The following is a 72,089-nucleotide window of genomic DNA, read 5'->3' as shown; positions in this document are numbered from 1 at the left end:
CACGCAGACCTGTGCGTGTATGTGTGTGCGTGTGCGTGTCCGATCGCCGTTCCGCGCAGCGGTCAAAGTAGCAGTTCAGCTGCATGTTTAGCAAGTACTATCGCTACTGCCGCGGCTTGCTGTTTTCTACAATGTGTTATATCATAGCATGCTGCTGCTTTTAGCGAGAGGTTCTTTCGGTGCTCTTCTCCCAAACAGTGAACATATTCTCTGCTCTGACGAGATCAGTTGGTTATGTGTGTGTTGGGTTAGGACTGGGTGAAGTTGCGTTATGCCAGCCGTGACTATACTTGTCACAAAACGTTCCGAGGGTTAGAGACGACACAGCCATGGGCGAGACTAACCGGAACGCTGTCCGAGCTAGTTATCACAACCCTAAGCCTGGTTTCCGCAGATTCTGGGCCATATTACATCCATTTACCATTGCAGCTCTACCTTGAGCTAACAGCAGCTCTACTTTGAGCTAACAGCAGCTCTACTTTGAGCTAACAGCAGCTCTACTTTGAGCTACCAGCAGCTCTACTTTGAGCTAACCGCAGCTCTACTTTGAGCTAACCGCAGCTCTACTTTGAGCTAACCGCAGCTCTACTTTGAGCTAACAGCAGCTCTACCCTGAGCTAATAGCAGCTCTACTTTGAGCTAACAGCAGCTCTACTTTGACCTAACAGCAGTTCTACTTTGAGCTTCTAACCAGTTTTTTCGAAACCAGCACCCCTCAATCCAAAGATGCCGCTTTGTTGACTTGTTTGTGTGAGGGACGGGGCTAATAACGGGTTAGTCCCCTTTGTCGGTTTATGGATCAATCGGTACCAACACATTCGTAACTCCGATTAGTAACTTCGGCTCTGTTTTTATTTGGGTTTTTTTCAAGTTTTGAACTGTATGTTTAACTCATTGGATTTCTTTGTCTTTGGATGAGCTTTCTTTTTTATGGCATCTTAAGCGAAGGCAATATACCTGCTTTATGCAGGTTGATGCAAACGCGAACAAGCGAAATAATAATTTTAATTAAACAAGTCATATGTTTTCTTAGACTAGTATTTATAAAGGAGTCTGAGGCAAAGTCCATTGCGGACACTCTGAACAAACAGTTTGTATCTCCCGGCCTTCCCGAAGATCCGAACTGGGTTATCCCGCCCCTGCACCCAGCTCCAAAGCTGCGCGCTCCACTTCTGGAGGTCTTTACAACAACTGGTGTGGTCCGCAAACAACTGAAACGTCTTAAGAGCTGCAAGTCTCCTGGAAAAGACGGTATTCCTAATGAAGTCCTTAAACTGCTGGTGCCTTCCTTGTCGTATCCCCTGTGCTTGCTCTTCAACTTGTCATATCGTGCAGGAGTCGTCCCATCTGCGTGAAAATCTACTATTGTTGTCCCGATATTTAAGAAAGGACAACGCTCACGAGCTGTAAATTACAGGCCCATCTCCCTCCTACCAACTTTATCCAAGGTCTGTGAACGCATCTTCTATGAATATCTCTACCACCATGTCACCCCTGCCCTTCTCTTTGCACAATCCGGCTTCTGTCGTGGCGACTCAACTACTTTGCAATTTACACGAGAGAAAAAAGAAAAAAAACACGCTTAATCCAGGATATTTACGGACATCGTAACCTGAAGAAGCATGTAGGTCTTGTCTTTTTTGATCTATCAAAAGCGTTCGACACAGTCTGGCATCGAGGCCTACTTGCTAAGCTCGAGTCTATTTTTCTAGTACGTGGTACAGCTCTGCAGTTGCTGTCGTCATATTTGTCGTCCCGTCATCAAACTGTCCGTGTCTCTGCTTACTTGTCAGATCCTTTACCTGTAGTGTCTGGTGTTCCACAGGGGTCCATACTGGGTCCACTCCTTTCCCTAACTTATGTGAACGGTCTGCCCCCTCTAGTTCCAGACTTCAGCCTTTTTGCTGATGACACTGCACTGTTGTGCTCTGACAGCTCGCCGTCCAACCTCGTGACCTCCATGCAGACCGCCATTAACTCCACCATAGCATGAATGGAAGCTTGGAAGCTGAGGCCCAATATCGCGAAGACCGAAGCAATGTTCATCAGCCCATCGCCGCCCACTCAGCCGCTGCACTTTCCAGGAGCCAATGCTAACGTTAAAATTGTTCATGAACACAAACACCTTGGTGTTATATTCGATAGCCATATGTCCTGCTCCCCACAGGTCCAGTCAGTATGCAAGCGAGCTAGCTCCTCCCTTGGCATGTTGCAACCTCACTGCCACCATTTAAATTAAATGACCATTCCCGAAAATTGTTTTTTACGTCGTATTATCTACCTATATTTGATTACTGTGACACAGCGTGGTGCGGTCTGTGTCAGGCACTTGTTCAAACTCTGGAAATACACCAGCGTCTGCTTCTAAAAATCCTATTTCGCAAAGATCAAACATTCTCCTCCCAACGTAACTACAGTTTAGCTTCAGTATCTCCCCTCTTAGAGCAAAACCAGCAACAACTTTGCATCCTTGTACACATGATCTTATCAAACCTGGCTCCCAAACACTTTGCTAAGTATAACTGGTTTGTGTCCACCAGATCAACACGTCATTCCTTCTCATTACCCCGTGACAATACCTCCCTGTTTCTGAAATCTCCTTACTTCTCTGCGTACACTCTCTGGTCTTCTCTGCCAACTAGCTTTAAAGCATGCACAGATATTAAGGAGTTCAAGCTTCAGCTTCTTCGTCCTAAATAATCTCACCATTTTAGTCATGCCTCCCCTTGCAGTACTCTCTTTGTTTCTCTCCTTATTATTCAGTTCGCCGTGGTTGGCTACCACCCGAGTTCTCATTTATATTGGCAGTCTTCTGACGAGCCAGGAAATGTTGAATTAATAATAATAATAATCTACTACTACACCATAGCTCAGTGGTTAGAGCATCGCTGGCTACAACCGAGGTTCCCTGGTTCGAGTCCTGGTGGTGACAGTCAATTTTTTCTTCAGACTTTTCTCGTTTGTCTCTTTCCCTCCAACTAGTGAAGATTTTATGACTTGGGGCTCCCCGCGTGCTAGAGTGTACGTGAAGTGTGTGGGTACAGTGAGGGCTGCGTCCCACCCGCCTGTGTGGATTCACAGGAAGTGTGAGTTACGAAGTCTGAAGAAAATGTTGAACAGTCTCTGCTGGAAAATATCAATTGTGCACTCATAACCATGTATAAACAATTAAAATGAAACAATTCCAGAACGTTTTCGTGTGACCATCATCAGTGGAACATCGTCACATAGTAAGAATCACTAAAACAACCAGTTATATAGCCAGAGTAATATGAAAAGAAGCGTGAGAATGCAGCACAGCTAGCGGTTATGCATAACGCGTGTAGTGTGAACCTTTGCAGTGTATCTGAGAATGGTAGCAGTAGATGAATGTGGCAGCTGTGAGTGCGTGTGAACAAAAACTGGTGAGTGCGTATTATTTAAAAAGTGTGACTCACCACTCACCAGTTTTTGTTCACACGCACTCACAGCTGCCACATTCATCTACTGCTATCATTCTCAGATACACTGCAAAGGTTCACACTACACGCGTTATGCATAACCGCTAGCTGTGCTGCATTCTCACGCTTCTTTTCATATTACTCTAGCTATATAACTGGTTGTTTTAGTGATTCTTACTATGTGACGATGTTCCACTGATGATGGTCACATGAAAACGTTCTGGAATTGTTTCATTTTAATTGTTTATACATGGTTATGAGTGCACAATTGATATTTTTCATTGCTATTTTACAACTGTTGTCTCCTCGTCGGTTATTTAAAGTCTCTGCTGGGATGACGATTACACCATAGCTCAGTGGTTATAGCATCGCTAGCTACAAGCGAGGGTCCCTGGTTCGAGCCCTGGTGGTGACAGTCAATTTTTCTTCAGACTTTTCTCGTTTGTCTCTTTCCCTCAAACTAGTGAAGATTTTATGTCTTGGGGCTCCCCGCGTGCTAGAGTGTACGGGAAGTGTGTGGGTACAGTGAGGGCTGCGTCCCACCCGCCTGTGTGGATTCACAGGAAGTGTGAGTTACGAAGTCTGAAGAAAATGTTGAACAGTCTCTGCTGGGATGCCGAATACACCATAGCTACGTGGTTAGAGCATCGCTAGCTACAAGCGAGGGTCCCTGGTTCGAGTCCTGGTGGTGACAGTCAATTTTTCTTCAGACTTTTCCCGTTTGTCTCTATCCCTCAAACTAGTGAAAAAAAAACAAACATAATAATAATGTAGAAAGGAAAAGTACATAAGGATACGAGTTAAGAGTAACTCTCCATCACTGTAACCGGATACTATTATACAGTCAGAAAGTGCAATAACTAGGCACACAACTGACAAGAATATATATATAGTATCATTTTACAGTGATGGAGAGTTACTCTTAACTCGTATCTTTATGTCCTTTTCCTTTCTACATTTATTTATGGCTCAACATCCGAGTTTCAAATAATAATAATAACAATAATTCCACCTTCTCACTAAGTTTAATACCTTTCACAACTTGGATCTCCAACAGGATAAATGCTGCCATTAGCCAGCAAGCTGTACAGTGAATAAACCGAAAATAAGCACGTTCAACAGTCACTATGAGCATTGAGTATTTCATACTATCTGCGTTGTCTTCACGTGAAAGCGAACTGTGACTGCTGGTACATATTTTTATAGAGTATGAACAGGTGAGAAAAACACACAGCGTCTAGGAAGAACTACATCTAGGTCGGGATTATCAAAATGAAAAAGTGTCTTCGGCGCATGGTTCAGGATACCTACCCGTCTCTGTGTATAGGTAATCAGTACTAATCAAATATCTAAACATCTTGGTCTTCTGAAACGCAGAACTCACGGGTTTGTCAGTTTGAGACCTCCAGCAAGTTAGATTCTGACCAAGTTTACATCTAGCTTTAGAAACACTTTGCAAATGTCATTGTAAATCAGGTTCGGCCTTATTGTCTAGGTGATGCTCTGATGAGTCGACAAAGGACGGCATGTTGAGTTCCTCCGACAACGATATGTTCGTGTATCATTTTTTTACAATGATGTGCGAGTAAATATTGTTATCATCATTTTTCCATTTCTACAAAACAATTCTGTCTGTATACCTAATGAAAATGCAGGTATGCATGCTCATAATGGTGTCGCATCTCCTGCGGAATAATAATATCATCTCATGAATATGTCCTATAATAGCTTATGGTAAGACCAGGACAGGTAGGTTATCTAAATGCGTTGTCCACCTCCCCACTCCATGCCAATCATTTGTGCAACGCACCCAACAAAACATCCAATCGCACCCACAGGAATAAGCGACTCACCTCTAAAACTCTTATTCACGCCAATGGCATTGCGTCTCCACTCCATTCTATACGCTATATAAATGAATACAACGAAGTTAATACTGGATACAAGCAGCTGTAAGCCAATACAGAAACCGGGTTCTTCCTAAATTTCATTCTATGGCAGGGCATTTCTTTCTTAGGTCTCCAGAAACAGTCGGGCGATTTGCCAAACACATCGAACGCCAGTCAAAGTCTACCTGAGTACAGTGTATGCTCATGTCAGCTGGTTGGCAACTGGATTCCATCTGTCACCGACACCGCCAGGGTCTACTAAGCTTCTGCCTGGCAGTTTTGTGCGAGGCACTGGTAGCCGCACGTGTGCATTTTCACACAAATCTCCTGTATAGATACTATTACTACAGAAGGAGTTTGAACGCTATCCAGCACCACTGGTGCACTTGAGTATATGTATATTCGATAAGAAAAGGAATAGTATACATCACTTGACTAATTTGGGTACGTCAACCTCGCTCTCGTACTGAAAAGCCATGCATGGCAACAGTCACATCAGCGATAAAGTCTGCTCTGGCGAACAGTAGTGCCCCTAATGTAAGAAAACTCTGAATGGTAGATCACTAGCCACAGGGACTATACACTCGTAATATGTTCATGATCCTTAGTTCACTCCACTGAGTTCACTCCACTCAGATCACCTGATGAGGCTGTACATTAACGAACGAGTTGGCTGTCCTCACATTGGACATAAACAGTTACATTTTTGTGTAGTTTTGCAGCGATGTAATGTGGTTAGAATGTACGCACACCTGGATCGTGTCTAATGGCAGATATACTCAACGTTGACAGTAGGTCTGGAACTCAACTTTTTCAAGTCTAGAAATAGATTCGAGCAGCCAGCTGATGCTGCCTGGTGCAACCACATGACAGATAGTTCCCACCCCTGTTGTCAGTTGTTCACACACAAGTCATGGATAACTACTGCTTTATATGCGCTTCGCCAAACACGAAAATCAGCACCATCAGAGAACAATAAAGAATGAATCATAAAATATGGATCTCCGTGCCACTGGTCTGCATGTGCATGTACTTACAGGTGGGAAAGTTTTTGAAAAAGGCATGTCCCCTGGTACAAATACATAAATGCAGCTCCAGATATAGAGCGCTTGACGTGAACAAAGTAAGCAATCCAAGGGTGCCAGAGTGCATGCTTGAATCAGAGCGAGAATTCCACCCGGTTTTGCGTATGCAGGTTGGTCAAAAACCATGATTGAGATACGAGAGGTACCTGCTTCAATTCCTGCCTGGGAGCGGTTTTTCCAGCCGTGCTGCTACCCACAGTCAACTAGGAACTTGTGGCCAGGCCCAAGGGGTACATGGATGCATCTAATGGGGTCATTCTCGACACTTGTACCAGTGGTGGCGAAAATTATCCACTCACCCCCACCGTTAGGCGCTGCATCTGCCGCTAGGGTTTACTGGGTGTTACTAACTGTTAGCGGCCGTCGTGTCCGTTCACTTCGGGAACGAACACGATAATTTTCTTTTTTTAAATTTACTTTGAGTTATGCCCAGAAAACGCTCAACAAACTCTTCCACCAAAATGTTGAATAGTATCTCCTGCTCTTTCTCTTCTCGCAGACTTATTCCTTAATTTTTAGCTGTTAACCCTAGAATAGCCTATGGTGTCATTTGCCACAGCGCGAGTCAAACTTTTGGAATAACGAAATTTGGTTATTCAGAATGAGCTCAAATATTGCGACTATTCCTAGTTTTGCTTCTTCTTTTGTCTGTCATAAACCTTTGATTTCTAATTGAAAAGGTATCATAATGGCGAGAATGTATGCCTAGAACGGCCAACCAGTGTCATTTGAAACCTGCACTAAAAAAAGCGATTATTGCAGCTAGATGGAAACAATGTGAACACATATCGAAGGTTTCGGCCATATTTAGTTGCCCGTATGCCAACCAGACAAAAGAAAGGTGCCTGGGCAGGAAAATTACTGAATACAGGACGGATTATATGATCAACATCAACCGTCGGGCTAGAATCGCGAATTTGGGGCTGTTAAACATTGGTGCACAGATTACAAAAAAGAACACTCTTCAGCTAATGTCCTTGATACAGCTCATTCCCTTTCCTTTTTCTAGAAATAGCCCCAGAGGAGCCATCACGGTCTGTCGGCCAAGGAAATACTAGAATGGATGTAGGCTATTACCGTGCATGAATCTGGTGACCTAGAAAGCGAAATTGCCCACCTCATTAATTTGGTAGATTTTCAAGTGTAGTGATCACGGGCAGTCGTGGATCCGTACTGTGATATGAGGGCGACTCGTACGAGCACAACACCGGAGTACCTGTTGATTCAGAATGTATTGAGGTTTTTTTCCTCTACAAAATCCACATATCTCCAGACACTAGGGTGAATGATGGAGTGAGGTGGTGGGGCCCATTAAGCTCCGCCGACCAGAGGTCTCGGCTTCATAGCTCCATGGATGCAGCCTCCAGAGAGCGGACAAGGATTGCGGGATAGTCCAGACAAGGAATTGTCAGAAACAGTTGCGGGAGTGGTAGAAACCCCGAAATGGATAGTGTTGAGGAAGAGGAATCGCAACTCTGCAACGGTACACCGCATTATTGCAAGGATGGTGCTGTGCAGATAACCTTTTCTAACTACTTGTCGAGCTAGTAAGGCTCTTGAACCAAACCTTTCCCCCCCCCCCACTTCATACTAAACAGTTAGGCAGCCGCTGGGATGGCGTGTCTCTCTTCATTGGCTCCTGATGCGGCAGAAGGTTATCGCTAACTTTTTTAACTGATAACTTCATCATCAGTGCATTACTGGTCAAGAGACTGTGGGAGAAGAAAGAGTTGCGGTAGGAGCCACTCTGGTAAATCGAAGTAAACTACCATCTAACTTCATTGCCAATGATCGCGGTTTCTGTTTTGTTTTCAAGATTACGTTGTAGGATGCAAATATGGTAGACGTAGAAGGCAGAAGTAGCAAGAACTAATAATGGTGTGAACTTCCTAGTGTAGACTTCCTAGAGCCATATGTTTTACATGGTGAGAGTAGGAAGCCCCACATCGTCCAATTCTGTCAAAAGACGGGATAATTATGTCCTTGACCGCGTCAATCCAATGTGGTGGATTTACTCAACAAAGACTATTCCAGAAGAGGTACCCCTGCAAGGCTGTAACATAAACGAATAGATGTTATAGGCATCAATGCCTTCACAATATACCAGAAATTTGCTAGTTCATGCAGATCCAGAAAACGCCCATTCCTGCACTGGTCAATAGGCTTGTAGACAGTCATGGCATCTGGTTGCTATGTGGCATCTAACGAGAAGAGAAGGGTACACCTCTTTGAAAGAGTCTACAATGTAGTCGTTACTAGCCTAATCTTGCAACCATGTCTAGCAGCATCTATATCAGCTTGGTGAAAAAATGAAGCTCATAGTCAGTCCACTTGCTACTTGTTACTGTGTGTCATTCATTGTGACGGTCGGGTAATCCGATTATGCTAAAGCACATATTCCCAAAAGCAGTTCGTCGTGTGCCAAGTGACGTTGACACATTGCTTGTTATTGTAATTCTGTGATTATACGAAATTCCTTTGCAAGTAATTGAAGTTTTGCCAGAATCGAGTTCATCCTTCGCAATTGCCGTTACTCTTACATTGTACTTTAGTTGCCAACAATAGTGTCTGGGTGAATCCTATTGTGTTGTGTACATCATAAATGCCGCTAGTGATAGCCTGCACTGAAAACAAAAAAAACTGTAATAATCTGTATCATAGGTCTTAAACATGGAAATGTATGCAGTGTCAAATGACACTGTTTGGCCGTTCTAGGAGTGCTGAAAGTGGTGGCCGTCGTAGGGTTAAATGCGCAAGATAAAGGGAAAGCTACAAATCTCAAGCTACTCCTCACCACCATCATTCATAAGTATTATCATTTATGATATTCATGAACCAGTTCGCAGGCATTCTCGTCAAATGAATTACAAGCAGCCAGAACTAATTAAACATAGAGATAAGTAGCATCACAGGGGGTGGTAATCATTTCAACCAGGTGATAAACTTAGCGAGGACTGTATGCACAAGGGCAGATAAGAAAAAAGTGAAAGAGAGAAACAGAAGGCAAGAAGTGAGACAAGAAGACCACACACGTTGCAAAAAAACAAACACCAAATGGACTCTACCGGAAGTGAGGTCAGGGGTGTTAGCAAACAACTTTTTTTCTTTAGTTTAAGCAAAGGTAGCGAGCGGGATAGAGTATATATAAATGGCTTCTAACATGTTCAGATGGGCGAGACCCCGAACACGGTCTCATCCATAGCTTCACATTTGTAATTTTTATTTCCTTCGTAAGTTTCCTGCCCCCAAGAAAGTTGTACCTTATATTGGATATATACCCTACTCGCCTGAATACTACCCATTGGGCACAATGTGTTCAATTTCCATCACAGATTGGGCTCTATGAGAGGGCACTATTCAATAGAGGGCACTGTTCAAGAGAGGGCACTATTCAAGAGAGGGTACTATTCAGGAGAGGGCATTTTTTTCAATGCTGGTAAATGTGGAACATCCAGCATCAAAACAAAGACAGAAAAGGAAAAACGAGCTCAAAGTTTACTATGCACTATTCGACTCACCAGAAACGTCAACAAGAACTGCGACCTTGATCCTCAAACGACCAGTGCAACGGCAAGGACAATAACAATAGCGAACGAAAATGAAACGTGCACTTGCGCTTGATTACAAGCTCGTGGGGCACTATTCAAGAGAGGGCTCTAATCGCGCGAGTACGGTAACATATTTCTCATCGTTCCTTTTATTAATACAGTGGTCCCTCTATAATCCGGCACCATTTGTGCCACGGAAATCTGCTGGATTAGGGAGGGTGCTGGATGAACAAATCTGATTCTCTGCTAGAACATGCATGAAGAGGACATTTTGGCTACTGAAAATTGTGCTGGTTTATCGAGGGTGCTGGATTATAAAATGCTGGATTAGAGAGGGACGACTGTATAGCTATGAATAGGATGAAGGCCGAAGACATCAAACAACTACGTTACTTGTTCGACATGTGTGTGTATTTTGAAGTATAGCAATAATATTGAAACCCAGAATCGATTTTCTCGTTCCTATCATCAGTGGGGAAAACACGGAACTAAAGGATACAAACCAAATGCCAAATTAATAACATCGTAATACAAGTGCAATAAAACCACCTTTCCACTACTTAGCTTCAGTTTCATTGTTTTGTATCCTTTATTTACGTATTTTCCCCACTGATAATAGGAACGAGAAAATCGATTCTGGATTTCATTATTATTGTTACAAAAATACACATACACGTCGAACAAGTAACGTAGTTGTGTGATGTCTGCGGCTGTCATCCTATTCATAGCTATATTAAAAATATTATCTCCTCGTAAGATTATTTGTATGTTCCTATTATTGTTCTTCACATTATATTCCCATCACATTCGTTTTATTCATCCTGGATTTGGAATGCCGACTGGTTGCATTTTTTGAAGCTCCGGAATTTTTGGCGAACCAGGCGTGATTTTGACTCCACGTCTGTTCTGTCATGTCCCAAACCTATAGAAGTGCTGCCGCAAAGGCTGCCGCAAAGGTTCCAGCGAGGCGCAGTCCCAGCCTTGAGTCCACGCCATCCAAGCTGTCAGCAACAAGCCGAAAAACGCAAGCCAGCACACCACCTGACGTGATTCGCGCGCAAGTGTCCCTGGAGACCGATAGCAATGCCAAGGGAGAGGACAGTGTTCAGAGTCTCCTCTCTGACATCCTGCGGGAGCAACGTGCTCTTACGGAGCGCTTCGATGTCATGTCATTGGAATTTTCGGCCAAGATCGATGCTGTAATGGCCGAAAATCGGGCATTGAAGGAGAAGCTGGACATCTTCGAGGCTCGCCTTACTCGTCTTGAGAGTACAGGTACGGCAGCGTACCGTAGATCTACGAACGGTGAAAAGGACATGCCGCCCCCGGAAGGGGTTGTTGGCACGTGCAACGTCGTCAACTTTGCTGCTTTGGTGCAGGAAGAAGTTGACCGTCAACAGCGCTGCAACAACGCCATTGTTCGCGGCATCCCGGAAGCGGACGACAGCCTATTTGACGACTGCATCCGGATCCTGAAGATAGACTCCTATGAAGTCGCGCACGCAGAACGGATTGGAACTGAGCGGTCTCGAGGTCCCCGTCCTGTACGGATCAAATTCAAAAGCCAAGCCAGCAAGTCTGCCGTATACCGTACACGATTCAACCTCAAACTACAAGATGGAACTCCCATATATATGGCCAATGACCTGACACGACAGCAACAGACAGCCAGGAAGAACAACGTGACGAGCTACAAGGAGCTTCGACGTAGAGGCGTGAAGTGCTCAATGCCGTACGACGAGATTCTCGACGAAACGTACCAACCGTACACCCCCCAGCAGATCACACACCTCCTGCAGGAACGAGGCTCTGCTGACAGGGGTGCACTGGAACATCCGGGCACGCAATAGGATCGTCCTGGGAGTCCCTCAAATCCTACCACCTCGTCGGTAAGCCACCGGATCATTGCTCACACTAATACTTGTCGTAATGTCACTTTAGCTCTTATAAATATTTGTAGTCTCAGAAATAAGGTTCAGGATATTCACAAACTCTTGCACGATCATAAAATTCACATTCTATCCATTAACGAGACACACCTGGACAGCAGCATTCCCGATTCTCTTTTACACGTTCCTGGCTACACATTGTATCGACAAGACAGAGATCTACATGGCGGAGGAGTATGCATGTATGTGCACGCGTCTCTTGTTTCCTCTCCTGCCCCAACGCAATGTATACCGGGAGTGGAGTGCATATTTGTACGTGTTCGCATACCGTCTTCCAAACCCAAATCCAACGAGCTGGTTGTGTGCAGCGTGTACCGTCCACCCAACGCAAAGGTCGAGTTCTGGGAACTCTTCAGCCTTCAACTCGACAACATTCTACGTCAGTTTTCGAACATTATTGTCCTCGGTGACCTGAACACGGATGTTCTGCAGCCTCGCAGTGGACACTACAAACATCTCCGGAATATGTGCTGCGAGTTTGATCTCAGGAATGTTGTCACTGCTCCCACTCGTCATGGGCAGACCTGCATCGATTTGGTACTTGTTTCCACTGGAGTCCAGCTTACACAGACAGCAGTGCACCCTGTGGACGGTATCAGCGACCACGACCTAGTTATAACCCACCTAACATATCCAACCATGTCTACCTGTCCACTCTACACCAATATCAGGAAGCCGAGCGCCACAGAAATAGACCGGGACGCTCTATGCCGAACCGTGGACGAACAACTGACGTCATTCCCCCTTGCAACAGATGTAAATATCTTGGCGAACAGCCTAACAGCCGTCCTCACGTCAACTTACGACAAACTTTGCCCCGTCCGTCGCATCTGCGTACCATCCTTCAGCAAACCCAAACCTCAACCCTGGCTGACTCCTCACCTGCGATATCTTTTACAGCAGCGTAAGCATTTGCACAGAAAGGTTCGGTCACGTCCCTCTGATCAACAACTAATGCAACGGTACCGGGCAGTGAGAAGGGAAGGGACACTTCTGAACAGGCGCCTGAAGTCGGAGTTCCTAATGCAACAGTTCAGAAACATGAAGCGTGACCCCAGAGGCCAGTGGTGTCTCTTAAATAAGCTCTCTGGTCGAGCCACCACGAAATCCACCCCTGCAGCGCCACTTCCAGCACTCACTGCAACATTTGCGGCAGTTGTCCACGACCCAGCCAGGCCAGGAGTGTTGCAGATACCAGCCGACAGGGATCCGACAGCACCTAGCACCCTGACTGACTTCACCTTGGTCAACACTGAAACAGTTGAGGCTCTACTGACTACTCTAAACTCCCACAAGGCCGCGGGTTCGGATGGCATTCCTCCCTGCATCTTAAAGTCATGCAAAGCAAATATCACGGCCTCACTAACATCCATAATCAATCAGTCCCTACTTTCTGGCGTTTTTCCAGCCTCTTACAAGCATGCACACGTGTGCCCACTCTTCAAGTCCGGGGACAAACTTGCAGCCACCAACTACCGGCCAATATCTCTGCTGCCCGTTGCCTCCAAGATATTGGAGAAGGTTGTCCACCGGCAGATTACTGAATTCTTCCGTGACCACCCAGAGCTGTCCGCCTTGCCGCTGGAGCAGTTTGCGTACCGTCCAAAGCACAGTTGCGAAGATGCCCTCGCTGTTTCCATAGACAGGTGGACAAGAGCACTGGACAATGGCCAGCGATGCGCGATACTGTTCGCAGATATGAGCAAGGCTTTCGACCGTGTACAGCATCAACAACTGGTCAACGAGCTGGCTGACGTAGGGCTAGGCGGCTCGGTGCTGAAGTGGTTCGCGGACTATCTGTCCTCCAGAAGTCAACAAGTCGTGGTCAATGGGGAGCGTGGTGGGACTGTGCCCTGCACCAGGGGAGTTCCGCAAGGGCCCGTCCTTGGCCCCCTCCTCTTTTGCGTCTACATCCGCAAGGTTCCACAGATTGTTCGGAACAGTATTTCTCAGCTCTATGCCGATGACATCGCCTTTTTCGTCATTGGAACGGACCTCTCTGTCATGCTGCGAAAGCTTCAGGATGACCTTAGCGCTCTGGAGCTCTACCTTGATGACAAAGGACTTCTCATGAACCCTGACAAGACGCAGTTCCTGGTCCTTCGGCGCCCACGCCAACCTGTGCCGCATCTACCAATCCCCCTAGTTTGTAAAGGCAAGCCCCTCACCCCTGCAGCCACCGTGAAGTATCTCGGACTACTCATCGACGAGCATCTCACCTTCCAGCCGCAAGTCGAGAAGGTCTGCGGTGCGGTGTTCGGCAAGATTGCCGCCTTCAGACATGGCCGAAAAAACCTAACACCTGAAGCGAAGAGGACGTTCTATTTATCCATTGTGCAATCGACTCTCGACTATGCCAGTAACGCTTATCTGCACTGTCTCAGCGCCACCCTGTTCAATAAAATCGTGACGGTCAGTCACATAGCAATGAAGAAAGTTTTTGGGTTTGACCGTATGATGTCTACTGAAATTGTTCTCCGCAAATATCATCTCTATTCTTTTGAACAGCGCACAAATCTTAAACTCTATGTTTTCGTGTACCGCTGCTTGACCCCACATCTTGCTAGTCCCCTTCTCCAATCCTTGTTCCAGCTTAGGGCTGCTGTGCCTGGACACCAGGCTCGCACGCGCGGCCAGGCACAGCGCGCATTAGTTCTTCCGCCTGTTTCTACGCAATATGGCATGCGTTCTATTTCTTTCCTGGCGGCAGACAGATGGAATGCTCTTCCCACTGACTGCCGTCAGGCCCCGTCTCTTACTCTGTATGTAAACATGGTAAAAATTCACCTAGGGTTCCCAGTAAAAAGGCAACGCCTGTTGGGACTCCCCTAGTAAAATAATAAAATCTACTACTACTACTACTACTACTACTATTTCTTTGTCCGTCACCAGTTTCTCAAGAGTATGTGCATGACATCTCAATAAACCCTTCATGAGATGACGCTTCGACTGGTTCTGTTTATTTAAATCCCAAAAGCCCTATTCATCAATCATATTCTTTTTTACGTGTACTTGGAAAAACACACCTGGAAAAAGGATAGAACTACTTGTATAAACCAGCTTCATACGAGAAAAGTGAGAAAAAAATCGCGGGATAAACAATGAGAGGAAAGGACGAGGTGACGTGTGCGTATGCATCATGAAGTAGATCAGAGAAAATTGGAAAAGGAGAAACAACGTTACACTTTACTTGATGGAAAACAATCTACATTTTAAGTACCGATAATAACCGTGGAAAAGGCGATTAATGGATAATTTTGTTTGGGGGTAGTTGTGGGAGTGTGATGAGCCTAGCTATGCATGAGTTGTGTGCTCCGCTGAGGACAACGTGAGTTGAAGGCATAGATTTAAAATGAACGCTTTTGAGCAGCAAGGGAAAAAGCTACGGTTGAAAGTCAATCCCTGAATTCGTTGGGAGCACGCTCCCAGAATAACATAATCCAAAGATAGAATGAGAATAAAGGAGGCGGTGGAGAGTACGTTGTGGTTATAAAAACACTGCAATCGCCAAAGCAAAGTGGTTATTGGCTATATCGTTTGGAATAATACTATTAAAACCTAATATTAAAACCTAAACACCAAACTGAGGAATTGCAAAACAAACTTATTAAGAAAATCGTTGCGATGGGGTAGAAATGCAAGAATGTATACTGAGATGAATTGTGCTGAGGCAAAACAATAGGCAAGGAACACAAAGAAGCACACCAAACTACAGAAAATGTTGAATTGCGCAAAATCAGTGAGTTACTCTGGGCAGACAAATTCATACTGTGGTTGCGGGGCTGATTCTACAACGCCGTAAGCATCACTTTTGGTGAAGGAACTCTCTGCAATATCAGCGTCTTCATAGGCTGCATTTTGTGTCTGACCTAGAACTTCGGTATTCACTGGTTTGCTTTGTATCTTACGATGGACTATTGTGGCAACCACCGTTGCTGCCATTAACCCGAAAAACATTCCGCCGACAACACCGCCGATCACAGTCCCAAGTGTGTATGACGTCTGGGTTTGATTTTCCGCTGTACGAGAGAGAACACAGCACATTGTACGTTCCAGCATATACATATACTGTACGTGCATTCTACCCTCAATTTTTGGATGCCTGGACCCAGTTCTAGAATCCATGGTTTTCCATTACAAAGTAGAGCTTTTGAAGTGAAAAAACATGTCATGGGTACTGCGTGGAAAATCTAAACATGCTGTGTCCATATTTTGCGCTCGAATTGTAGAGAACACACCTAGCAAAATGGTGATGCACACACGCCTTCCACCAACTTATTAACATAGTACTTTATATTTCCACGATGGCCCAAGGCCAATAAGGAAGATAATTATGATCGGCGGTTTCCCCAGGATGTAGACCGATTTTTGAGAACCACACAAAAATAGCAGTGGATGCGCTTTGCCGGATGTTGAATGTTCCCGGCTGCCTCTTTGTGTTGACTTACCGCATAGTGAAGGCCCTGCTAAAGGGTCGGATAATGCACCTGTCTCAATGCCCTCAAAGGAAGGTACACCCTCCAGACGTGGGCTGTAAGTGTGTTAGTATAGTACTTATTCCGTCATTTTTAGAAACCATACTTCAAATGTCATTTCGTTTACTGTCATCCTCTGCCTATGACCAAGTTATTCGGTGGCAACAAAATCTTCTTAATCCGCTCAATGGGGCTTCCAAGGAAGATTTTTGTCCAGGTGCTCTCCACGGAACTACAGAAATTCAATTGATGGTGATTTATTGTATGGGCTCTTCATACTATTCTCTTCTTTACTAAAACACGTAGGGCTGCAGCAAAGGATTGCGGCAAAAACTTGGAGGGCTGTCTCGGGGTATGGCAAGATGGACATCTTACCGATCCAGGGCAGCTGAAAGGGTAGAACTTGTCATAGGGGTCGCTTTGGTAGCTTTGGTATGATGGACCACGCCAGTTTTGCAAACGTTTGGCTCAGGTCAGAGTTACAGGAGATGTTCATATGCTCAACTTGTAACCGTTCAGCCCGCAAAGAAGGACAATGCTGTTAGATTCGACATTGTTCTTAGAACAAAAAAAGTTATTTTGTAGATGTATTGCGCACAGGCCGTACCCTAATAACAGTAAGCTGGTGCGTAACAGCTGTGATGCATCACTCGCACGCACACTGTTACACCTTACCCATCTCCCATAGCATGGTTACTTACACGTACTTCAAGTACATGTATCTGAGAATATATAAGAAAACTCTAACTGCAGCAAAATGTGTAAACCTGCCAAATTATGCTCAAATTTTTCAACTACCAAATTACGTCATTAAATATGCCCTCATACTCCGCCTCAGCCTAGGTGTCACATCCAGTATCCTCTGAGCTCTCGTCCTGTAGGCTGTCTGAGCGTAAAACGTCATTAGTACTTTCTTCACATTTCATTCGATGTACGTTGCATCGTTCCGTTGCTCTACTCCTACCAGTCACCTCCTTAGCTGTTCCTTGTTACCCAGCATGAGGAACTTCACTTCTGGTGATTCGTGACGCGTCAGGTGGTTGGAGCTTTGGAGGTCGAGCCATCCTCTGCTACCAGTGTAACCGCTCAGCATGCACAAGAATGGTATTGTTGCATTTGACATTGTTCTTGGAACAAAAAATGTTATTTCATAGATGTATTGCGCGTGCGTATTGCGCTAAGAGTCAGCGGGCGCGTAACAACTGTGATGCAGCACTCGCACTTCACACTGTTGCATAGCTATTGTGGGAAGGAGCAGTCTGATTCGCCAGTTCTAGCCATGGATGACGTGGTACCACACTTATTGAGTGGTTGGTGATATTCTGCGGCAGACACACGCTGCGCCTGTTGTGCCAAGTCCGGATGTGTTGCTTGCAGAACTTGATAAAGTAAACAGCCCTGGCGGGCCGCTGACCGGTTGGCCGCCTAGTTTGGACTCTGGCGCATGGCGCAGAATGTGTACTTGCTATAAAGGTGCTTCTGTAGCGTTGGCACGCTGGTGACTTCAAAAAAGTATTTTGTTGTAGTCTAGAGTGAAAAGTTAGCCTTGTTGTTTTTGCAATTTCCTACATATCCATTGTCTAGCTCTGAATAAGTTATATCGTTTAGTGTTTAGATTATAGCATATCCCCGTACTGTATCCCCATACGTTAGCGTATCCCAGTACATTAGCGTACGGAGTCTGCCTTTGTATAAAAGCTGCTGCTCACGATTCTTTTATAGCCAGTTAGTTAATTTCATTGTCAGTTAATTTCGTTGCCAGTAGATTTCAATTGCCAGTTACAGTGTGTTCACTGAGACCCTTGTATTTTTGCCTCCTAGAGACTGCGGCCCCCTACAAATTGGTGGCAGCGGTAAATTCATTTTGTTTCATTCTATGCCTAACTGTGTTACTTTACACGTTTCTCGGACCCCCATGGCTCAACCCGCTACAGCTCCGTGCGACGAATCAAGATGAGAATCATGTTTCTTGCCTTCCTGGGCTTGGCCCTACTTATTAGCCTGCAGCACAGTCAGGGTGCTAGCGTGGATCACCCTTCTCTCCGCACGGCATCCATTGGAGACTCCGATGGCGATTCCAAGCGACCCGCTACCTACATGTATACTACCGGTGGTGATGGCGAAGCTGATGAGAACGACGACATGCAGGCTGCTGACCTAGACAAGGAGGGTATTCCCCAAGACCAGCAGCGTTTGATTTTCGCCGGCACGCATTTGGCAGACGGCCGAACCCTGAGTGACTACAACGTTCAGCAGGGGTCCACTATTCACTTGGTACTTCGTCTCCGTGGTTGGATGCAGATTTTCGTCAACACTCTTCCTGGCTAGACCATCACTCTTTACGTCGCGCAAAGCGATGCTATCGACAATGTGAAGACCATGATTCAAGACGAGGAGGGAGGTTATTTTGTCTGACGCCGAGCTAGCCGCTCTGAGTGACCGGCTCAACGAAGATGAAGATAAAACCTGGCTCGCCCTCCGCCATAGCTCCAGCCGTCGCCGTGGGTACTAACGCTGATTCCAGGTATGGCATTTTCTTTCCTGTCTTCCTTCAGTCTCCCTGTTCTCTTCAGTCTTCCTTTATGCGAGTGTGTGAATCCAGTTTAGTTTGGTAGGCGTCTGATCATGGTGAGCCACGGCTTACCCAGCTAACGTGGGACAATGTGTGTGACAACGCTCCTTATAGTTATAGTGTATTCAGTTCGGTTTTTGAACTGCGATGTTCCTTGCGGGTTGTGCCAGCGTTGTGCAGCAAGAGTGCTGTAGTTTTTCAGGTCCTATTTGGAGGACAGTTCTTTACCCTTTTGACCCCGTGAGATTGTGTGAACCTGGTGTGCTTCTACTTTATGATTTGTTTATCAGTTCATTCTTCTGTCTATTCCAAACGTTATCATTTCCGATATTATTTGCCATACTCCGGTTGACGCTCTTCCAGTAAATCGCGATCTACTATAATGTTCACGACTCTATACCTGTATTATATTATGCAAGTCATCCATTCTGCTTATCTCTTATCGTCGAATTTATTCCGACGCGACCATGCATGCCGCCAGTTTTTTTCCTAAATAGCAACCAGTTGTTGATGTCCAGCTATCACCTACATGTAGTATTCGAATCACGAGGACGTGATTGTATTTGAGAGGGGAGGTGTAGCGTTGGCACGCTGGTGACTTCATCGAAAGTGAAACGTTTTAGAGTAGGATGCATGTTTTTCAGCTCCCGTTTTTGTATCGTTTTTAGGTTACTTTTGAGGTCTCTTACCCGGATTTTTTGTTGCAAGCATGTCTACAAACAGGGATTCCACGACCATGGCCGCAGTAGAGAGCGATGAGCACGAACAGCCGTGCGATGTCCCAGATAATCGTTTCCCCACGTCGAACTGCTGCCGCGATTTCCACAACGCTCTGGCGGTGATAATGGATATGCTTGATGTCGAAAGAAGTGCTGCTGCAGACCGTGAGAAAAGGCTGATAAGCCATATCGACCAGCTATCTAGGACCGTTCAGGAGCTATCCAGATCAAGCGCACTGAACATTCCAAGTTCAGGAAGTTCCGCCATTACGGTTGGAGATTCTCAGGCTCAGAGCAAGTCGCAAAGAAAGAGGCGCCATGCTACTAACTGCCCAACCGTTGAGTCCGAAACCAACCCGAATACCGTAGTAGATCTACAACTGACTTCATCTGGTCCGGCCCAGCAGGATGCTGCGGCCACGTGTCACATTCCAGTCGAGAGCGGACCTACCGTACCAGGACATGACCTCATGCTCAGTGACCTGGATCATCACCAACGCGTGGGTGTCACGTCGAACGTTCAAACTGCTAGTAATTCGAACTCCAAGACTAAGACCAACATTCAAACTTCAGCTAATGCAGCCAGTGCAGTCAGTGAGGCCAATTTGCCAGACGTCGATGACGACAGTGAAGATGCTGCCTGGCGTTTGGTGACAGCCAGGAAACCTGTCAAGAAAAGTGTTGTGTTTGTTGGCAATCTGCTGCGCGATGCCTCACCGGAGCAGCTAGCACGCTTCGTGGAGTGTCGCTCGTCGGAGTTGAAGACTCCCCCTATTAAAATTCTCGACTGTAAAGTTTTTCAGAAGCAAAAGTCGTCGTCTGCGAGACTGGTAGTCCACGCATCGTGCAGCAAGACGCTGTTGGATCGTCGCTTCTGGCCCAGACCACTCTATTCCAGACAGTGGAATTTCGACAAGTACTCTGCCTCTGATGTCAGTGATGATACCACAGAAACCACAGCATGTGACGACACGCAAGCAAACTCGGCATCCCTTTCGGAAGTGGAAACAAATGCGCACGCGCCCTCAGTCAGCGATGGCTTTGAAATCAACCATGCCTGCTGATGACCATGCTGCACACTGCCTTCTTGAATGTATGTAGTATCAGGCGCAAGACAGCCGAAGTGCAAAAGTTCTTGTCAAACAGAGGCATTCATGTCTTTGGTATGGCTGAGACTTGGCTCACTCCAGATATCTTGGACAGTGAACTTACTATCCCACATTTCAAGCTACATCGGAAGGATAGATTGCAGCAACGTGGTGGTGGTGTTGGGATATACTGCCATGAATCTGTTCTTGCGCGAAGACGCACTGACTTGGAGACTGACTTAGAGCTGCTGTGGATAGAAGTTAGCGTTTCCGGTGGCATAGTACTGGTTGGATGCTGTTATCGTCCACCAGACAAACCTGTAGCATTCTGGACCTCCCTGGAGTCCAGCCTAGACGCATCAGTTCATGCACCAGGAAAGAAGGTTCTGGCAACTGTCATGCTGGGTGATTTCAACGTTGATATGAAAATGAACCAGTCACCCATGGCCATACGAGTAACTGACTTGTTTAACAAATTTGGTATGACAAATTATGTGTCTTCACCAACACGTGCCACCACCCTTACTGAGTCAATCGTTGATCTCTTCCTATCAACTTCCCCGCTGACGGGACCTTGTGAGATAGCCTACCTAGACATTAGTGACCACTTTTGCAGTACTTGGGAATCTCTCTGTGGCAGGGTTTGCACCAGGCCGTACTTCCAGCTACAGACCTACACGCCGCATCCATAAGATAAACTGGGACACCTTCAACAGCGATCTCAGTGCAGAGCAGGCCTCTCTGCTCGCCATAGATGATGTCAACACCCTTGCATCATCTTTCATCGCCTCCATAGTGTCAACATTGGATAAGCATGCACCCGTGCGGATGAGGCGAAATCGGGATAGACGTCCCTGCCCGTGGGTAACAGATGAACTTGTGGCCTGCGTACGGGAGCGAGACAGACTCCATCGACTGCTCATGAAGAACCGCTGCAATGATGATCTCCGCAGTCAACACCGCACTGCTCGTGCCAAGGCCAGGAAGCTGGACAGGAGCCTGAAGAACACGTATTTCATCCAGCAGTGCCAGACTTCTGACCAACGTAAACTTTGGTCAGTCATCAATACTGTGGTTGGCCGGAAGAAACAATCGCACACTGCTCAAGTACCCATATCGGATCTTAGCAAGCTGTTTGGTGACGTTGTCCATGATCCCCAGCGTCCTCCTCAGCTCTGTTCTCCCTCTGGTCCAATGGCGGAAGGGGCATTTACCGACTTCAGTGTAGTGATAGTCGAGGATGTGGCAAGCAGTTTGAAATCTGTCAACCCTTTCAAGGCAACAGGCAGTGACCAAGTTCCAAGCATCATCCTGCAAAAGTGTTATCTAACCATTGCCCCCACACTTACACGCATCATTAATATATCCCTGTCCTCCGGTGAGTTCCCCCTGTCCTTCAAGTTCTCCCACGTCAGTCCGCTCTTCAAGAGTGGAGACCCAACTTTGCCAAAGAACTACCGCCCTGTGTCACTGCTCCCAGTTATCTCCCGCATCACAGAAGCATTTGTAAAAAATCAGATCACGCAGTACTTGGACTCCAAGCAACTTCTTCCGCCTACTCAGTTCGCCTACCGAAAGCTTCACTCCACAGAAGATGCCTTAACGTATGCTGTTGATCGATGGCAAATGGCACGGGCAGAGCGCAAGTATACCGGCATCGTGTTTGTCGACATGTCAAAGGCCTTTGACCGTGTCAGGCATGAGCGACTCGTTACCGAACTGTTTAAGCTAGGCATCTCGGGAACTGCACTCAACTGGTTCTGCAGTTACCTGTCTGGCCGGACACAGCAGATCAAGTTGCAGGATCAGTTGTCAGGGACTGTTCCTTGATCTCGCGGTGTTCCGCAGGGCAGTGTCTTAGGCCCACTCCTGTTTGTAATTTACACTGCTGACGTCAAGTCAACGATGCCTCCGGGTGTGGCAGATCAGGAATTCGCTGATGACATCGCTCTCGATTGCTCCAACGCGTGTCCCAAGCAAGTCTGCGAGTCTCTGTCGTCTGCAATGACCAACCTCGCCAAGTGGCTAGATGACATCGGCCTACTTCTGAATGCCCAGAAAACCCAAGTTCTGTTTGTAAAGCCAAGAGGCGGTGCTGATGTTCAAGAACACGTACGTTGTCGAGGACAATCCCTGGAATAAACAACATCTGCGAAATACCTGGGTGTTGTAATCGACAATGACCTCTCCTGGCAGCCACATATCAGCCATGTAACACGCAAGATCGGGCCAGTAATTGGACAGCTATGGCGACACGGCAGGTCCCTGAGCCTAAGAGCACGCCAAGTCTGGTATGTCAGCATGATACAGGCTCATCTGTCCTATGGATCCAACTGTTTCTTCTCCAGTCTTTCCAAGCAGCTCCTGGATAAACTCCACCGCCTGTCAAAATCCGGTGTCAGAGCGACCCTGCAGCAAAGGACTCTGGCCCCGACTGCCCCCCTTCTCGAGCTACTGGGTGTGCCAAGCTTGCCACAGCTTCTCTTCCAGAAGCTTGCCATCTTCGTTTTCAAATGTTTAAATGACAAGACAAGTCCCCTGTTAAAGAATCTGTTCGTGCCGATCAACGACCCTGCCACACCTCAGCTGAGGACGACACGGGGTCAAGTGTCAAGCCTGCTGAGAGTTCCGTTCCTCCCTGGTCCTGCTGGACGTCGTTCAATTCAGTTTGTTAGCAGCATTCTGTGGAATGCTCTCCCAGTTGCAGTCCGTACGGAAGGTGATTGGCAGACATTTAAAGCTCTTGCCACGGCTCTCGACTTGCTCAGCCTTTACCCATATTAACATTCTCTGTATCTAACTTCATGTCGAAATCCATTTTAACAATCCGCATATCTCTCCTCCTCCCCCCCCCCTCTTTCTGTCTCTGACACACACACACTCTCTCTCTCTCTCTCTCTCTCCCTCTATCTATCTATCTCTCTCTGTTCAAGTGCTGTTATTGTTGTTGTTGTTGTTGTTGTTGTTGTTGTTGTTGTTGTTGTTGTTGTTGTTGGTCATTTTGTGACAGCTTGTACAATTTCCTGTCCAGGTACTAAAGCGTCTCTCTCCTCTCCTCTCTCTCTCTCTCTCTCTCTCTCTCTCTCTCTCTCTCTCTCTCTCTCTCTCTCTCTCTCTCTTCTCTCTCTCTCTCTCTCTCTCTCTCTCTCTCTCTCTCTCCCTCTCTCTCTTTCTCTCTCTCTCTCTCTCTCTCTCTCTCTCTCTCTCTCTCTCTTGTTGTTGTTGCTGCTGCTGTGGTGTTGCCGTCGCTGTTGGTCTGCTGTTGTTGTCGCTGTTGCTGTTTTTTTTATTTTTTTTATACGAAAGTCCACTATATTCCCGAATATGTGCGAGAAGTGGTGGCGGGGCCAGGCTGCTCTGCCGACCTCAAAGGTCTCGTTGTTGTTGCCGTTGCTGTTGTTGTTGTTGTTGGTCATTTTGTAAGAGCTTGGACAGTTCACTTGTCCAGGCAATAAAGCAGTCTCCCTCTCTCTCTCTCTCTTTCTCTCTCTATCTATATCTATCTCTCCTCTCTCATCATGCATGCGTCACACTCTCATGGAAATTTTTATTTTATTTTTTATCTTATAAGATTGCATGCTTCACACTCTCATGTAATAGTTCTTTCCTTTCTTCGTCTTTTTGTGAGAGCTTGGACAATCCACTTGTCCAGGCAAGAAGGCAGCAATGCCTGTTCATTCTGGCGAAGTAAAATAAAATATACCAACCAACCAACCAACCAACTTCAAAGCGTATAGCGTTTTGTGTTTAGAGTATAGCATATCCCCGTACTGTATCCCCATACGTTAGCGTATCACCGTACATTAGCATACGGAGTCTGCCTTTGTATAAAAGCTGCTGCTCACGATTCTTTTATAGCCAGTTAGTTAATTCCATTGTCAGTTAATTTCGTTGACAGTAGATTTCAATTGCCAGTTACAGTGTGTTCACTGAGACCCTTGTATTTTTGACTCCGAGAGACTGCGGCCCGCTACACTTCTACCCAAGTACATGTTTGTGCCGCTACCTCCAGCGAGATCCAGTTGCGGTGGTCGTTGTGGAGACACGTCCACACACTTCACGGACAAACTTAGACGGGGGAACCCCAAGTTAAAGTGAGGGCTACATCCCTCGGTATGTATGGATAAACAGGAATGTCAGCTACGAAGTCAGAAGAAAGTGTTTAAGAGAGCATGTCTGAAAATACCAAAGTATGTGTGCAAGTGGATCTCTCCGATTTCGCTCAAAATTTGCAGGTAGGTTCCCTTTGGGGTGTGGATCGATTGTGCAAAGCCCTTGAAAAAGTTTCTGAAGGGAACCTTGAAATTTGCATACCCCTCAAAAATGGCCGAAATATCACATTATTTTATGGGTCTAGAAACGAGTCACGCCACAGCGTATACGAACAAGCTATGAACAAAACTCCATCAAGCCAACATTGCCTCACCTTAGAAGAGTTCCTGGAGCAGTACCGCTTAGCCACGCCAGCATCCCAGAAGACGAGGTCCATCACCCCCTGACGTCACAAATGATCGTCTTGAAAATAGCCAATTTACAAGCGCTGGCAAAACAGCCAGCTACGTCCTCAATTGGCCAGAACTATACACCGGCAGATAGTAGAACACCTCTTCTAGCGCTGAGGACATGTCCCCCATCTTCCTTTTGGGGTTTTCTTGAAATTAACTTTTTTGAATTTTTCCACTCGACCATGCTGAAATACGGCCAAAGTCATACTTGCGCAGGAAAGCTCGCCACTCCGCGACGTCTCCTCAGCAATTTCTACTCCAACACTACTCCCAAGGCCGCAGAACAAAGTGAAGTGTTGACTCTGACAAGGAAAAGCAGCGGTGATCACTTGTCACTCCAAACGACCAGCTTCTCCTTGCGCCACCAATAATTTATTGTGCGACTGTTGATGCAAAAGTGACTGAAGCCAGTGAAGGCCTGAGCGCAGTTTTTGAATTTTATTGCAAGATGCACGGTGAGATCGCGTGCTCTATGACGTAGGATGACGCTTCCTGCATCACGATACGCGGCCATCGATCGCGAATGGGCCTGGAACGCTACTCGGAACAGACCATGATGGCAGAGGTAAGATGAGCTTCATTTCCTGCTTGAACTGCTGAGAACCCCCACAAACTGTCCTAGGAGTGTTGCAATGGCAGCAAGCCGTTGAAATATGCCCCGTACAGCATGGAGAGTTATTCGTCTTTCACACTTACCTCCTGCAATCCCGAACATAGTACAACAGTAAAAGTCCCTTGTTTTCATGTCGATGCTCGCCAAAAGCGGCTAGCTCGGTCCCTTTGTCACAGTTTGTGTTGACTGGCACGCGAGCAGCACTGGCTGCACGCACTTGTCGCGTGAACTGCATGAGAGATTTCTTACGTCATAAAGAATGTGATTTCATCATCATTTCACTGGTCTTCGACCTACATGGTCAGGGAAAGTCCCGGTTCGTAGGCCTACAACACGGTCAGCGTGCTCTTGGGCGCAGTAACAACACAAGTGTGATCACTTCAAGACCAACGGGCGTTCAAGGCGAGTAACAAGGGCACTTGACAAAGGTGATTCTGAAATCTTGTGAGCCGTGGGCCACCCGATTTGGCATTCTTGCGTCACAAGGCACGTGATTTCACCGTGCATCTTGCAATAAAATTCAAAAACTGCGCTCAGGCCTTCAGTCACTTTTGCATCATCAGTCGCACAAAAAATTATTGGTGGCGCAAGGAGAAGCTTGTCGTTTGGAGTGACAAGTGATCACCGCTGCTTTTCCTTGTCAGGGTCAACACTACACTTTGTTCTGCGGCCTTGAGAGTAGTGTTGGAGTAGAAATTGCTGAGGAGACGTCGCAGAGGGGCGAGCTTTCCTGCGCAGGTATAACTTTGGCCGTATTTCAGCATGGTCGATTGGAAAAATTCAAAAAAAGTTAATTTCAAGAAAACCCCAAAAGGAAGATGGGGGACATGTCCTCACCGCTAGAAGAGGTGTTCTACTATCTGCCGGTGTATAGTTCTGGCCAATTGAGGACGTAGCTGGCTGTTTTTGCCAGCGCTTGTAAATTGGCTATTTTCAAGACGATCATTTGTGGCGTCACGGGATGGACCTCGTCTTCTGGGATGCTGGCGTGGCTAAGCGGTACTGCTCCAGGAACTCTTCTAAGGTGAGGCAATGTTGGCTTGATGGAGTTTTGTTCATAGCTTGTTCGTATACGCTGTGGCGTGACTCGTTTCTAGACCCATAAAATAATGTGATATTTCGGCCATTTTTGAGGGGTATGCAAATTTCAAGGTTCCCTTCAGAAACTTTTTCAAGGGCTTTGCACAATCGATCCACACCCCAAAGGGAACCTACCTGCAAATTTCGAGCGAAATCGGAGAGATCCACTTGCACACATACTTTGGTATTCTCAGACATGCTCTCTTAACAGTCTCTCCTGGGATGACTGCTAAACCTTAGGTCAGTGGTTAGAGCATGGCTGGCCTCAAGCGAAGATCCTTGGCTCGAGTCCTGGTAGCGAGTCTGGTTACAGTCAATGTTTTCTTCAGACTTTTCCCATTGGTGTCTTTCCCACAAAGCATTGAATACTAGTACTTGAGTAGTTGATTTCAATACTTGTTTTCAGTTGAATACTACGGTTTTTTGTCTCCTCCACGATATTTTAAAATAATTGAGTACTGCTTTTACAACTTGCTATTCTCAACTCATTTGAGATTGTACATACCGCTAGTTGTCGTGCAGGATTCACGTGTTGATCCAGGTGTTGATCCAAGTGTTGAGCGGACTGAAAAATCAAAAACGACCATGTACAGTAGTAACACACGACAATGGCATAAACATTAGATCGTCAGAGAAATAATCACCGTCCACAACAGAGCCAGAGAGACTAACAGGTCCACCATTGGTTTTAAAGCTGTTCCTAAGTCCTTCAGGACGCATGTTCATGAATTTGCCCTCCGAACACTAGACAAAGTTACTGGCCACTCAAAGAACCTACCTATCTCTCTACCTGTTACAGTTGTATCAAGAACCTCAGGCATCGCTTCGACACATCAGGAACACGTCGGGCGAAGCCGTGACTGACGTTCAGCGTCCACACGTCCTCTCATCTCACCACGGGAGCCACGCTGAGTCCATTCTTTTCCGCTTGAAACCATTGACCCCAACCCGAGTAACGAAGCTGCTCGCCCAGTTTGACGCGAACAAAGCTACGAGGGAGTGATGGGTGTACCGGGATTGGTCCTGAAAATGACCTGCTCCACGCTTGCCATTTCCTTGAGTGACTTATTTAAGGAGTCCTTGCAATCTGGGAAAATGCCAGCTGCATTCAAGCACTCTTATGTTTCTCCCCTTTTCAAAGTGGGGACACCAACCGGCGCCAGTACCTTTAGTCCGATGCCTCTCCTTCCGATCGTGTCCCGCCTACAGTCCATTCAGAAAAAGATGTGCTTCTAGCTTTTGGCCATAAATGGGTCAAACTTTGAGTTTTTTAGGATTTTTTTCTGCAATCCCCTATGTAATCCTCTTCAAATTATGTTTCTGAAGTTGTTTTGTCCAAAAAGCAAGCCATAACAAGAATAGGAGTTCGGCCAGGTTTGGTCCCAAAAGCACTGAATTGGGGAAAGGCATAACAAAATCCAGGCCGTTTGACCCCGCCTGCAACAGTGCATCGTGCGGTTCGAACCCCAGTTCAGGTACCCTTTTAGGACCTTTTTCAAATTTCAAATTTCGCAGCTTTGCGCTGTGTACGATGAAATCACGAAATATCCTCAAATATGGGAGCTCACCAGAGCCAGGGCCCATTGTTTTATGAATGGGCTGTAGTTCACGTTCGACGGGGGGGGGGGGGGGGGGTGGAACGGGACGCAACACAAGGATCGCCGGGAAGCAACAGGACTATCATTCTGATGGCGTCCAATGTGAACACCATGAACGGGAACGAAATCTTACTACTTTGTGAATCGGAAGCGACGGGAAAAGTTCGATAATTTCAACTCTTCTTACTGTAGACGGGCGTACACGGGGACGCAAGCGTACAAAACCCCTGCTTTCTGAGTGTGAACACGAGACGGCGTCGCGCGCCAACTCCTCCCGATTCGTACTTGGGCGTGTTTAGCATATTGAACACGGCGCTGCTCATGATATCTCGCAGAATTGCTAATACAACTTAATTTGAATTTCAGCAAGATAAGATCTAATGTAACTTATTTATTATTTGAAACTCGGATGTTGAGCCATAAATAAATGTGGAAGAGAAAAGGACATATGGATACGAGTTAAGTAAGAGTTAAGCTAGGTGTCAGGACGTCGAATGTTTCAGTACTCTGTCAGTTTTGTGCCTAGTTATTGCACTTTCTGACTGTATATAGTATCATGTTACAGTGATGGAGAGTTACTCTTAACTCGTATCCGTATGTCCTTTTCTCTTCCACATTTATTTGTTATTTATTTGTTTATTTATTTCTGCTCCTCGTAGCATGTCAAGACAGCCAATTGAATTGAGGAGAGGGTGAGACCAACCACGGAAGAAGAAAAAAAAGAAAACAAAGAGCACGTACACAAAGTGGGAAGGGATTAGCAACTTACAAAGTTATGGGATGCTCAGCGAGCTATGCAGCGGAAGTGGGGACTCTGACTTTGTTTACTGGGAGATACTGAAGTGCTGTCTGACAAGGGTACGGAATTTGGGCATATCTGGAGCTTTTCTAACACTGGGAGGTAGTTATGGGGGTATAACTATTTAGGGATAGTTCAAGAGTATGACAGACAGAACTGTTTATCATTTCCTGGGGTTATTATTAGAATGGCACGACTTTCAGGGCTCCTTTTTTGGTCTTCATGTAAAATTGGTATTATGACCTCGATTCCGCTTCATTCAAGGAGTAAAAATTGAAAACAAATTCTGAAAAATTAGAAATTTGGTCCGAAATTCTCCCCTTCACGGACCATGCCTTATGACTCGTACAGTTCGCATTTAAACAGACTGCAGCACGTGCCGTACGAATCGTACAAGATTTTGCCGCTCACCCCAGCCGTCCCGACAGCCCCTTACGTCCTGTAACGTCAGCGTTGCGTCGAATGAGCACTAGGTTTAAAAGAAATTTGTCAAAGACCAACTGGACAAATACCTCAACGACTAAAACTCCCTACCACGCAATTTGCATACAGCTCCGGTCACTGGACGGAGGATGCCCTTGTGCGAGCACTGGAACGATGGAAGGACTCAACGTTCCAGAGGAGAACTACTGGCATTGTCATGATTGATATTTTGACCGAGTCCAACATCAATGCCTCGTCACAGAACTGCATTCACTGGGTTTTTATGATAATATTATGATCTTAGAATGTTTCATCAGATACTTGTCGGTTGTCGCCAACGGATAAAAGTGGGCAGAAGACTGTCTCCTGAAGTGTCCGGCAGCAAAGCTGTGCCACAAGCAAGTACCATCGGTCCGCTTCTTTGTGTTTTGTATACACACGCTATGAATGAAGTTCTTACCGCCATTAGCCATCAGGAGTTTGCCGACGACATCGTCATTGACTTTCCACACTCAGATCCATTGTTCCTTGTTCAGACGCTCTTGAAAAGCATCACCAAGCTCGCTAAATGGCTGGAGGAACTCGGGCTCCTCCTTGACAAGAGAAGAACCCGAATCATGTTCGTAAAGCCACGAGGGCAGCCTAACCCACTTTGTCTCGTCTACTGTTATAGGGATGAATTTGCCACGGGGTCCTCAGCAAGTTACCTTGGTGTTACCATGTTCGACGACCTGAACTGGCGTTCCCATATCCCGTAGATACGCGGCATGTGGATACGCTGAATCTTCAAGCTCCGCGGACGTGGTACGGTACGTTGCCATGATCCGGGGGAAACTGTGCTACGCCGCATACTCCCTCTACCCCTCTCTCACTGCTCCGCACAGCCTTCTAATTGCATAATCCCGTTGCCACCCAGCCCCTGCCCAAGACACTTCGGGTGTCCACCCTTGAACAGCTCTGCCGTCAGAAAGTCATTGTCTTCGTCTTCCGTTGTCCTCACTATACTGGCAAGATACTGGCGCAAGGTGTGAACACTCAACTAACTCACATAGGTGATAAATCAAAACAATGGGCAAAGCGCAGAAGGGAGGTGCAGAACGAACCCTACACGACACAACTATCACACTTTGCAAAGTCAATCACAATGAGAACAAGTGTATAGAGTTAGACGCTAACCCATCAGTGCAGATCTGGATGGATACGTCGATTAAGAATACCGCACTTCTCGACTATGCCACACCCCAGCAGCCTTCCTTTCACCTACCACTGGTCGAATATTCAATGTTCGAGGTTCCTGAAGTATTTGCCTTCTGTATTTAGCAATTTTCAGATATGACGTTGGACGTCCATGATGATTTTTTGGCTTTCCCATGGCGTATACTTTTCACCTATCTTTTTCCCCACCCAGTACTCTATGTAACGTGTAATCTAGCGCAACCTACTCCTGTATACCTCTCCTTTTCATTGTGATAGTTGTGTCTTGTAGGCTTTATAACATCTCTATTATGCATTATAATTTGTGTTGATTTGTCACATATGTGAGTTAGTTGAGCGTTGACAATCAACGTGGCAAGTAGCAGTGGGTTCAAATTCTGTGATTGGCGGTACTGTCGAACACATGGTGCAGAGGAAGAGGGGTGGAACACTATGCCAATCGAAAGTGCCTTCCCCATCATAGTCCTTGCCGCCACTGGAACCACCACCAGTGCTATTGGTGGCTGGAATTGGGGTGGAGTCGTCAAAAGCCACAGTACCACCAATCACAAAACTGAACCCATTTCTTGGACACAATATCCCGTTGTCCGCACACCGCAGCTCACTGCAGCGCTTGAGCCGTTCGAACAGAGACCGTGGAAGTCTCCTGCGAATTACTCAACGGGGATTTATTCAGAGATTGGTCAAATCCCACGCAGAGCAGCGAAGGAAAACATAAACCAGTAGCAAAGCGAAACACAATTTGGAGGCGCTGATAAGCTACAAAGAGAGACGCGTGGAAGACGTAGCAGGGAGACTGACTGGCAGTGAAGATGCTTTGCATGACGATGCGGCGGATGACGGCGAAGCCGATGACGATGAGGCGGCTGGTGATGGCGATGGAACGGACGTTGAGGAACCAGGCGGAAGGGAAGGTGATGGAGCTGATAAGGGTGAAGTTTGTAAGAAGTCAGCTGTGTACTTGCATTTGCTATCACGTCCCGATTGTGTGAGCGTGTATGGTGATTCCTATTTCTCCGTAAAGTGTCATGCCCGTTATTTACAGCAGCTGGAGGTCCTGGAAGCTATTCGAATTCGGACGCAAAAGCCTGATGTTTGTAAGCAAAAAGAACATGTTGTAGCATTTAGGTTATTTGCGTGAGTCTACACCCCTTGTTCATGATTTGTTTCTGCACTTTCGAGACCCATTTTTCATGCTCACTTGTCACACTGACATTTTTTTCTTTTTTGTAGGTCTCACTTTTGTAATACTTACGTGTCACTTGGATTTTTAATCTTTGCTTTTTGGCTTGATCACTTTAGTTGCTACCAGGTTAGGCCTTTATTTTTCTGTGCCGCGCTGATGAGTTCTCAAGGACGAAGCAGTTCTGTTCGCATATTGAGTATTTGAATATTTATTATTTAAAGGGTTTCCCAAAGGCATATCCCGTAATCAATAATCTCTTAGCCTCTATCAGGTTGGACACATATTTCTCTGAGTTTTGCTGACGAGTTCAGAAAGGATGCGACAGTGCTGTTCGCAGATTGATTCATTTTAACATCTAGAAAGCTAGGGCCATCGTCCTTGTCTAATTATTTCTGTTATTTTGCACGACACTGACCAACGGTACTGACGTTCTATACCTAACTGGCAATCAGCTCTAGCCCATTTTGGAAAGTTCTAAGTTATAGAAATAATATAAGGAGGGGAAGGTGAGCGCAACCACGATAAGCACGGGCTGAAAATGTCAGCTGTGAAGGACGTTGGCGGATGTACACGTACGTCGATGACGTTACTTGCAAGACCTTTGGACAACACGGTCAAACCACGATTCAAGGACGGAAAGCAACTTTATACGGAACTGGTGTAGGGAAAAGATGCTAAGATCAATTAAAGGGAAAGGTATGCGAGCAGGAATCATGCAAAACTGAACGCCTGAATAATATCTTGGTCCTTGGTTGCTTGGTCATTTTTCTTTTCTAGAAATTTATCTTTGGCTCTCCGTCCGAGTCAATTCTTGCACACCTGATGAGCCATCCTTATCTGTACGGCGAAACAATCATCGTGTGCTGCATGTTGCTCCTGCTTATTGTCCTTCTAAATTTTCATAGTCAACGTACAGTGCTGTTTTATTGGGGCATTCGGTTTTCCTTGGTCCTTTTTCTTCCTATAAATTCATCCTTGGCTCTCCATCCGAGTCCATAGTGTGTTTTCAAAATGATTCCGTGCATTCAGTGCAAGTGCAGGATAAGACAACAAAAAGAATAGAACGTACCCATGGTAGTGGCTGGATCCGTAGGAATAACTGCAAAATATAACGGAGAAAAATGCACACACGCACAGATATCAGCACACAGATACCAGCACACAAAGCACATGCGTTATAGACAGAAAGACATAAGAATACTATGTCTTTCTGTTTCAAATTATAATTATTACAGGGTGCGACATATCTATCGGCCAATGTATAAAATGTTGATATCACCTCCACCACTACACTTCGCTCTCAGCCGACTACACCCTCCTGCACACAACCATCACCATTGCAAGGACATTTCTATTGACGGTATTAATAACGTTTATTTCTTCACACGCTTGTTACCTAATACATGGCTCATCAGTTAAGGTACTTCGAAGTGGATGTTGGTTGATTAGAATATACATGACCAAACTGCTATGATAGGGTTTTTCACATACAAAGCTGAACATTACAGTGTTATGCCCCAGGGGCTGCAGGGGCTATCGACGTCGCGGGTCGTGAGGTGAGTTTTCAGGCTTTCATGGCGATTTCACAAGTGCACTACACCGGCTCTTACTAGTTACACAGTGCACTGATTCTGACACATTATTTCTGCATTGAAAGTGATTTTCCTTAGGGTGTGCAGACTCAAATAATAAAATCCTAATTTTCGAGCCAGGCCTTAAGTAATATTGATAGTATTAGATATAGATTTTCCGCGCTGAATTTCTGACGCTGCATGCATGTCCCTTGCGTGTCAACAGTACTCCACACTTTCCTTTTCCCACACTACCACCTCAGCTATGCCTAACCATGGCAAGATGGTAGTGTAGTCCATGTTCCATTAGCTTGGCAAGTCACTGAAGACGGCATTGAGATAGTATGGAAACCAAGCGTACATGACACAGTAATGCCACTGCCAGTAGTACTCCTGGGTATAGTCATCACTGTTGTAGAGTTTAACTCTGGACAATGTGTTGCTGTGCATAGAACCAATACGAAAGAAAACAAATCAATGCATACCGAAAGACCAAATGGAAAGCGAACTCCAATATCAACAGAGTAATCTTTTGGCAAAGGCCATGGTCAATAAACGGATATTGCTCCGCATTCTGATGGTGTTGTTACAACTCAGTGGCATGTAGCTCTCGCGTTATGTTTTTATGAAAGTAAGACAGCTGAAACGGACGGTGTTAATTCGAATGGATTCCTGGCTATTAAGGCTCTACATGATTGAAATCAATTCCCGGTGATGCAGCTGTGTTCAGTGACGAATTGGAACAGTAATCTACTTCTTAGATTGCCATGAAGCAATAATTATTGGCTCGCGCCACTGCACAATAACTTTGATATCGACATTAGGTGTCTCCAGCGTCCTGTATCCACCATAGCATATGGTATAGCATATAAATAATTTGAAACGCAAGAATCGGGTTTGTGTTATCAGAGAGCAAGGCACTTACACTGCCATAAAAAAGGTGAGAAATAACACCTGTAACGAAGCGACATTAAGAACTAGTAATACAGAGGACCAAGTGTGTGAACAAAATAATAATAATAATAATAATACTCGCGGGATCCGCGTCGGCATCGCTTGAATGTTCAGAAACACACAAACTAGCCTTCGCATCCGCAGGCCACCACTTTGCCTGTTAACCTTAGTGGCGAATGCAGACCTCACAAGTGAGTCAGGGGAGAGGAGGTTAGTCTCTCAACCAATCGGGCGTGTAACGGCCCATAACCCTGTAAACTGCATCCTTGTTATTCTCACTCCGAGCTGTGAGTACCCAGTTGACCGTGGGTGTCGGCGCAGTTCAACACGCGTAAAAAGTCTTTTTACACGCTCCCTGCTACCAATAGGCCTGGGCGGATAATGCTAGCATTATAAGTAGCATTATAATGTGCGGTTTGCAACGAGCATTATGCTAGCATTATAACACTACATTTCCGCAAAAGTGGCATTATAGTAGTTATACTTAATGGTCCTTACTTCTGCGAAAACCAGGCTTAGGGTGAAAATCTCTTTTTTTTGGAGAAAAATGATGTTTTGTAAAAAGGTTGTGTTGCGTAGACGCTCGAGTGCAGTGAAGTGGAACCAAAGAGAATCTCGCTTGTTTGAAGAAGTAGCAGTCATGGCAGGAAGGGTTTCAGCAGTCAGGGAAGTCAAAGGGCTTCCGGTAGAATATTCCCTGCTACTCCTCTAGTCACAACGAAGAGTTTTTGAGCTGATCGAACGGATTCCATCTCCTACACTCAGGGATACCGAAATTTCTGCGCTAGCTGCTGCTTGCGGAAAATGGTGAAGAAATCGTCTCCAGTTAGAATCGTGATGGCGATAACGAGGAGAACCTGGACGACATCGATCCAGCCAATCGAAGTACGGAGATACTAGCTGTGTCTGGGCCTCACACAAAGGGAACACGCGCAGCAAAGCTCATACGTTTGCAGCAAGTTCACCAGGAAAAGGGCTTGAAGCGCAGTGTGAAAACTGTTTTGAATTGAAGTCCTTGGCGATGAAGTGCTACTGAATGGCAGGCGAATGAGCGAGCAGAACGAGAGGCCTCCACTCGAGACTTTCCTCGCTGGACAGCTAGCTGCATGGGATTGTATGGAGCAATAGCAGCATAAAATAGCATTATGATCATGATTTTCTAGCATTTTCCATGCCGTCTACGCAGAACTACGAAACGTGCACAATACTGCCCAAACCAAGCCATTTTTCCATACTTACTACTGGTGAATTGCTGGCATTACAGAGGAACAGTAGCATTACAAGTAGCATAACGATACAATTTTTCTGGCATTGCCATTAGCATTATCCTGCAAAATAACTAGCATTATCCGCCCAGGCAGAACTACGAAACGTGCACAATACTGCCCAAACCAAGCCATTTTTCCATACTTACTACTGGTGAATTGCTGGCATTACAGAGGAACAGTAGCATTACAAGTAGCATAATGATACAATTTTTCTGGCATTGCCATTAGCATTATCCTGCAAAATAACTAGCATTATCCGCCCAGGCCTAGCTACCAACGCGGGTCTTGAACTCGGGACCTCATGATTCGCAGGCAGGCCTGCAAACCAATCGGCCATATGCGTTGGATGCGTGAACAAAGCTGAAACCAAATAAGCGCTAACTGTCACAGGATAAATCTAAAACATCAACAACATGGATAAGTGAGAAAATATCTGGCCAGGGCTGGCCAAACAAACCACGTTATACTACTTGAACAATTTTAAATGAAGGAACTTACGTTGACATTTGCCCATGGTCCATTGGAGGTTTTGTCCACAAATACAGTTGACCGCTGCCATTCCCACTACATGATTACAATCCACCACATTAGCGTCATTGCATTTCAGGATGCACCCTGGAGGGAAGAAAATGATATTATCATTATTGCCTTCGACGTTGTGAAGATGGACATCGAATTTAGGTGACATCCTATTTTTTTCCAGCCCCGCCATAACTTGAGCCCGATACCTTGTTTGTCCCGAGCAATACTCTAACCATCTAAACCATGGGACAAGGCCGAACCTAGAAGGCGCAGACAGGCTTTCACTCCAAAGGCCAAATGTGAATGTTTGTTTCCTTGGAAATGACATTGGATATTCCTTTTAAAATATTTTGGTTTTCCTTGCATAACTGGTATACGTCGAAGTAAAGACTTACTTTCGCACAAAGGTTGACTTGGTTGCCACCTTCCATTGCCCTGGCATGTAGACTGGGTTATTTCCATTCTATTGTTAGACAGAAATCCTGTTATGCATTCGATGGAGACTGTGGTACCTGGTAATGTGTTGAACCTGGCAACAGGTTTGTAATTCAACTTGCTGTTAGTGAGAGTAGGACATTGCGCTGGGAACGAAGAGGCAAATTCAATGCAGTTACTCACAAGGAGTGAACACCCCACGACTAAAACCATTGCTATGACGGTCCATAGAGATAGAAGCAGACAATATTTAGGTAATTACGCGGAACATGGGTATACCTTGACCTGCTGCACCTGTCCATGATTTGGTGAAAACTAATTATTCGCAGGTTTCAATAGGACAAGAATAGGTGACAATTTGATGAAACCTGGAAAACGAATAACAACCGGTGTTAACATGGCAGGAAAACAACAACTTTTGGAATGGCAGAGCATGCATGGTTTTGCAAGAAGTGTGCTCGGTGTGCGTGGGTAATTTTTCATGGAGAGATGACCATTAGTACATTCATCCTAAGGATAGGTTACTGCATGGCTGGGAAGACATTGTGGCTTGTTCAGTTATCCGAAATGTTATCCCAAGTTATGTACGTCAAAGTGGAAGGTGATGGAAGGAGAGGATTCTCAATAGCTTCAGTTGCAATCCCAGCAACCCAACAGCAGCGAACATTAGCAGCTAGTGAAGTGCCAGAGGTTGCCTCACTTTGTTCAGTTCATCCCTGGATGAATCCCTTTTGGCCACGCGCGTACGTGGCACAGGTGATAAAAAATGTCCAGGTGTTGTGCATTTCCGATAGCACTCTCAACCGTGTCAATTACTAGCTCTATGCTCAACATACAATACGTGTGCACATCAGTGCAGTGCATTGTGATCTGCATGCATATTCGACATGACTGTACATTTGACTTCATAGTCAAATATCTTCAAAATGTACCCTTGAAGTTTGATCACAGTCTACTTGAGGAACTCCTGCAAGTAGGCGAGATGTAGTTTATGATAGATGTCTCATGCTTGTACAAACTCAAAACACGACGGCATTAGTGAATCAGATGCGTGGGTCATGACGTATAAATGCATGTATATTCTGTCCTCAGACTCCTCACATACAACGGAGGCGAACGGCTGTGCAGCATGCATGCCTGATTTCAGTATGTCACAATATTGCAGAGCGCTTCAAGATTCACGCACGGACGCGCAGCAAATGCCACGGAGATGAGTTAGAGGCTGCTTACATTGCCAAAACTACAGCCTAACTACGTAGAAAGAAGGAATTTGTTACGAAGCTAGTGCTATTTTGACCTCCCGCCTCTCTCTTATAGTAGAGAGGTTCCGCACTACGTAAAGTACAGCAACTTTACGTTAGTAGGCGGGGAAAACCCGTGAATTCGCGAGTTTGCATTCTACTTACGGAAAGTTGATAACGTAGAGTACGTAGATAGGGCTCTGATAACGGAGGTGCTCCGTAAATGGATCGGGGGATAAGTTTATGACTCTCTGCCGTATCTCTGCCGTATATGTACATCAGGGAGTCGTCAAATACCGTATTTGACGACTCCCTGATGTACATGTATCTCTTCGGTTCTGAAAGCTGAAATGGAAAAAAGTGCATCGACACTGGACGACAGTTTACTTTCACTTCCTCCAAGCTTTGCCGGTGCTATTTTTTTAGCCATGTCTTCATCCTCTTGTGATTTATCTGTTTCATCTTCGCCTGTCGCATCGAGTGGTAAGTCCACTCGATTTCACTTTGGGGTTGCGGACGATTGTGCTGTACTCAGGCAGATCAGTGGATACCCCAAACCGTTCTCGTTTGGGTCGAAAGCTTGGACTGAAATTTCAGTAGCCCTTGCACACCAGCTGCCAGGCGTCAAGCCTCGCACTATCAGGGAGAGGGTGATACACCTCGTGGAGCTCCACATGAAGGGAGAGAGGACTTCAGCAAAACAGTAAGTACTGTAGCTGCTTGACGAAAATTAGAGGCAGGACAATTTTTCTTGTGAAGTTAGTTTATGCATGTAGCTATCAGAATCTTGTGAAGTCCATGCTATAAAATTTGAATAACGCATGAGTATGGTGTGTGTGTGTGTGTGTGTGTGTGTGTGTGTGTGTGTGTGTGTGTGTGTGTGTGTGCATAATTATGGTCTGTGCTTTGTGCATAGAGTGGATAGAGTGGGTAATCCAGGGACTCCTATAGAAATGGATTGTTTTGACTGCTGCACAAACAATTATTTACCTGTAGATCGGGCACAGCGGAGAGTTACAACGAAAAGGACCAGCTCCTCACAGATGTCGCCGAGCTGTATAACGAAGAGCTCGATCGAAAGTCGGAGAAAGAGTCCACGGCCAAGAAGGCGGACGCAGATAGGCGTCTCGGGATGCAGATCCGTGAGGACTCGCTGAAGCCCTTGCGTGAGAAGGCCACTACTGCAGCTAAAGGTGCAGGTGAGAAGACTTCTACTAGTGCACGTTTTCTCTTGTTATAAGTTGGGATGGAAATGAAAAAGAATGATTATTTATTTTTGAAATGTATGAATGGTATCGAACGCTCATCTATAATCTGTTCTGTGGAAAAACACAAAGAAAGTCTTCCACACCTGATTGTATTTCCATGTTTCTTCATTTTTTACGCAGAACCCGCGGCAAAGCGCCCGAAGGTTGATGAACCACGGGCAAAACACAACGCACCCGGGAAAGGTGAGGATCAACTATCTCTTGTGACTTCAGATCTGTGCATGGCATAAGGTTGCTGCATCTGTGGTTAAAACAGCACAGATAAACAACTGGGCTAAGCCTTTCCTGAAACGTTGCTTTATTTTCCTCTCTTACAGAACACGCCATGGAGAAGAGACAAGCCGTTCTCGCTGACATGCGTCAGCATTTGTCTGATCTGAAGAAGATGAAGCAAGAGGAGATGGACATGAGAAGGGAGGAGCTTGAGCTCAGGAGGCAGGAGTTGGCACTCAATAAGCAGCGTCATGCATAAACAAACGAGTAAAAGCCAATACATTTGTTGCGCAATGGAATGAACATGCAAGAAAATGTGTGTGCGGTTATGGGATAAATAATTTTGGATTTCATTTTTATGATAAATATGAGAATATAAGGAATAATGCATGCCTATAAACAATGTTGTTCAAGTTACAACTGAAGATACTCCTCCAGCAAAGGAGCAGCCATTGGTGGAGCAGCATTCTCTCCTTCCTCCGGTTGGCTGAAAAACTTGGCTGTTTGGCTGCCATAGAGGCACTTGTAGCAATTGATCAGCAGACCAGACACCAAGTAAATCATACCAACCGGCTGGAGGAGTATCTTCAGGTTCTTCTTGAAGTCAACGAAGGCAAAGATGGTTTGGAGTTTGCCAAATTCCCACTCCACAGCCACGCGTACTGCACTCAATTCGCGGTTGAACTGGCGCTGTTCAGGGGTCAGATGTAATCCGCGGAACGGACTCAGAAGGTATGCACTGACGGGATACGCCGGATCACCATACAGGCTGTACACTGCTGGTGCTCCAGGGTCGGGGTTCGGCCTATTCATCCGGCCCTGGAGCTGATGCAGCAGCCCAGATTCCGCAAGCAAAAAGGCATCGTGGCGCCTGCCCTCCACAGGACCATAGAGGTGCGCAATCATCCCGTCTGGTGTGACCACACTCTGAAATTTCAGAGCGTGGACACGCTTATGGCCATTGTAGACAAGTCGTTGGCCGACACCGGGCCTGCACGTGGGGCGTACAGTCCCATCGATAAATCCCCACACGTTTCCCAGAGGACATTTCCGCTGAATTGCTTCAGCATACCGCTCCAGGCGTTCGTCGGATAGCCACGGGTGATTTAAGCTCACTAACAAATCACTCCAGTGCTCGTGAAGAAAATATAAAGTTGAATTAAAAATTTCCGACAGGTCGCTCTTTGGCCGGCCAAATATTTCACGCATTTCACACAGACGGCATGGATATGCTAGCCTGCCAAAAGAAGAAGGAAAGAGGCAAAAGCATAGCACACACAGAATGCTTCAGTAAGTGTGTGTTTATCCTTATGCAGCCACAAACCAGTAGTGGGTAAGTGGGTGTGTATCCTTATGCAGCAATCCACTACCCAAAAGCAGTTCCATTCCATTAGAGGACTGAGCTTTGCCTATCAGAAATCGATCGCAGCGAGTTTGGATTTCGTGTAGTGTGTGTTTATCCTTATGCAGCCACATACCAGTAGTGGGTGAGTGGGTGTGTATCCTTATGCAGCAATCCACTACCCAAAAGCAGTTCCATTCCATTAGAGGACTAAGCTTTGCCTATCAGAAATCTATCGCAGCGAGTTTGGATTCCGTGTAGTGTGTGTTTATCCTTATGCAGCCACATACCAGTAGTGGGTGAGTGGGTGTGTATCCTTATGCAGCAAATCCACTACCCTAGAAGCAGTTCCATTCCATTACAACACTGAGCTTTGCCTATCAGAAATCTGTTGCAGCGAATTTGGATTCCGTGGATGTATACCGACTGGTTATCAAGTCCAAAATCATGGCAAAACAAAAAGTGTTACTTGCATACATGCACGCGCACACACACATACACACAACAAATGAACACACAGGTCAACAGGATTTAGGCGTCTGAAACTTCCAAGCATACTCACACAAATAAACACACGCACACGCACACACACACACACACACACACACACACACGCACACAACACACAGACAAAACTGACTCGCATAACTGCCTGAAGAGTCCTATAACGCGCTACAGACTTGCTCACCTATACAGGACAACACACAATCCTTCGAAGCCAGACCATCGCTTTTTGCGGCTCTGGTTGTGCATGACATCAGGGAGCTGAAGGGCAGCCATGAGTCGGTCCATGTCATATTTCTGGAAGCGGAAACACTCCCTCCACTTCGAGTCTATCCACTTTGGATCGGTTCGGTCGAACCGAACATATCCGGCCGCCTCCCCTGGTTCCTGCACACCATCGTTGTCCTCCTCCTCCTCTCCATCCAGCTGCTCCAACAAATCGATTAGGCGATCGGCCAGCTCCAGATCACCATCAGCTCCGTCTAGCAGCACGGCTTCAAGCAGTAGCAGAACAGCATCCCAGTCTTCCGCCAAAGCCATAACGGTATAAAAAAAAACTAAACTAAACTAGAGAACCAAACTAAACTAAACTGAACTAGAAAACTGAACTACAAGTACAACAAGAACTAGTCGCTTGTGCTTGGGGTGCGCGTCGCGTACGCGTACGGAGTTGCCATGGGCAGCCACGCAGTCCGCAAACTACGTATGGCGGAACACAGACCGGCATGCAGTGTACGTAAAACTTTCCGTAGATCGATAACGGTTTTTACTAACGTAATTACGTTATGCGGAACCTCTATAGTTTTTGCACAATTTGGTGCTACTCACACAGTCATTCATCCTGTGTATGTTTAATCACAACTTTTCCGCCGATATGATGTATTTAGGAAACTTCACTTTTCAACTCCAAACTCCAAAAACTCAAAATCAAATTTATATTTACATTACACCAAATTTTCAGGCCTGGCCAATCATCATGATAATGAATGACAAAATGTTAATTGAAAAGGTACTTATTGAACTAGTTCAGTATTATGTATGAAGGCAACAACTAATGACACTGAGAATCTGAGAGAGTGAATTTGTTGGTGTGAATATGTTAGGTGACGATTATGAAGGAAGTAATTGTAGGTGATGTATGTCTCAGCGGTAACGTGTGTTTGTGTTGGGGGGGGGGGGGGCTTCAATTAATCTCATTGGACATATGCAAATACAGAGGGATACATTATCTATCCACATTTACGACATGCCGTGGCAACGGAATTACATATACATGTGTAGAATATCACCTACATCCAGCCTGCGGACTAATCACTAGCCCATAATCCCTTCCTTGAATTGTTGGTGTTTGAGTGTATAATTATGTGTGTCTGGTGTCTGTGTGTGTATTGGTGAGAGTGTGCGTGTGCATTGGCTACTAAGAATAGTCGGCTAAGAGCCCTCTGAGGAGTAGAAGAGGAGGACAGATTGTTGATATGCTGTATAAACTATAGATGGACATTGTTGTGGTTATATTATCACCATCTACATATTTGAGAAATAATGTATGTTTCTTTCTTTGTTATATTTGAATTCCTTTGCTTGAGTAATGGTACGAAAGGCCTCATCAGAGGCAACTGCCTTCATTTCTTCATATGCCAACATATCCTCATTGTTAAAGTAATATAACCTTTACACTTTCGGGCCTACCTTGAAGTGACCGCAAGCCGAAATTTCCTGCATTTTGAGTGTGCATCGTTCTATTTTTCATCGCAGCATTGATTTCACTTGACCAATTGTGACATTACTCTGCTTTTTCTTTAACTCATTATTTGGTAAACGTTCGCTCGAATTCCGGAATGTCTTGCAGTGCATGAATGGTCTTTCAACTCCAGCCAACAGTGGCGGTAAAAGGTTTAACGTGACTGATTTTTAAGTTGTCATCACCCACATCACACTAGCTAATAGTTCTGAACAAATAACGTTACCAACCTTGAACAGTGACAGAGACAGTGGTAGATATTCCCTGGGCTGCATTCACACATCTGTCAATGACACTTTGTGGACGTGGAGGATTAGAACCCATTCCAATACAATCAAAGTTTGTAATATACGATGTGGTACAGGTTACATTGAAGGTAACACCTGATGTATCACTTTCTGTAAACACAATCTGGGAATCATTCCGCCGGAAGCTGTACATAGAATTCACCATATTGGCAGGCATAGTTGTCTGTATCATCTGTTTGTCCAGAGATAATGTTGAGCTCCAAGATACGCTGATAGGAAAGTTTCCACTTGACATGCATGGTATGGTGTACGAAACACCAGAGTAGGGCAATGTCAGTGATGTAGGTGATATTCCAGACCGAACTTGATGAGCTGTACAATAAGGACATACGGGGTAGTACAATAATTAAATGGGCCTCAACCAGCGAAAACAGCCCTTAGGGTCAACATTTTCAAAATTCCTATTTGGTTAGAAATTTGTTGAACCACATCTACTGAAGGACCTCAGCCAAGAAAAAGTTCAATATTCCGATTCTAAACGGGTGTATACACCAATATACAATATGTACTCCAAATTGGTGCAATGTATGTATACAATTAATGTGTACAATGAATATTCAGCATTCGAAGGCGGGTGGGCAGCTTTAATACTTTTGAAATAGTGAAGTAAGCAGCTATAATGACAAAGAATAGCTAATGAGTGCGGAGAGATGATCGACATATTCGCAGCTTCATCCTGCGTGGAGTCGTTCCGCAATCTCGTCTTCCATTTCTTCCTCCGCAGCTGAAGACACGACGTCGCTGCCGTCACTAGCCCCAGACTCAGAATTTATCTCATGTGATGACTCCTTATCTTCCGACTCTGACGAGTCATAGGCCACCTTGAGCCGCATCGCAGCAGGAGATGACGGCTGCGATCCGCCTCGCTGTCGATATCGATGTCGGAACAAAAGAACGTTTCATCCTCATTCTGAACTTCAGCGGCTACTTCAGCATCCCACTCCCCACCAGGCTCGAGCTAGCTGTAGACAATGACTGCCGTGTGTGCTCTGCGAACAGCTCTGGCGTCCGCAGCCATCGCAACAAGATCAAGGAACACTGGACTCGCCACTCGACACTTCTTCAACTTCAAAATAAATTACTTCAACTTCAAGCAAAGAGTTCAAATCAAGAAGTCGTCGCGCTGTTTGCAGCGCGATCAAAAAATCGTTGAACGTGACAAATCGACCTTTTTCTCGAAAAAATTACGAAATCTCTAAGGGTCGTTTTCGCTGATTGCGGCTCAAATACATGATAAGACTGACCAGGCGAGAACAGTCTTCATGGCACCTTAAAGGACCAACGCAGACCTGGGCATGCATTAACAGCAAAACTATTCTTGTAAATATGAAGAAGTGTTTGCCGAAATAGTTACAGCCAAAAGAATGTACAAATGGTGGTACGAGGCCGAGACCAAGCCCTTGGCGACTAGAAAACGACCCTCTTAGAGAAAGTACTTTGGAAAGGGGACACCTGGATCAGTGAATAGTCTACGAAGTATTTACAAGTAACGTCGAGCACATTTCTTTTCCATCTCACAGTTTCACGCTTGCGTGATGATCAGGAAATTTTCTGGTATGACTAATGCACAGGAAAGTAAGTGACGAATCTTTGCGCGAGGAAGACATTGGGAACCACGCATATATATGCTCTCACACCCGCTACCACTCTCACACAGTTTGTGATACACACGCATGTACACATACACACATGCACGTGCGCATGCCATAACAACAACAAACAAACAAACATATACTCACACTCTTTCCAACGCACAACCGCACGGCCACACTCACGCACAAATGTGCGCACTCGCACACACATACGCAAACACTCCGCCTCACACACTCACACACTCATACACACACACACACGCCCGCGTGCGCGCACACACACACATACACGTACACAAACTCACACCTATGTTTAACACCTTCACGCTGCCCACTGGGAAACTTAAACACAATACATCGTCACTTATCCACACATACATTTGATATCTGCTCATATTCACGCCGGCATACACTTTGAACTCATGCTCTCTCATAGGCACAATTTACAGGCGAACACTCCTACACTACACACACGTGCATACATGTAAATACTGTTCTCTCAACAGAATCCTCACATTTGCACCCAGGACACTCATCCATGCACACCACACACTCACCTATACCCACTGCACGCTCAGCTACAGACGCACACACTGGCACATCCAAGCACACGCTTTACCATGCACCCACACGTATCCACATGCATACAAACACACACGCACACACACGTACATACCCAAATATGGCATGGTAGAGCCGCTCTGCCAGCATGCATTTAGTTTCGCTGCTATGTGAGTACTCCGTCAGTGTAAATGTGAGCAGGCATCATGTGCATGTACGGATGAGTGTCACTGTGAATGTGTGGTTTATGAGTTACCCAGTGGGCAGCGTGAAGGTGTTCAGTATAGGTGTGAGTTTGGCTTGTGTGTGTGGAGGGGGGCTGGGAGGGTGAGGATGAGTGTATGCGTCTGTATGTGAGTGTATGGGGGGGGGGGAGGGAGCGCGTACGTATGTGCGTGTTTGTGGAGATGGGGGTGTTGAAGTGAGTGTTAATACTAGCACTCATGTTTGTGTGTGTGGTTGTTTATTGCACACGCACACGCGTGTGTGTATGTGCGTGTGTGAGAGTGGGTGTGGGTGTGAGTGGTACCCAACCACTGAAAAGCGAGCTTGCGGAGCTGTCCGCCTTCCATCTTCGCTGCATTTCCGCAATCTTAGCCCTAGGTAGAAGAGACACCTGGGACTTCCACATCAACAGGAAGACCATTCTGGAGGCCTGGAATCGTCGAGATCCAGTGGATATTACCACACGTGTTCTTCGCCGCCGTCTGGAGTGGCTAGGCCATCTAGCTAGGATGGACGGCGATAGAACTCCGCGCCAGCTCCTGTTTGGTGCGCTCCTTCCGCCGAGGCCGGCTTGCGGTCCTCGGAAACGGTGGCGAGACTCTGTCAGAGCTGACCTCTCCGCAGTGAACATCGACCACACGGAATGGTACGACCTCGCCCAGGAGCGTGGGAAATGGCGCAGTGCGTATTCCGCTCAACCAGTACCGCGATCGGCTCAGCGTGACACTTCTGTGCTCTGCGATGTTTGCCAGCGTACTTTCGCCCACCAGAAATACAAGAATCGCCACAAGTGCCTGGCCGAGAGGAGGAAGCCCATATCTGAGCAGTCTGGCAGCCGACTATGTAATGCGTGCGGGAGATGGTTCTTGAGTGCTGGCGGGCTAGCTTCGCATAAGTGTCTCTCCAACTCGGCTGCTGAAGTGGCGTCGGTCTCGGCTGTGGCATCGGCAGACTCGGTCCGGAAACAGCGGGTTGCCCTGCCCTGCTGCAGAGCGCATTGTCTCGGCTGCGGTCGCTGCTGCAAGTCATCCCGTGGTTTCGACCTGCATAGCTGTGCTAATTTCCTGTCCAGGAAGTAGAGCGGCGTTTCTGGGTCCAATGCTGAACTCAGTGCTGTCGACCCCTGCACAGGGGACACGTGACCATTTGATGGCAGTGTTACCAAGGACCAAGGACCAAGGGGTGTGAGTGCACAGATATACGAGGTTCCCACTGTATTCCTAACACAATGATTCTTCAGGTACTTTCCTGTTCATTATACATTTGTAACATTTCATTATTCCTCGTTTCAGATCAGAATAAGATTAGTATAGCCTGATGATCTTGCAAGCGTGAAACTCTGAGTTGCAATAAAGTTTCCACCATACTTGTAAGGAAGCTGTGCCCTTCCGTTTCCTTTGTGTTTAGAGGGGAATTATCCTGTTTTGTAGAATGTTATTATGTCGGTGTGTTACGTATTATATACATTGAACAAGATCTTCCGTGGCTCACATATTCAGCACATCATTCCTATGGTTTGTATCTGGCCACAGGACTATGTCTGTCGCTGGACTGCCTATGTACTCGAACGAGGACCAAGATTGCTAATACATGTGAATGACTCTACAGACATGAACAAAATAGGACTTTCGGAAACGGTGCCAGGCATTTGTAGTATGTGGCTCATATTATCCGCACCTGGTTTTATATCAGCAATTGGGAGATCACGCTGTTCATGCGAGCTTGAATCCAAACTTGACAGACAACATCCAGCGTACACGAGAATTCTATCGAACCTTCCACTCACCAAACCTGCACGAAAGTACCAGTCCTGCTCAACACGCAGTGTTTCGGAGAACTAACCCCTCATCAGCTGAGTTTTAGTACGCTAATGGGATGTGTCCTCCGACAGCACTGCAGTATCATGACTGTAGTGCTCAGCGAGCCTAAACATCGTTGTGACCATGGTGTGTTGTTATTCTATGAATTTACAGCACATATACTGCTTGTTTTGAATGTTGTCGAGTTGGATCATACTTGTACTTCCTATACTTACCGTTGCCAGTTGCTGGCAGTTGCAGAAACAACGCAGATGCGTTGTTTCTGACTATCTGGCTCTCTCTTCCCTTGATTATTGTTGCTAGTTGCTCGGTTGACATTTTCTCTCTAATCCTTGATGGGTACGTCGATTGTTCAATCATTATTTTACTTGTTTTTTAACGAGTTTACGGTTCACTTTTTCAATTTCGAACGTGAGACCTCAAGGTCAAATTGGAGCATCTCACGTTGCAACGTCAGATTTCAACGCGACAGAGGGCCAACTCATGGTGAAAAATGCGATTCAACACAGGTTTTTTCTCATGTTCGAAATTGAACCACGTGAAGCATAAACGTTCTAATGTCGATCTCTTCGCCGAACTACTTTGCGCTCTGCGCCTGTTGCTAGTTTTTAGAATAATCGGATATTTCGAACAATCCTTGCAAACCATGCGATATATGTTGAAAATGGCAATTGAAAAAATGATCTCAGGAAAGGGAAATCAGTTCTAAAACTTATACAAAAGAGAAAGACCAAGGAACTACAAATTACGCTGTACTGTAGTTCCTTGGTCAAGCCGTTTGGAAAGCTGTGCGAGGTCAGGAGGCCGGAGTACTATTGAACGGTGAAAGGCTCCAGAATATTCTTCATGCTTTGTTTCTTCGTGATCGTACAGTGCTAAAACTAGTCATTGTTGTCTTCAGCATGAAGAATTGTAATTTAACGGCATGCTCGTGACTCCAGCCAAGAAATACAATGTCATGTAATCGTAGGGGTGGGGGGGGGGGGAGGGCAGAGGAAACATACATTTCACCCCTTTTTCCATGTTCCACTATTTCCTTGTCACACAAAATGCAACTTGCAAGTGCGCAGAGCATCCGAAACAACCGATCTGTGGCAGCACTTTCGAGGTTTGTACTAAAAACTCGAAAAATGACTAGGGCTGTGCCCCCTTACTCTTCTCTGGCTAGAACCTTGAAGTTTTCATATACTCCTGGTGCCTTAGAGCAACCAAGACAAGAGTGCGCCAATTCGCCTGTTACATTGCTTGCGTCATACGCGACGTCATGCACCTGGAGGAGGTTCTCTTTTCCTCGGGTGGCTCCTAGTAAACCACTGCTGTATTTCTCTTCACCTTGCTTGCATCACTAGCCATACTGTAGGGTATAGAGTCAAAGCTGGACAATATTCCACATGATGAAGAAGTCGGTTTGTACTTACCTACAATGTTGAGTTGATATGTCTGTGTAGAGTTGCCTGTAGCTGTTCTGCAATGGTACAGTCCAGTGTATGAAGTGTCCAGTATAGGATGTGCTGTGCTGTTCACCTGTACAGTAGTAACTCCTGAGAAGGCACCTGTCTCACCCAACTCTAGACTACCATCAGTCTTCTCTAGTCGAATGAATGCTCCTGATCCACTGGTCACAATACATACAGGTAAGTAACTGGTAACATCGGCTGTAGGTTGTCCATCACCAAATGTCACTGTGAATGGTGTTGATTGTCCTGTACCACTAGCGGTTAGAGTGACAGATTGACCTGCATGAGCATACACAACAGTACAGTGTCACAATAATTATTAGCTCAACACATCACTAGCACTGGGACTAGGTACACTCTACTGGGAAAACAATACTTTATTTACCGCTTTACAACCACTGGGGAAGGAAATGAAAGATACTGTATACAAAACAAAAGCAGAGAACTGAGACTTAAACCATACCTGACTGCCAAAACGGCGTTAAATACACACCCTCCCAAAAAAAACACTTTCTGAGCGTGAAAATTCAGAAAAAGAAAGCTTCTTTATTCCCCATGTCTCTCTGTTTGCTCGTGGCGAATAGTCGATGCAGGGAAGGCCATACCTAAATTTTTAGTTAGTACGTAGGTTTGTGTCTTGCACATAGGACCAGCGACTGTTCTCACCATAGTTTCTCCATTGTAAGTGATGCTGGGCTGGGCATTTCACATCATCAACACACAGAAACATAGTTCGCAGATGCGATACTCTTCAAATACTGGGATCAAGGAATTCAAACGCTGAGAGCCAGTTACTGTTCACAACAATGTCACCTCCAACAACTAGTCGCTCGCCCGTCTGAGCGATAACAATACGAACTTAGAAGTTGGCACCTCGGCGGTAATAGTGATGAATTTGGTCGCTCCAATGAGGAACATGCTTACTGTCGAATCTGACACTTGACTGACCCATGAATGCCATCCGGGGGACACGTGAAGCATGTCGCACTTTCCACTCGGATAACCTAAAAGCGCAACTCCCTGCTCAATACACAGTGTTTCGGGGAATTCGTCCCTTATTAGTTGAGCTTGACTAGGTTGGTAAAAGTTGTGCCTAAAAAGCACCATTTATATAGTGCTCTCCAAACGAAACAATCACCAGGGATACAAAATTACACACACGGTCCAGCGGGACAAACACCTCGCGAGGGCCCAGGTAGCAGCGGGAGTCATTCATGGAGTTGTGCTAAACAGGTATTGCGAGCTACCCAACGCAGTCATCTCCAAAACTCAAGTTCTTAAAGCCACTAGCTGCTCGAAAACCGGCTGACTTAAAATTAAGGAGAAAGACGATGTGAGCAAGGAATAAAAATGCTGAAGACAACTTTTATTGAAGATGATACGCTGCTATCACTGCTTTGCCCTATAATCTGGAAATATCCTGATCCATCCTTCCACTCGATTAGAACTCAAAATTAGATTCCTGTTGTCCTGCAAACAGGTTCTACGTCCATAACTCCGCAAAGTCACTTTTTAGATGTTCGACATTAATCCTATTTCTTTGTATGTTTTCTTTGTGTGTGTGTGCGTGTATTTCCCTTAAAGGTACCAGTGCATCTAGTGTCTGCTTCTATCAAAGCAGCGTGCTGTTTATACTAGTTACCTCAGCAAGTGTAGAGTTTGCATAGGTAACTGTCTTGGCCGTTCTATTCCGATGTGCTCCGTGTGATGTAGACCACGTGTGCATTGGGGGGTGGGGGGTGGGGGGGTCGATTCTCATGGCTTCACCATTTGTGTGGATTAGACAGTTATCTGGCGCTTGTGTTGATCTGTTTCAATCAGAATCAGATCCGCTATCGTTGCTAACGTTATAAAGAGAAAATCTGTGGGTGCACATCCAGTGCGTTTGCAGATTTAAGTGCTTCTCTTGCGACGGTACATGGTGTGTGTGTGTGTGTGTGTGTGTCCCATATGGTGTAGTGGTTTGTGCAGCGATTTCCGATCGATAGGTTGCTGGTTCGATTCCCGACGATTATGATCACACACATCTTTCTTCTCTTTCTCAGACTCGTTCTGACTTTTCTTTCATTCTCCTGGGTGGTTACCAATCACCAATGCATGCCGGAGGATGTGGTGTGATGTGTGTGCGTGAAACAGAAATGAAAAGAACAGAAAGTAGGGATTCACTGGCCAGAAAAAGCCATTTCATAGCTGTGTGGTGTAGACCAGGCTGAATTGTGGCGGTCAATTCTTCAGCCTTGCAAGCTGTTGAATGCTGCAATCCCAGCACAAGCTGCTATGGCCTCTGCAGTGGCATCGCTATAATCGCCTCCAGCGATGGGCGTCCAGTGGTCCAATGGTGTGTGCGCGTGTGAGCGTCACTGTATGTTTGAAGCCTACGACCATTGTGTTTACTATTTTCATCTCCACTCCGCCAGAACTATCCTGGTCGACTGACTTATTGTCTGGCCCAACGCTTTGATTTGATGTTCCATTTCACTGTTCCCTCCTTGCGATCCGGTTTAAAAAAAAGTTTCGAACCACGATTTGTCTGATCATCACGATTTGACGTGCAATTCAGATTCCTATTCGTCTACTGTAACAGCTTCCGCTGATTGTGCTGTGTGAAAATCTCTGTTCTAACTGGAACGAGCGATCTTCTAAAAGTTCAGGACCCTACTCCTCATTTAAAAGAGCCAATGTCTGTAGCCACCAAATGTCAATTCTTCCTTGAAGGGATTTCATTATTCCTTGGATGGATTACATTCATCCTTGAATATTGTGCAAAATCAACACGTCGACCAACATACGCACTGAGAGAAAGTATAAGAACAAGGGGCCAAGGCTGCTCACAACAATTTAGCCCAGAAACACGAACAAAATCCGCACAGCAATTCAAGTTACCTAGTACATGACTGTAATGTTTAGACATCTGACTTTTGACTGGCAACTAGATGAGTCCCTGGAGCGAATCGATCAATTCAGCCTGTCCAATAGCGGACATTACGAATGCCATTTTGAAGGGCCAGTGGCAGCGACATTACGTCCTAGTATTCGGGGTAGACCACCACCGTGGTCTGCTACAACATGTTCACAAGCACCAACAAGTTGTCCTGAACCAGGTTTTCCACTCAAATTCACGTGAGGAAATAATCAAATTTCAATTTCTCCAATGGCGATGCAGTAGCCGAATCCATTAGAGCGGTAGGAAAGCACACACGGATTGCCTTCATATGCCTTGTCGCTATGCTAGCAGCACTGAGACATCGTGTAAATAATCCATACTCTCGTAGAACCTCTTATTTAGCCGCGAAAAAGCTTCACCTTCTGAACAGCAGCCCAACATGACAGAAGAATAAAGAAGAAATGGTCCACAACAAATCACCAAGGACTGCAACAGTATCGAAAGTAGACCCGGAAATTTCTAGTGTACTGGCCAGCCATTGTGACATGTTGCCATGTTGTTGCATTGGCTGACTGTATGTGATCTCGTTACATAGGTGAACAATTGGTACGCCGCGGGTGCAGCGGTATGGCTCACCTGGAAGTGACAAGGGCGTTTCGACTCCCTGGGTTCGGTCAGCCAAGAAAGTCTTAAATCAGGCGAGAACCTCGTCTCCAAAGCCATAGTCAAATAGGTCAGAGCCTAGGAGTAGTATAGAAGAGGATGGTTCTGGCTCACCTGTTTTTTTGTCGAAAATTTTTTATTGGAAATACAAGGGGATGGTTCTGGCTCACCGGTTTTTCCAAATTTTTCTTAGTATTGGAAATTAGCGGAAGATGGTGTATTAAGGGTGAATGCGTTATTAGGGGTAAATGGGGTATTAGTGGTAAATCTGGTAAGTTTTGCGCTCACTTTTATAATACTTACTTTTTTTTAAAACTTTTTTTACCAAAGAGGGTGGTGGCGTTCCTGCGGATGGCGAAAAACTGGGCCTTCGGCCGAGTCTCACGCGAACCGTGATTTTTTGCGCTTGGTTTTGCGCTTACTTTTGCGTTAGTTTCTTGAAATGCACTGTTCGCGACTTGTAGCAATTTATCCAAAACTTTATTGTTAGCTGCTGAAGAAGAACACCACCACACACATCAAAGCAATTGCCTGACTCAAGCTAATAGTCCTGAACTCCTCTTTCTCTGTTCTTCTTTTTACTATTAACACCGCCCTACTGGAAAACATGCAGCGAACAACAAAAACAAGACACAGGGTGTGTATGGAAGACGTACCTACCGACGTGCTGGAAGCAACTCAACCGACTAGAGGCCTCGGCGTCAGCGTTGCAACTCGGCATCAAACACTTCTAGGCAAAAATAGTGAACGGATTGTGACCGTACAATATAGTGTGCATACTATTATGCATGTACATGCGCATGTACCCTTTTTTCTTCAAGATAGCCACAAACGGGTCCATCAAGGTGCTAGCGCAGGCAAAAAAGCACAGGAATGCACACAGCGATGGCAGCCGAAGCAGTGGAGGTGGGGCAAGAAATCTGATCAAGGGAATCGGCATCAACACTGCGCATGCACGCCAAACCAAAGCGGAATCGACAAAATAGTGCCATGCATTAGTCTTATGTATCACTGCATTATCTTCATTACAAAAAAATTCAACTAAAAAATAGCCGCTAACGCGGGAATACAAATATATTTTCTACAGAAAGCGAGCAGAACTAGAAGCGGCAACATGGTAATAGCTGATGTTGACACCACATTCTACCCCACAAAACAGTCACATATCGCTAAAAGCGCTACTTTTAGGAAATAGCCGCTAGCCATGACAACTATCAAACACAGGAAATAGCTGCTAATAGCATCAGTGGGAGTATATGATACGGTTATAGTCACTATATTCCAGCTGCCAACACTGGCAAATGTCATTAATACAGGAAATAATCCCTAGCAATGAAAATTTTCAGACGCGGTAATAGCCGCTAGCAACGTGTGCATCAGAAGCTAATATTATGGTTTTAGACGCCAAATTCCTGCAACTACCACTTGCAGATGCCGGTAACATAAGAATTAGGCGCTAGCGATGACAATCTGCATTTATCGCAATAGCCGCTAAGCACACCAGTACTAGACCCAACATGATTTTAACCGCCATTTTCTGACCACACACGCTGGTAAGTATCATTAACACTGGATATGGTCGCTAATAATGAAAGTCCACTGCGGTAGCAATAGCCACTATCAACACTGGAATAGACATCCATTAATCGTAGTTTCTCCGCTACCAGTATTTTAGCTTATCAATACCGGTAGTAGTTAGTTTCCTACAACTTACTTGAAATATGTTAGCATCTCTTCAGTCTTACTCACAATGGGCTGCAGTGAGGGAAATACTAGAAACTACAGTATGTAAAGGGTATTAGACCAGAGGTAATCAGTATACGGTGTTGGCCTTGTGGTTCATTGCTGCGATTTCGGAGCAGAGGATCGCGGGTTCAATCCCCGTGTGCGCCGCCACTCTGGTCAGTTTAAAGCAGGCCTGAAGAGGGTGTGGTCGAAAGATCCGGCCGGTATCCGGTTGGATTTGGTACAAGATCTGGTTCATCAGTGCTTAGGGGCCGGACCAGTTTCTCCCTCATTGGTACCACGCAGACCAAAACACACAAAGTGGCTGAATGCTGCCCATGGTGGAGGTTCTTTTTTTCTTTTTTTCTTCTTTTTTCTATTCTTTTTTTCTTCAGCAGCTTAGTACATCTAGCTGCTTGTGTATTTTGGTTGTTTGCTGGATGCAAAGCTTACGAGCTTTTGTCATGCAAGGCTAACTTTTCGGCTAGCTTTTCGGCTAACTTTTCGGCTAACTTTCGACAAACGTTTTGATTAAAATTGTCCTTGCCATACACAAACACATCACGAACGCCAATGATGGGTTAATTGTAAAGTGTGTTCATTGTTCTCAAGTTCAGGTCCATTCCTGCAAACCACCCTGAAGATGTCACACCCTAAAGCATGTTCTCTCTGGAGTTTGAGTGTCAGTGGTTACTTCATGTACAATAGAAACTGAGAAACGGCATCTTACCTGTAGGACTACGTCCGTAAAATGAAGTGATTGTTTGATATATTTAAAGATGTGAAAAATATTTCCTTCATAGATTGAGAGGACGCAGTTGGCAGGAAAATGTGTCGCATGATTCAGATATTAGTGGCGAAGAAGCTCTTCTGACTGACGGAACGAATGCTGGTTTTCAATCGATTTGACTGTCTTGACATAGGGGACACCAATGGACGCCAGTAGCCGTCAGCTAGATGCTCCTCGCCAGATGAAAAGACATTATGATCCAGGAGCTAAAGTTGAGGATGAACCACCGGAGAAACGCGCTAGAGAAAGTGATGATGGGTTTGAATTGGTTGATGTTGCGCGACGAGGTGCGCTAAAGACGTACAAGATGTATGTAAATGACTTGGATCTCGTGGTGAGTTTGGATGCGAATTATGCGGCCATTCGCAAGGTGCTGGAAATGGAAATAAAGAGGAATAATGGAATCAAGGTGATGCTGGTAGTGAACATTCGGATGTCGAAAGAGAACCAGGGAAAGGTTATCAACCAATCTCCTCATTTTAGATCCAAGACGAAGGTCCTGTTGAACGAATTACAGATTTCTGGTATCACTAACGAGATGATGTCAGATGTACAGAAAATGGTGGGGCAATGGATCAACGAAGGTTCTGGATGGATCATCGACAGAGTTCTCAGCATGGAATTAAACATTGCACGATATCAGCCTATGAAAGCTGGTTCTTACATCGATCTTCCGCCATACTTGAAGGCTAAAAAGGCCATCATCAACGTTCAAAACAAAGACGACCAATGCCTTAAGTGGGCGTTATTGAGTGCATTACATCCGGTCAAGAAGAACTCGACACATGTGAAGAAATACATTACCTTCGATGCTGATTTGGACTTCGCAGATATCACGTTCCCTGTAAAACTGAGTGATATTCCCAAAGTTGAGAAGCTGAACCATTTGGGCGTCAATGTGTATGGATATGATGAAGGCCTGCATCCCCTTTACATCTCTGAATGCGAGGATCCCATCTGCATACTCTTGATACACGATGAGGAAGAAATCAAATATCACTACTGCTGGATCAAGGATTTCAATCGGTTATTATTCGACCAAAACAAGAGAGCCAATCGCAAGTACTTTTGCAAAAGGTGCTTATCTTCCCATAAACCAGAGAGCGTTCTGACACAGCACAAGGAAGATTGTAATGGCGTTGGAACCGCCCCTAGTAGGATTGTGATGCCCGAACAGGACCAGGATGGAAACGAGCCCATTCTCCAATTCAAGAACTTCAAGAACATGATGAAATGCCCGTATATTATTTACGCTGACTTGGAGCCCATAATTCAACCTGTTCACGAACAGGCAGGAAATGGGACGGTCCGAACCGGTATTCACGAGCCGTGTAGTTTTGGTGCTGTGGTGATACGGAGTGATGGTGAAAAAGTAGACGAATGTTTCTACCGAGGCGAGGACGCGATGGAGATTCTGTTTGGATGGCTGGAGTCAAAGGAACGTGATTTGCAAGTGGAGATGGAATCAAGAAATAGCGCTTTCGATCCTGCGCAGCTGAGTGATGTAGAATGTCGAGCGCATGCGGATGCTACGTCATGTTGGATTTGCAGCCAAGCCATACCATTGGAAGGTACTATGACACGAGAAGCTTGGGAGACGTACCACAGATCCTCGAACTGTGGAAAATGCCAGGTGGAATTTGACGAAGATTGCAGGGTCTACAAGAAGAAGGGTTTCGACTCCAATGGTCAATTTGTAGATGCCTGGTGTTACGGGTGTGTGGTGTCTCAAAGGAAAGTGCACGACCATGATCACATTACAGGAGAGTACGGTGGAGCAGCGCATAGTAAATGCAACTTGGAGCTACGGATTCACCCTTTTCTCCAGCACATTCCCATAGTATTTCACAATCTGAAGCACTACGACGCTCACCATCTGATTTCCTTCATTGGTGGTGTGACGGACGTGGAGACGGTGGACTATGTGAATAAGTATGGCAAGTCCAAGTCCAGACAGGTGGGCGGTATCTCAGTGATCCCAAACAACATGGAAAAGTACATCAGTTTCACATGGAGGCAGTTTCGCTTCATCGACAGTTTGGCGTTTCTAAATGCCTCTCTCGACAAATTGGTGAAGACCACACCACCGGAGGCTTTGGTGTACAATAACACACTGGAAAAGCCGGATTTGATGAGCCAGAAAGGAGTGTATCCTTATGAGTACATGGACTCGTTTGCAAGATTCAATGAAACGGAGCTGCCATCTCGAGAGTCATTTCATTCAACATTATCAGGTTCTGGAATCAGCCTGGAGGAGTATGAAAGGGCGCAGCATGTATGGCAAGCGTTTGAATGCGAAGATCTGGCACATTACCATGACATATACTTGCAAGCTGACGTATACCTACTTGCTGATGTGTTCGAAAACTTCAGGAAGACCGCTTTGAACATATACCATCTGGATCCTGCTAACTACTATACGTTGCCGGGGTATAGTTGGGATGCCTTGCTCAAACTCTCCAATGTCAAACTGGAATTGTTGACCGATGTTGACAAATACTTGTTTGTCGAGAAAGGCAAACGAGGCGGTATCAGCATGGCAAGTCATCGATATGCCAAGGCGAACAATAAGCATATGGACGATTTCGACGAAACGCAACCATCATCCTATATCCAATACTTGGATGCTAACAATCTGTATGGATGGGCAATGTCACAGTACCTTCCAGTCTCTAATTTCCACTGGATCAATGAGGACCTCGACACCATCTTGGGCACAGAAGCGAACAGTGATGTAGGCTACATTGTTGAGTGTGATTTGGTGTACCCAGCGGAACTTCATCGATATCATAACGACTATCCTCTAGCCCCTGAGCATTTTAAGGTTACCGAGAGTATGCTCTCACCGTGTCAAAGAGACATGGTGCAAGAGCTTCACACCGGAGGGTTGGATTGTGATAAGCTGGTGCCCAACCTGATGAATAAGGAGAAACATGTGCTGTATTACCGGAATCTACAGTTGTACTTGGATCTGGGAATGAAAGTCAGCAATATACATCGAGTCCTGAAGTTCACGCAAGCGCCTTGGATGAAAGACTACATTGACAAGAATACGGAGCTGCGCAAAGAGTGCAGGAGTGATTTTGAAAAAGACTTCTTCAAATTGATGAATAACAGCGTTTTTGGCAAGACTATGGAAAACGTGCGCGGTCGCATCGATCTCAAAGTGTTACGAACGGAGGAGGAAGGTGATAAGTTGCAGAAGCTGATTAACAAGCCGACATACAAGCGCCATGTTATCTTCAATCCTGACTTGGCTGGTATCGAAAGCCAGAAGGTGCAAACTACCCTGAACAAGCCTATATACGTCGGTATGTCAATCCTCGATTTGGCTAAACATCTGATGTACGATTTCTACTACAACCATCTCAAAAGGCGGCACAACATCAAGTTGCTGTACACTGACACAGATTCTCTGATCATCCAAGTGTTTACAGATGATCTGTTTGAGGACATACGTGAGAATATCGAACTGTATGACACCAGCAACTATGCGAAGGACCACCCTTGCTACAGTGAGAAGAACAAAAAGGTTGTCGGCAAGTTCAAGGACGAACTCGGAGGCAAAATTATGACAGAATTTGTTGGAATCCGTTCCAAGGTGTACAGTTACACGGGTGAGGCGAGTGGTAAAGGTGTAAACAAGTCTGTCTTGAAAAAGACAATCAATCTCGACGACTACAGGATATGTCTGCTGGACCAGCGAGTCTTTCACCGTGAAATGACCAATCTACGAAGCCACAGGCACAGGATCTACAGCGAAACTACCAACAAAGTCACACTGTGTCCACTGGATACCAAGCGCTTCATCACAAGTGATGGAATAATGACACTGGCATATGGATATGTAGATATACCTCAGCATGCATTGCACAGGAAGAATGGATAACTAACGTACATTATCTCATCGTTGCCGTTGTCACTGACCCCCAGTTCAACCTAGTGTCTGCCTCTTGCAAAGACATCATCATTTTATATCATATTCTATGTGTGAAAGAATTCATGGTGATTACCACCTAGTAGTAGTAGTAGTAGTAGTAGTAGATTTTATTATTTTACTAGGGGAGTCCCAACAGGCGTTGCCTTTTTACTGGGAACCCTAGGTGAATTTTTACCATGTTTACATACAGAGTAAGAGACGGGGCCTGACGGCAGTCAGTGGGAAGAGCATTCCATCTGTCTGCCGCCAGGAAAGAAATCCACCTACCTTTCTCTCCTTTATGACCAAACACCATTTGTTCGGATGAAAATCTCTCCCCATTCGTCATTGAAGCATTCACATTTTAAGGTAGTTGAAAGCCTCCACCGTGACAGCAATATGATAGTACTGATACTTTTGAAGGACATGCAGTCCTTTCACGGTTTTCTGAAAAGTGACTGCAAGCCCTAGAACTCAGTTTTACAATGTGCGTGGTGTATCCAATTGGCCTTCGTAGACTAATGCCATGATGAGCTCATTTTACTAATACCTCATCAGACTTTATCAACTTTCCATGTTTTCCAGTAGGGCGGTGTTAATAGTAAAAAGGAGAACAGAGAAAGAGAAGTTTAGGACTATAAGCTTGAGTCAGGCAATTGCTTTGATGTGTGTGGTGGTGTTCTTCTTCAGCAGCTAACAATAAAGTTTTGGATAAATTGCTACAAGTCGCGAACAGTGCATTTCAAGAAACTAACAGTAGAAGGTACGAGGGGGGTTCTAGCGCAAAGTTGACCCCGGAAGTGACCTTTCGATATGTTGACATGACCCTGTCAATTTTTGACGTGAACCTGTCACTTTTTGACGTGAACCTGTCACTTTTTGACAGTTTATTTCGACATTGCTATATTTTGACGTGTTGACGTGTTTCAATCACGTGCTTACCAGAAATGTCACGATTAAACTATGTTTGTGATTAATATGCATGTGGGGTGTTGTGAGAACTCAGTTTTTGCGATACACGTCATCAGAATAGGATGAACCTTCGTTTTCCTGTAACACTCGCGTTAAACACTTGCATATCTTTGCTTACATCTGCAAGTGCACTCTAAGTATGCTGTATTTTTGCTGGTATATACATGTATGTAAGCCCCCCAGTGTGCTCACTCTCCAGAGACCACCACTGCATGGAGTATGTACATGTACATGCTGACAGTGCTGCATCAATCTATCAATGTTACTTAGTACTAGTAGATCCTCGAGGCTCATGACCCCAACATGCTCACTAGTACTTAAGCTCTAGAAACCACCACTACATGGAGCATGTACATGCAGACAGCGCTGCATCAATCTATCAATGTCACTGGGATGTTGTGGGTGACGGAGACAGGAGATCTACAATGGTTGTACATGCTAACACGGTCAGAGATGACAGGAGACGCTATCTACCCACACAAGAAAGAGCAACGCCGCTCAAATGTTCTACATGCTAGCACACACACTATCACTACCTAAGTCCGAGCATTGACATGGTTGTGCATGCGGACACTGTCGGACCTAACCATCACATAATTTTGGAAGCTATTTTTACATGAAAGAGCAAAGCCGCTCGTATGTTCTGTATGCTAGCACACACACTATCACTACCTAAACGATGACAGGTTGGAGCTAGTTTGGTGAGCGGCATTGGAAGCTATGGTAATACCATCCCCACATGAAACGACAAAGCCGCTCGAATGTTCTGGCACACCATACTCAATGTACACAAGTAGGATTCCCAGTTCAGTACTTATTCAGAAGAAAAGAAACAGTATATGCTGAAAACTATTGGAAGAAGAAGAAGAAGGTGAACTCGTGTAACGCAGAAGAAGAAAAAGAAGAAGAAGAAGAAGACGACGAAGAAGAAAGAACAAGGTATGTTATTAATTTTACATTGTGAGTAGAGTACGATAATAATAGCACATTTCGCATAGAGTAGGATAAAGTACAGAGAACTACCCGTTCGAACTGATCGAACTGATCATCACCACCCTGATCTTGTATAGCTGGACATTATTAATTTTACATTGTGAGTAGAGTAGGATAATAATAGCACATTTCACATAGAGTAGGATAAAGTACAGAGAACTACCCGTTCGAACTGATCATCACCACCCTGATCCCTGATCTTGTATAGCTGGACATAGGGAAGTACACCAAGAAAACAAATGCCACATTTCAATAAACAACTCACCCAACGCTGCTGTATGCAGCAGAGGAGGATTAAGTTAATTATACATTTTTTTGTTTTGTTATTTTGCATTGTAAATTTCAGATGGAGGATGCAAACCAACAGCAGCGTGGGGATGTGGATGACATTATCCGCGTGAAAAACAATGAAACGCTGACATTCCAAGACATCTCATTCGAAAACGATTCAATGACGGTGAGAATAACGAAGATTCGAAAACGAAGCCGCTACTTCTTCCGCTCGGGGAGAATAATTACTGTAAAGACCGTCAACTATAAATCTAGAATTCTAACACCTAATGAGCAATAGTTTGCACCCGCATCTAAGTGGAGTTCTTTCTTTCTAATCTGCTTCTTTCAACATCTTTCATACAAGTATTACTCACAGTCTAAGCCTTTCCCCTAACTACATCTTTTCATATATCTTACACTACTAGAAAACAGAATAAAGAATAGTTTCCACCGAGAAGTGATATGTGTGTAAGTGTATGCATGTGTGAGTACAGTGGTTGCATGTCTGATGTGGGTTTTGCAATTATTGTGTTTAAAAACCACACATTGCTTCTTACCATTATTCAAACGAATAACTCATCATCCTCATCCTCCTCATCCTCTTCTCCAGTGGATGCGGAGGTCCACAGCTCGTCAAATACTTTCAATAACTGATCCAGTGTGTCGCATGGGATGACCAGGATGTTAGGCTCATTCTCCTTGCATGTCCGCTGGCTCGTTCTTGATTCTCCGACATGGCTACAAGGGATAACCCCCAGGGTACACTTGTATGTACGACTATCCTTCTTCCAGGAGATAGTCGATGGGTACACATAGTAATCTTCCAGCGTTCGGAGTTTGAACGCTTCGATCGGTGTTGTAGACGTGCCCTTCACATATACATCGCAACCGTGTTTGGTTGTACCGTCCCCACTGCTAATCTTAGTCGAATAGAAGTTGGTAGCCACTCTGTGTACCCTCTCAGATTGGAGCGCCCTCCGTATGGAGGGTGATACTCGTAAGAGCGCCGCAACCACACATCGGAGCTCCTTGCTCAGCTCGACAACCACCTGTCCATACTTGCCCTTGCGAGCAACTCCCTTCACTTTTATCGCAGATAGGGGCCCTTCGGTGTAATGAAAGATCCACCCTGCTGCAAGTTCTGGGTATTTCTTACCACTCGACTTATGTCGGGTCTGAAGACCCTTAGAAACACCATCCACTACAAACTCCATTGAGGTTCTGGAAAGCATGTTTGAAGGTTTTGAAAAAACTGGAGAGGGCTACTAGTAATTGTTTCTAAAAACTGATACTGAGGGTGAGTAGATCATAGCTATTTATACCCTGCAACTGACTAGTCCTAATAGAATACAAATGCATTATAATTGTATACTGTGAACAGTCAGCTGCACAGCTACTGCCGAGACTTGTTTACCTGAATACCTACCAACGTAGATAAGACAAAATCAATATGCTCCTAGTCTGTTTGCAGTCCGCGGCTGTCTTTGAGATCTGCCGCCCGACTCCCCCTCTGCAATGTCTCCTGAGAGGACCTAAGAATACATGTCAGCAAATTCAGTATACCTCGAAGTATATGCATGTAGAGTCTGTGAGATTGCACAGCAAAGTCTCTAGAGACACCCACTTGGAGATGTAGACGGCGTCTTTGAGATTAACCTCCATATGTGATGCAATGTTTGCAATTATGGAGTTGCATTCTTGATGTACATCAAGAGGTATATGCGAGTGGGATCTTTGAGATTGCTCCAACTAATTACTTTCATAGCAAAGTCTCTACAGAGAGGTATATGCGAGTGGGATCTTTGAGATTGCTCCAACTAATTACTTGCATAGCAAAGTCTCTACAGATAACAGCACATGGTGATAATGTCACTATACCTTGGTTCTGCTTGCAGATGTGAGCAATGTCTTTGAGATTGTCTAGACTCACATGTGTGATGTAATGTCTCCAATTATGACATCGTCATATGAATAAGCCAGCGGCATGCCTCGAGTGTGCTTACAGGTGTCAGATGTGAGCGTATTGAAATATATCCAACTAACACATCCATACTATTATCCATAAAAATAAAAACACGCACCATCTCTCAACTACATCTACGTATGTATAAGAACAATGGGGGTACATTAGATATCTTCATAATTGTATAGAGGTGTGATGAAGCGTTTTAGTTCTTCTGGTGAGGGTGCGCCCTCGCCAAAGCAATCGAGATTGAGCGTGGAGAGCGTCTTTGAGTTAAAGCATACCGTACCGCGTGGTTTCCTAAAAGAGTACCGAGCGGATCTAGACGAGCATCACAGAGATGTGCTCCCAGTGCTCAATGGACTTGCACAAAATATGCGAAGTGTTTTGCTGAGGGAGTTGGAGGTGCAGCAATTTAAAACCGTTCTTGTGATCTGCATCATCATGGAGAGAAGCGATGCATCCGGAGCTACTGTTTCAGCATCGCCATTTTTCCGCAGTGCTCCCATATCCATTCTGAATCCACATGGCATTGATGATCAACTATCCAACGCCTTCGGCAAGATCTTATCCAAGGTTGATGGATGGCTTCAGGCTGGCTCTGGCTGGACTGTGGTTCGGGTGCGAAGCGTGCACATTGACATTGCCAAGTATCTCCCCATGCGCGGCTCATCTTATCTACCTCTCCCGCAGAAGATCTCCAAGACGAAGGGGGTGATCAACGTTCGTAATACCGATGATCAGTGTCTGAAATGGGCACTTCTATCCGCACTACACCCAGCTGAGAAGGATGCTCAACGCGTTACGAAGTACCAGTCGTACGCACAAACCCTGAACTTTGATGATGTGGACTTTCCTGCAACTCTTGCGGATGTGTATAAGGTGAGTTTGGATGAGGAATGAGTAATTGTAATCCTTCCAATCATACTTCGATCAATGTGCTAGTGTATGTGTACCATGATGTATGTACATAGCTACATCGAGTTGTTGTTTCTGTGTGTGTGTATGTGTACATAGTCACATTGAGGTGTTGTTTCTGTGTGTGTATGTGTATGTGTTTTGTTAGGTGGAGACTGCGAACAATCTAGTTATCAATGTGTTTGGATTTGAAGGTGACTGTCTCTTCCCATTGAAGTTGACGGACCATGAAAACGATGCCAGCACCATCAACCTCCTGCTCCTTCATGAAGATTTGGCAAGCCATTTCTGCTGGATCAAAGATTTTGATGCGCTATGCTATCATCTGAACAAGTGCAAGACTAGGACCTACTTTTGCATGAGGTGTTTATCCGGTCACCGATCTCCGCAGACTCTCGCCAGACACCAACTGTACTGCGCCGACGCGAAGCCTGCTGTGATCAAGCTACCAGAACCCGGTGAGACGCTCACTTTCACGGAGACCAAGCGGAGAATGAAAATGCCATATATCATCTACGCTGACACTGAGAGTGTTCTCAAACCCAGCTCGGGGCAGCATGGAGCCCACACTATTCGGAATGCAGAGCATGAACCCTGTGGCATTGCTTACATCTTAGTGCGGTCAGATGGAGAGGTGACGAGACGATTTCTTTACAGAGGTGAGTCACACTCCATAAATACAAATGCTGCTCTTTATTGTTTTCACGCATGCCAACGTTCAATCTTCTCTATATGTTGTAGAAGTAAACTATCATACTGTTACTACTAGTTACGTATGAATTGACTTGCCGCATTTCAACAGTCTATCTTCATATACATGTATGTATAGACATGTATCTTATTTCTATTTTGTGTTTGTGTGTTTGCGTGTACACGATTGTTATACAGGAGAAAACCCGATTGAATCGTTTTTCGAGGAGCTCGCGGGAGAGGATGAAAGAATCACCAATGACCTGCAGCACATACGACCCATGAACATGTCAGCGGAGGAACAGCAACAGTTTAAAAATGCGAATGAGTGCTGGATTTGCAGCGATGAGCTGGGTGATGATCGAGTGCGAGACCACGACCACATCACGGGTAAATACCGCGGTGCAGCTCACAGCAAGTGCAACATCAACCTGAGGATCACACCAGAGACTCATCCAATCCCAGTAGTTTTCCACAATCTGAAAGGTTATGACGCCCACCCACTCATTTCAGCCATTGGCGTCACCTCATCGGAGAGCACAACCTACATGAGTAGCGGGAGAAAGAAGATCAAGAAATCCGGTGAGATCAAGATCATTCCTAACAACATGGAGCGTTATATCTCCTTCAGCTGGGGGCGATTCCGCTTTGTGGATAGCCTATCATTCTTGAATGCTTCGCTGGACAGGCTTGTAAAGAACACAACCAAAGACTCATTTCACCATCTGAGCTCATTCTCTAGACTCACCCACACCAACATCAACGGTATGGATGACAGCAGCAGCAGCAGTAGCAGCGACGATTCATCTACCACCAACATTTACCATGATGATACTTCAGCTGATGATCTGTTTGAGCTGCTTACTCGCAAAGGAGTCTACCCGTATGAATATGTAACCAGTACAGCGGTGTTTGATGAGACATCACTACCACCCAAAGACGAGTTCTTCTCTTCATTGACGGAAAGCCACATCAGCGATGATGACTATGAGCATGCTCAACGCGTCTGGTCTGCGTTCAAGTGCAGAAACATGGGAGACTACCATGATCTATACCTCAATACTGATGTAAATCTTCTGGCTGACGTCTTTGAGACATTCCGAGTCACAGCCATGAACACATACGAACTCGATCCGGCACATTACTATACTCTCCCCGGACTCGCCTGGGATGCCCTGCTGAAGTACACCAAGGTATCCCTCTCTCTTCTGAGTGATGTGGATATGCACCTATTCATCGAGCGTGGTCTCCGTGGTGGGGTGTCAATGGCTTCACATCGACATGGCAAGGCAAACAACAGGTATGTGCATGTATGTGTGTGAATGCATGAAACACATCCTTACAACTTTTGAGTACTAGTATGTGTTTTTGTAAAGTATGTGTGTGTAGTCAGTTGAGTCATTCTTCTACATTGTGTATATTCATTATGTGTCTATCTGTCTGTATGTGTATGTGTGCGTGCATGCGTATTTATACCCCCACATGCAACAGGTACATGAAGAGTTGTGATGAGACCAAACCATCCACCTATCTCCAGTATTTAGATGCCAATAATCTTTATGGCTGGGCGATGTCACAGCATCTACCAGTATCGCACTTTGAGTGGTGCCCACCGACACGCGAGCTCCTGGATAGCATCCTCACTCAAGCGGACGATGCCTCGCTAGGCTACATGATTGAATGCGATCTCACCGTACCAGATCACTTGCACGACCTGCTCAACGACTACCCACCAGCACCGGAGAAGATGACCATCAGCGAGGAGATGCTCTCCCCATACCAACGCGACCTGATGAAGAGTATGTCGATCACCGGACTATCCTCACCTAAACTGGTCCCTCATCTCATGCGCAAGCAACGGTATGTGCTCCACTATCGCAACCTACAGCTTTATTCCAAACTTGGACTAACCATCGACTGTGTACACCGTGTACTACGCTTCAAGCAGGAAGCTTGGATGAAGCCGTACATCGAGCTAAACACAGAGCTTCGCAAACAAGCTGCCAACGACTTTGAAAGAGACTATTTCAAGCTGATGAACAATGCCGTATTTGGCAAAACTATGGAGAATGTGCGAAGGAGAGTGAACATCCGCTTGCTGCGAGCAGACGATGATGAGGACAGGATCCTCACAGCCGTAGCCAAGCCAACGTATGTTAGACACGTCATGTTTGACAATGACCTCGTCGGCGTTGAAAACAGAAAAATCCGCGTCTCCCTCAACAAGCCTGTGTACATCGGAATGAGTGTACTTGATCTCAGCAAGGAGTTGATGTATCGCTACTACTATTTCAATCTCAAGTCTCACTATGCCGAGCGTGTGCGACTGCTGTATACCGATACGGATTCCCTCATCCTCCAGTTGGAAATGGATGACTTGTACGCGGACATGATGAGCGACTTGGATGCGTACGACACCAGCAACTACCCCACAGATCACCCGCTATACAGCCAGGTGAATAAGAAGAAAGTAGGTAAATTTAAAGACGAGCTAGGCGGAAAAATGATGAGTGAATTCGTAGCTTTACGCTCCAAGATGTACTCATACAACGGTGAGGAAAGCGGACAGCGGGCCAAGGGCGTCAAAAGAAGCGTGACGAAGAAGTTCACTATCCGCGACTACGAGCGTTGTCTAACAGAAAGACGCACCTCTGCTCACCCTATGACTGCGCTGAGAAGCCACGATCATCGCATCTTCACCGAAACAGTTACGAAGACCTCACTCTCGCCATTCGACAGTAAAAGATACATTCAGCCCGATGGTGTATCCACGCTGGCATACGGTCATCGCCGCATTGAACCCTCGCACGCGTTACAGTAAACACTGAACTACCAGCATTGAGATTTTGACTTGATATTCATACAGCTATAGCCATACATATTGAGATAGTGATGATGATGCAATGAATCTCCATGTTAGAATATCCAATGAATTATTTGTTAGAACTTCATCATGCTTCTTCAGCAATAGCGAATAATCAGCAAGTAGTTTTCTTTAGAGTTTTTCCCATTGATTGGTGCTGATCCATGTGTTGAACTTATCCGGATAGCCTTTCCACTTGACGAGGGATTTACCGTTTCTCTTGCGAAGGACTTTCTCCACCCGAAATCGGGTTTGTGTGGTCTTCTGCAACTGCTGCTCGTAGAAGCTGCCTATGATGGGTTCATTCATGAGGTCTCGTATGCGATAGGTGACGGGCTGTGTTGTTAGCACACGATCAATGATGAACACCTCTTCAGTCCAATTGGGTGTGTACCCCTTTTCAAAGTGTCGCTTGCTGACTGTGATTCTAACCTCATCACCTGTGCTGTAGCGGGGTTTTGCATGTGATCTTTTGGATGATTCAAGATGATCCTGAACGAAGGGTGCATTCGGTTCTTGGGAGGCTTCAGTGGGAGTCATCTTGATGCTGCGGTGCTTGCTGTTGTTGTAGTTGCGTACCAGTTGCGGTAGCACATCCACATACACATTGGTTGATTTAGCCGTAAAGTAGCGCCACATGCGTGATTTGAGTGTTCTGTTGAAGCGTTCCACAACGACTGCCTTGCCTTCGTTGTGGGTGCTGTACATGTGAATGTCGTTGTCGGACAGCCAGCGTTTGAATGTTGCATTGTAAAACTCTGTGCCTTCATCCACCCACAGTTTTCGAGGTGAACGTCCACTTTGCACGATGATCCTTTGAAATGCATCTCTAACGCTCACCCCAGTTTTCCGCTCCAGAGGCATCACCCACGCATATCTGCTGAAGAGATCGATGACCGTGAGCAGGTGTCGAACACCCTTGTTGTACTTGGCAAATGCTTGCATGTCAACTAGGTCTGCACTCCAAATTCCATCGAGATCCTGTACAACAACTGCTCTGCGTGGAAAGCGTACGCGACGTGGTCTGTGCAAATCGTGTGCCAGACCCTCCATCCAGCTGTCATCTGTGCTCTTGCGTGTGCTATTTTTACCCCTACCAAGCGCTCTACCACCAGCGCCGCGGACCCCAGTCATGCTCAGCACCAGTCGATCATTCTGAGCGGTGTCACTGGTGAACTGGCAGGACAGTGCACGCAAGGTTTCGGTGATGCTACTGAACTTGCAAAAGAGTCGTCCGACCAGGATAGCATAGTGTCCACACACCGCTGTCGCAGGATTCTGCAGCACCTGGGTGTTTGTGTAGAGTGAGCAGTCGGTGAAACCCTCTGCGAAGTAGCGCTCCAAACCAGGCTCGTGATAGTCACGTTCCATTCTTTTCAGCGTGCGTCCAAAACTGTCAAACACGAGTACGCGATCTCGCTCTCTGCATACTGTCAACCAGTGGTGTCCACCCTGAGGTGGGTCATACACGGGTATAACGTTGTCTGTGTTGACAATGCAAAACTCTCCATCCTGGAGAGCGTGAGGGAGAAGATCGTAGCTGGACACTCCTCGAAAACCACTCACATGTCGCAGGCAATCCTCGATGTGCACATTGCTCAGCGGTACATCCATTCCACAAAGTTGGGTGTGCTCCTATTATTGCTATTACAAGGAATTTCCTTTGAGTATATTGGAGACTTTAGCCAGGGAGCGGCTACTGTTTTTCAAGACTGAGATCACAAAATCTGTATCGTTAGTCAACACCTTGTGCAGACCATGCATGAAGTGGTCCGGATTCATAAGCTGTGCTTCCAGTGTGGCGGCATATGTCTGCCACATTTCTTCCAATCCTTTGAACTTGTGACCTGCCGATCCAGGGGTTGCGAGAGATAGTTGAAGGATAGTCTGCAGCTTGGGTTGGAAGCTGGAGAAGCCGGGCATGAGTGTAGAGAGTCCGATATCACGCAGGGCAATCCTCTCGAAAGGATACTTTGACAAATAGATGCGATTCGTTTCATTCACCTGCGTCATGTAATCTCTCCAGGTCACGGCCTCCACACGTTGTCGTGCAGACTCCAAAGCACCTGCAAACGTGGCTGGGTTGTCTTGGAAAAGCTGTTGCAGTTGCGCACGAGCGGTGAAGTAGCTGCTTTTCACAAACACCATGGGAATGTTTCGCCGTGCTAGTTCATCTGAGAGACTCTGTAGAAGGATGCGATCAAAGTCGGAGTCCTTGGTGATGCTTAACGAGAGAGTAGAGGTGGGCATCTTCTTCTTCAACCTCACATCGGCGATGGACTCTCGAACCGCCCCAGTGCTTGCATCGTAGTTGAGAAGATCAGACGCAATCACATTCAGAACGGAATCATAGCTGATGAGGTCGGGGTTGTTCTTGAAGTGACGCTCATACAGGCTCTTGATGTGTGGGTGCTTTTGAAGCTCCCCGCGTGATAGTCTACCCAACGTGTGATCCGGTATGTACTCCAATGCCTTCTTGGCATTTCTCAAAAAGTCACCATAGCTGCTACCGCCACCACGACCCTCAAACACACCGCGACGGCGTCGGGTTGACGATGATGATGGTAGTGTACCCACAACATCCCATGATGATTTTCTTCTTTTGACAATGTACTGCGAGTGTCGTTGCATGTATTCGAGGGTCTTCAATCGTTTCGTTTTCGGGATCATGAAAGCACTCTCGTCAGATCCTCCAGTACGGGTGATACTCTTAGGGAGACCCTAACTGAATCGAACGGTGAGGCGCTCCATGATTACCCTAACTAGAAGGAGAATTTATTATTATTCAAAAATCAATCCCCTTCTGCTTTGTTCACCAGTCTATTCACACACACCCCAAAATCACCCTTACATTTCACATGCGAGGTAAACACACACCAAATTTGACAAGGATGGGGCGGTGGGTCAGGAAGGTGTATTTTACACAATCGCAGATGTAGAAAATAATTCATCAATCGGCAATGTTAACTATCACACGTACGTTTGGCTTCAGAGAATCTACTATTCAAACAGAACCTTGTATGTATCATCATTGCAATAGGTGGAATACTCGTTGCGTGAGCAGTGAATGGCTAGTATAGGGCGTTGGCATGCAGTGAGAAGCTTTTCGTACAGTCTAAACACGAGACCAGACTTGATGCACTGCCCACCAAACAGAGTGTTCAGGTAGCGCTTGATGTTGCTCTTGTCGGTAAAGCGAAATAGATAGAGAAAGTTGGCATTGATCTTCATATCCTTGATATTATCAAAGCTCTGTGAGAGAAAGAATACGTTCAGCTTGTAGTGATGACTGTACATGGTGAAGAACTTGTAGAGACACTCACGCTGATCACCGTGCTTGAGTGACATGACCCGAATATCATCAATGATCACATACGTGTGCGGCTCGATGTTCATTTCCTCGATGTTCTCGGGGAGGGTGCTGTAGTGCTTGAAGCTCTTCACCCCCTCCAGACGATACTGCTCTGCAGGTGTGTTGCTGATGATCACCAGTCGCTCCGGTTGAACTTTGTTCAGAAGCTTTTTCAGGAAGTATGTCTTGCCCATGTTGCTCTGACCCAGGAACAACACATTCTGACCCCACCCGCGGAGAGCGGGTAGGATTTCTTCGAACCACCCCTTTCGTTTGTACTCCAATCCCGATATGGGTGGTGGTGCGTGAGAATCTCGATGCACCCTCGGCGGTTGGATTACGGGTGGAGCAGGAGGGGGAGGAGAGTGATGACGATGGTGGGTAGCATGACGCCTCGTCGCTGTAGAAGTTACAGCCCCTCGACTAGGTGCGAACAGTGATTTGAAGTCCATTGCTTTCTACTTCTAGGAGGAGAAATATGTGATCAATTTTGAATGTGGGTGCAATGTGTGCCGAGTTGCTGGTGTTGCTGCTGCTTGCTCTGTTCAGATTCTCTCTGATCTTACTTGCGAATGGTGAGCTGTGTGTATTAGTGGTGGTGGTGGTGGTGGTACGTCGTCTCGGAGATGATTTCCTCGACAGTCTTGCATGGATGTTGGATTTCACTCTGGATTTGGCCTTCGACTTGATTTTTTGAAACAAACGTCTTCCGGTGGATTGAAGTTGCTCACTCACCAGGTTCGCTGTACTCTTCTTCCTAGACCTTGTTGTTCTTTTCCCACGTGTCGCACCTCGCACTGTGGGGTGGGCTCTTCTCCCTGAGACTCGCGATGAGTTGCGAGATGTCTTCCGATTGCCTTTTCGCATAGTATGATGCG

At 45.7% G+C, this 72,089-nt stretch overlaps 3 protein-coding genes across 3 annotated transcripts; 1 reads left to right on the top strand and 2 right to left on the bottom strand.

Annotated features, from left to right (window-relative positions):
- Window positions 1-14,961: 14,961 nt before the first annotated feature.
- LOC135811930 (sushi, von Willebrand factor type A, EGF and pentraxin domain-containing protein 1-like) lies at window positions 14,962-49,479 on the bottom strand. The gene is made up of 7 exons (XM_065325200.1): window positions 49,168-49,479; window positions 43,474-43,863; window positions 36,895-37,080; window positions 36,476-36,592; window positions 34,030-34,197; window positions 33,254-33,283; window positions 14,962-15,930 (listed from the first exon to the last, which is right to left on the bottom strand). Exons 2-7 carry the CDS (start codon window positions 43,784-43,786, stop codon window positions 15,656-15,658), a joined length of 1,089 nt encoding a protein of 362 aa, XP_065181272.1. The 5' UTR covers window positions 43,787-43,863; window positions 49,168-49,479; the 3' UTR covers window positions 14,962-15,655.
- On the bottom strand, window positions 40,071-42,042 carry LOC135812369 (uncharacterized). Its single transcript, XM_065325745.1, has 2 exons — window positions 41,687-42,042; window positions 40,071-40,893 (listed from the first exon to the last, which is right to left on the bottom strand). The coding sequence occupies exons 1-2, from the start codon at window positions 42,040-42,042 to the stop codon at window positions 40,071-40,073; spliced, it is 1,179 nt and encodes a 392-aa protein (XP_065181817.1).
- Window positions 49,480-63,832: 14,353 nt separating the features above from the next.
- On the top strand, window positions 63,833-67,817 carry LOC135812959 (uncharacterized). The gene is made up of 4 exons (XM_065326178.1): window positions 63,833-64,270; window positions 64,455-64,965; window positions 65,195-66,296; window positions 66,488-67,817. The coding sequence occupies exons 1-4, from the start codon at window positions 63,833-63,835 to the stop codon at window positions 67,815-67,817; spliced, it is 3,381 nt and encodes a 1,126-aa protein (XP_065182250.1).
- The last annotated feature ends 4,272 nt before the right edge of the window (window positions 67,818-72,089 follow it).

Source organism: Sycon ciliatum, chromosome 3, assembly GCF_964019385.1.
Source record: "Sycon ciliatum chromosome 3, ocSycCili1.1, whole genome shotgun sequence".
Taxonomy (NCBI): Eukaryota; Metazoa; Porifera; class Calcarea; order Leucosolenida; family Sycettidae; genus Sycon; species Sycon ciliatum.
The sequence above is the reverse complement of the archived record's forward strand: the minus strand, read 5'-3'. Positions and strand labels throughout refer to the sequence as shown.

Coding starts and splice junctions, on each gene's coding strand:
- LOC135812369 (XM_065325745.1), bottom strand. CDS start 42,042: ATGGCTTTGGCGGAAGACTGGGATGCTGTTCTGCTACTGCTTGAAGCC. Junction 40,894..41,686: donor TTGTGTGTTGTCCTGTATAG/GTGAGCAAGTCT, acceptor TTCTTTTGGCAG/GCTAGCATATCCATGCCGTC.
- LOC135811930 (XM_065325200.1), bottom strand. CDS start 43,786: ATGTCAAGTGGAAACTTTCCTATCAGCGTATCTTGGAGCTCAACATTA. Junction 36,593..36,894: donor AAGTCAACCTTTGTGCGAAA/GTAAGTCTTTAC, acceptor TCTTCCCTCCAG/GGTGCATCCTGAAATGCAAT. Junction 33,284..34,029: donor TACACTACCATCTTGCCATG/GTTAGGCATAGC, acceptor TATATTTTGCAG/TTATTCCTACGGATCCAGCC.
- LOC135812959 (XM_065326178.1), top strand. CDS start 63,833: ATGGAGAGAAGCGATGCATCCGGAGCTACTGTTTCAGCATCGCCATTT. Junction 64,271..64,454: donor CTCTTGCGGATGTGTATAAG/GTGAGTTTGGAT, acceptor GTGTTTTGTTAG/GTGGAGACTGCGAACAATCT. Junction 64,966..65,194: donor GAGACGATTTCTTTACAGAG/GTGAGTCACACT, acceptor ATTGTTATACAG/GAGAAAACCCGATTGAATCG.